General features: G+C 35.7%; 3 protein-coding genes and 1 pseudogene across 11 annotated transcripts; 1 reads left to right on the top strand and 3 right to left on the bottom strand.

Moving 5' to 3' along the window:
• Nucleotides 1-28,301: 28,301 nt before the first annotated feature.
• On the bottom strand, nt 28,302-36,644 carry LOC107824227 (dnaJ protein homolog). 6 transcript variants are annotated; one of them, XR_012697872.1, is made up of 10 exons: nt 36,487-36,644; nt 34,716-34,894; nt 34,388-34,562; nt 34,098-34,239; nt 32,285-32,418; nt 32,043-32,185; nt 31,548-31,746; nt 30,202-31,447; nt 29,097-29,197; nt 28,302-28,981 (listed from the first exon to the last, which is right to left on the bottom strand). XR_012697872.1 is itself a non-coding variant. In XM_016650970.2 (9 exons), the coding sequence occupies exons 3-9, from the start codon at nt 34,863-34,865 to the stop codon at nt 31,125-31,127; spliced, it is 1,266 nt and encodes a 421-aa protein (XP_016506456.1). In that variant the 5' UTR covers nt 34,866-34,894; nt 35,010-35,048; nt 36,487-36,622; the 3' UTR covers nt 28,302-31,124. The 6 variants fall into 6 exon arrangements, 3 of the variants coding, with proteins under 3 accessions (XP_016506456.1, XP_016506455.1, XP_016506457.1); XR_012697871.1 differs by having other exon boundaries at nt 28,302-29,197; XR_012697870.1 differs by having other exon boundaries at nt 29,097-31,447.
• Nucleotides 36,645-51,170: 14,526 nt separating this feature from the next.
• On the top strand, nt 51,171-54,131 carry LOC107824229 (uncharacterized). Its single transcript, XM_016650979.2, has 4 exons — nt 51,171-51,770; nt 52,750-52,908; nt 53,010-53,118; nt 53,684-54,131. Exons 1-4 carry the CDS (start codon nt 51,450-51,452, stop codon nt 53,857-53,859), a joined length of 765 nt encoding a protein of 254 aa, XP_016506465.1. The 5' UTR covers nt 51,171-51,449; the 3' UTR covers nt 53,860-54,131.
• LOC142167788 (nicotine N-demethylase CYP82E3-like) lies at nt 53,690-60,107 on the bottom strand (annotated as a pseudogene).
• A 179-nt stretch (nt 60,108-60,286) lies between these two features.
• On the bottom strand, nt 60,287-66,606 carry LOC107824228 (uncharacterized). Of its 4 annotated transcripts, XM_016650975.2 has the most exons (8): nt 66,413-66,606; nt 64,631-64,766; nt 63,900-64,067; nt 62,983-63,681; nt 61,705-61,742; nt 61,453-61,609; nt 61,089-61,175; nt 60,287-60,657 (listed from the first exon to the last, which is right to left on the bottom strand). In XM_016650975.2, exons 2-7 carry the CDS (start codon nt 64,631-64,633, stop codon nt 61,173-61,175), a joined length of 1,068 nt encoding a protein of 355 aa, XP_016506461.1. In that variant the 5' UTR covers nt 64,634-64,766; nt 66,413-66,606; the 3' UTR covers nt 60,287-60,657; nt 61,089-61,172. The 4 variants fall into 4 exon arrangements, with proteins under 4 accessions (XP_016506461.1, XP_016506463.1, XP_016506460.1 ...); XM_016650977.2 differs by lacking the exon at nt 64,631-64,766 and having other exon boundaries at nt 66,413-66,605; XM_016650974.2 differs by lacking the exons at nt 64,631-64,766; nt 66,413-66,606 and adding an exon at nt 64,282-64,583.
• Nucleotides 66,607-72,089: the final 5,483 nt, after the last annotated feature.

A 72,089-nucleotide genomic window follows, 5' to 3' on the forward strand; every position in this document is an offset into this window, starting at 1 on the left:
CGTTTCTATCAAAAGTGATTTCATTTTCATGGCTCGAACCTCCGAGATCTCTAATTAAGAATGAATGGATACTTACCACCCGCCACTAGCTACAACCTTTGGTGGTTCGAAAATATGAGCTGAACTAGAGGTTTTTTTATAACCGTGGTGTCCGGGCCAGCTGTCACGGTCCAAAATCCTAACCTGTCGTGATGGCGCCTATCTCAATAATAGGCAAGCCGACAACCTCAATAAATCATATTTTCTCTTAAGTTTGAAATCATAATATTTGAATTTCTATAGAAAAATCTCACAAATTACTGACATAATATACATTCCCCAAAATCCGGTGTCACTGAGTACATGAGTATCTAAATTAGAACAAAGTCTGACTGATAAATACATTGTCTGAAAAATGTAGAACAATACAAAAATTGAAAGGAAAGAGAATCAAGGTCTGCGGACGCCAAGCAGCTACCTCGATAATCTCCAACAGATAACACTCCGAGAACTAGCAACCGCCGCGTCCAGAAGTACCTGGATCTGCACACGAAGTGCAGGGTGTAGTATGAGTACAATTAACTCAGCACGTAACAATACTAAATAAAGAACTGAAAGTAGTAACGAGCTTCACAACTAAGTCCAATTACAGTAATTTGCAACATAAGAAAGTAGGCATGCTTGTGAGTTTAACAATTAAGGCCCAAACAGTAATTTCATATCAAGTTCAACTGAAACAGGAGATAATATCTTTCAGAAATTTCTAACACAGTGATATATGACAACTGTAGTACAATAAGAATGAAATCAAATACATCCTCTCAGGACCATAGTCACTCAGCCATTCCATTCACTCAGCACTCAGCACTCACACTCCGTAGGTACCTGCGCTCACTGGGGGTGTGTACAGACTCCGGAGGGGCTCCTTCAGCCCAAGCGCTATAATTCGCATGGACAACTCACGTGCCGCAGGGACAACTCACGTGCAATAGTATAATATATGGATCCGCACGGACAACTCGCGTGCTGCACGGACAACTCACGTGCTATAGTATCAATATCTGGATCCGCACGGACAACTCACGTGCTATAGTATAATATCTGAATTCGCACTGATAACTCATGTGTTGTACGGACAACTCACGTGCTATGGTATAATATCTCACAATCCGTCCCTCGGCCTCACTCAGTCATAAATTTCTCCAGTCTCTCGGGCTCTCAATAATCATGATAATCAGCCCAAACAACAATGATATGATGCATCAATAATAAACAATAGATACTAAGATAAAATAAACAAGTAAACTGTGACCGGTACAAAATAATAATTTAGCAGATAATTCAACGTGTACACGACCTCTGTGGGTCCTTGTAGTGTCAACACATAATCTAAACAAGATTTGTGGTTCAATTTCTCTACTACATGGAGAATGTACAGATAACCACCGATTATTCAACTACATAGTTCCATAGAATTTGACCAAATCATAATTCTTACAGTGCACGCCCACACGCCCGTCACCTAGCATGTGCGTCACCTCAAAACCGATCACATAACACAAAATCCGTGGTTTCATACCCTCAGAAAGAAATTTAGAACTGTTACTTACCTCAATTCGAGCAATTCTTTATTCCAATAAGCCTTTGCCTCGCGAATCGGCCGCTGAACGCCTCGAATCTAGTCACAATTAATTTGATTTAATCAATTCAAATTATAAGAATTAACTCCATATGAAAATAGTAATTTTCCATCAAAATTCAAAATTACTCTCAAAAGTCGTTCGTGGAGCCCATGCCTCAGAACCCGACAAAAATTATAAATTATGAACGTCCATCCAACCATGAATCCAACCATATAGATTTCATCAAATTCCGATATCAACTCGACCCTCAAATCTTCAATTAAAGTCTTTGAAGATTTCTACAATTTTTAATCCAATCTTTACCCATTTGAACTCAACAATCTTTCCACAAACCTTATTGGTACGTGTATGTATAAATAATACTCTTACACTCAAGAATCATACTCTCAATCACTCATCTTTACCCAAACGCAAAATTGAAGACTATGGTTTGAAATTCTTACCTCTTTGAAGCCCTAACAAGATCCTTGTGAAATCTTCAAACCTTGAACAAGAATTGATGGACAAATGGCTAGGTCTTCACTTTCTCTCTCTAAGATGCTCTCACCTCTCTATAAAATATCAAATGAAACCCTTCAAAATGACCCCTAATAGTGTTTTATAATAATGGAGCCGGGTTTATAAAATCAAAAAAATAAAGCTCCAAAACATACTAAGGGGTCGCATATGCGACCGCATAATACTTATGCGGCCCGCATAATGGGTCGCAAAAAGGCTCTTCGGAACTGGGTATTTTCTTGCCTGGGTGTGCGGTCACTATGCGGCCCGCAGACCTATTCTGTGGTCGCATAATGCAAGGCAAAACAGTTCTGCGGTCGCATAATCGACCGCAGATTTACATTCACACCTGCCCAGCTTCTGCCCATTCTGCGGCCATTATGCGGCCCGCAGAGTGATTCTGCGGCCGCAGAGTGATTCTGCGTCCATAAAGTGGACCGCAAAAATGCATCTTTCTGCCAAAAATTTTTCTTTAACTCCCTCGCGCACTGTTCAACCCAAAAAGTTCGAGTCGCGGCTTCTCAAACACATAAGCCTAGTTCGGCACCACGAAACCTTAATTTTCTTAGCAAAATTTTCCGGGGTCGTTACACATAAGTCAACATCCAGCCAACATTTTCAACTTAATTTCTAAACCTTGGAACTAAGTGTTTCAAATCATTCCAAAACCTCATCGGACCCGAATCAATTACCCTAGAAAGTCAAATAACAACCGAAAAGCACAATTTGAGCAGCCGTGTCGTTACACCAGCTTGCGTGCACATTAACCTACTACTTTCCATCATAGGTTTTATGTCTTTATAGCTTTAAATCATTCAAAATAAATAAATTTATAGGCTTTCGTATCGACAAATAAAATATTTAGTAAACTAGTCTAAATTTTTTATGACTGTGATAAGATATTCAGAGCTTAATTCATAGTCTAAAGTTTTGATGATTGCTAAATAATTTAACTGAGGTATAGTAATATAATAATCTATTTCTTTAGCAATTTGATAAAATTTTAAGTAGATAACGTAGTAAGTTATTCTTATAGTAGTAAATTTCTAAAAGGATCGCATACTTGGTAATTTGATTCTATATATAGTTGGTCCTATAGTTGGAGTAGTAGATTTTTAACTTGTACTATAACTATAACTTACTAAGGCAAACATCAGTTGTAGTCGGCGGCCGACTATTTACATTCGACAGCTAAAAGTGTAAGAATTTGGTGTATATATATATATATATATATATCACGACCCAAAATCTCACATGTCGTGATGGCGTCTATCTCAATATTAGGCAAGCTGACAATCTCAATAAACTACCATATCTTTTAAATTTGAAAACATAATTACTAAATTCAGCGGAAGAAAACCTCACAAACACAAATATAAACACTCCCAAAATCCGGTGTCACTAAGTACATGAGCATCTAATATAAATATAGAGTCTGACTGATAAAACACTGTCTGAAAGTATAGAACAGTACAATGACTGAAAGAAAGAGAGACAAGGTCAGCGGACTCCAGGCAGCTACCTTGATAGTCTCCAACTGATAGCACTCTAAGATCTAACAGTCGTCGTATCCGAAAGCACCTGAATCTGCACACGAGGTGCAGAGTATAGTATGAGTACAACCAACTCAATAAGTAACAAGACTAACCTCTAGGCTAAAAGTAGTGACGAGCTCCGCAGGTACAGTCCAGTATAAATAATGGTACAAAAATGTAGACATGCTTTCAAGTTCAACAGTTAAACTCAGTACAAGTGAAATGGATCAATATTGCATGATATGAGGAATATGACATCTCAATAGAAAGGCCTTATGTAAATACTGGTCACAAATTATTCGGTCACTCAGTACTATTTATGGCCAATCCAGCCCAGGGATATTCTGTCCCGTATATATATACACATCGACTGACAATCAGTCACTCAGTACCATATAAGGTCAATCTAGCCATGGGGTAATTTATCCCCAATGTAAACGATACAGACAAGATCCATGTCCAGGGAAAATTCAACAAAATATATAAATAAGTAAGGCAAGTCCATGCCCTGGGAAGTCTATCCCGAATATATATAATCATCGTAAGTAAGGCAAGTTCATGCCCTAGGAAGTCCATCCCGAATATATATAATCATCTACGCTCACTGGGGTTTGTACAGACTCCGGAGGGGCTCCTTCAGCCCAAGCGTAATATAAAGCTGTTATGGCCTACTGCAGGCGGGCAGTCCTGATCCGTATAATAATAAAGCCTATAAGGCCTGTTGCGGCGTGCATCCCGATCCCAAAATAATAAAGCCTATAAGGCTTGCTGCGGCGTGCTGCCCGATCCCATAATAATAATAAAGCTTATAAGGCCTGTTGCGGCGCACAGTTCGATCCCATAAATATCCTCACGATGGATGAATATATTTTTAAAATAATTAATTCAACAACTACACGACCCCATCGGTCCCAAAATATTGGCACGTAGCCTAAACATGATCTTTAATAAAAGTCTCAGCTCAATTTCTCTAACACGTGGAATATATTCAGATAATAACATGATTCATAAATTTTACAACTCGACGGCATTTATTTAAGTCATAATTTCTATAGTGCACGCCCATACGCTCGTCACCTAGTATGTGTGTCACCTCCAACAATTGATATAACACAATATTCGAGAATTCATACCCTCAGAACCAAGTTAAGAAGTGTTACTTACCTCAAACCGTGTAATTTCTTACTCCGCTATACCCTTGCCTCGTGAATTGGCCTCCAAACGCCTCGAATCTAGCCACAAATAATCTCATTTAGTCAATAAAAATTATTGAAATTAATTCCATATGAAAATATAAATTTTCCAACAAAATCCAAAATTTAACTCAAAAATTGTCCGTGGGGCCCGCATCTCGGAACCCGACAAAATTTACAAAATTCGAAAGCCCATTAAACCACGAGTCTACCCATACCAATTTTACCAAAGTTCGACATTAACTCGACCCTCAAATCTTCAAATTAAACCAAGAGAATTTTCTAAAATTTCCAACTTAATTCACCCATTAAATGTTAAAAACAACCATGGATTCGAATAATTTGATCAATAATGAGTTAAGAACACTTACCCCGTTATTTTTCTTGAAAATCTCCCAAACATCGCCTCTTTCCGAGCACAAATCCGTTAAAATGGAAAATGGGATGAAAAGAACTTAAATCTGTTGGCCAGTCATTTACCCTATGCGATCACGGCAAAACACCCGCGATCGCGAAGCACAAAATTTTTCTAGCCCTCTTTTACTCTATGCGATCGCGGTGATTCTCTCGTGATCGCGAAGAACAAATTCCCCAACAGCCTTCTCCAACTTCTTCCGGACAATCTCTAGTATAACTGTCATAACATTTTGAACAAAACTCAAAATAATGAATTGTTTAACTTTATGAAAACTAGACACCAAGATCTACAACTTTCACGTTTTGGTCATCTCCCAATTCCTTATATATTTCGAGATATAAGCTGCCAAAATCAGCTCTGTGCAACACAAATTTCTTCTCGCGATTCCCAAGCTCTTCCCGGACAGCCTGTAGTGTATCAACCATAAACTTTGGTACACAACTCTAAATAACAATTAGTTTTTGGATCATCTCCAAATTCCTTATAGATTGCGAGATATAAGCTTCCAGAATCAGGTCAGTGTAGCAGAAAATTTCCTCTATGCAATTGCGAAAGGCCTTCCGCGATCGCGATTCACTGGCCATTTTTTCCTATTTTGTGCTTCGCGATCGCGGCAAATTCCACGCGATCGCATAGCACACTGCTGTAGCCAAAAATCAGCAGCTTTAAATGGCCTAGAAATGGTCTGAAACTCACCCGAATCAAACCCGAGGCCCCCAGGACCCCGTCCAATCGTACCAACCAGTCCCAATACATAACACGAACCTGCTCGAGGCCTCAAATCACATCAAACAACATCAAAACTACGAATCATACACCAATTCAAGCCTAATGAACTTTGAAATTTTAAATTTCTACAAACGATGCCGGAACCTATAAAATCAAGTCCGATTGACCTCAAATTTTGCACACAAGTCATAAATGACATAACGGACCTATTAAAATTTTCATAATCGGATTCCGATCCCGATATCAAAAAGTCAACCTCCCGGTCAAACTTTTCAAAAATTTAACTTTCGACATTTCAAGCCTAATTCCACTACGGACTTTCAAATAACTTTCCGGACACCCTCCTAAGTCCAAAATCATCATACGGAGCTATTGGAATCATAAGAATTCAAATCCGAGGTCGTTTGATACATAAGTTGACATCCGGTCAACTATTCCAACTTAAGTTTTTAATTATGAGACTAAGTGTCCAATTTCACTTCGAAATCCTTCGGGACCCAAATTAACTAACTCGATAAGTCATAAATCAATTGTAAGGCATAAATTGAGCAGTAAATGGGGGAACGGGGTTGTAAAACTCGAAATGACTGGCCGGGTCGTTACATTCTCCCCCACTTAAACATACGTTCGTCCTCGAATGTGCTAAGAGTTGTTTCCATGCCATCAACTCACTATTCCATCTTACCACGCACGTACCCGGGGATGATCCCTCATCACCCTATTCCATATAGGCTTGACAACATAACACAATTAAAGATCATTACATTAGCCTTAGTCCGTAAAACTTAGAACCCAATTTATAATATCCAGAATTTCTTACAAGACTCGAGTCTCACATCTATACATTGTATAAGTCTAAACAAAATGTATCAATCCATAATCATAACCCGAGATATAATCACATAACATACTACACAACTTGCATACTCGCAGCACCATTCCCCATCACAGTAACTACTCAAAACCAACCTGGTACTAGTATTAAACCCCATATCAACCAAAACCTCATTCCAAAATGTTCATACTCTGCTGATAATGAAAGAAACACTCGGAATCTCATAACCCCTCATCATATCAACAAATCATGGAGCTCTCTCATCCCAACCAGAATCATAATCACTTTTTAAGCCGACTTTCAATGTCATCCTCCCAATTATACCATAATCAAACTTGATAGTACCCATTCTAGGTCCAATGGCCATATATTATTAAACACAACTATCTCACTAACATGCCACACCATTACAACACAAGACACAAATGCGCAACCTTGTACCCAGAATGGAAGATGTCTCAAAGTAGAGGACCGTATTGTAAGTTCAACAAGAACCACCACAACTGCAATGTGATAAGCTCATTAAACTGTGGAACCAAGCCACACAAATTTAATAACAGTAACCAACTCTTCTAGAGCTCACATTAACACCCCTAACACAGACAACTCAAGTGCTATAGTATCAATATCTGGACCCGCACGGACAACTCACGTGCCAATAATATCAGTACATGGATCCGCACGGACAGCTCACGTGCCAATAAAAACATCCGCCTGGCATGATCACAGGCCTCCAGTCCAAGCATATCATACAGGAGCAATTGAATAAGTACACATGTATATGATAAACTAATTATGATTCTCATGTTCCTAGATTGGTGTAAATAACGCGCCATAGATTAGGCAGGTGCAAAGTGTGTTATCACTACTCAAATCGATAAGTTAACGCAGAAATAGTAACTGCCCAATTTTTTCAGGGAATCAGCTTCTTTGTAACCTCAAGTATAGCCCAGATAGTTCTCAACAAAGGTACGAATTCGAGAAACGTTATAACTTTACGCTTAACAGTCAACGCTAGGCATAACATAGCCTAAGCATTCTTCCTAGTATGAATACTTGCTCTGATGCTGGCACATGGGCTCAAACCTCACATATATGTGAACTCATAGCGCGTAGCTATCATAAATAATTAGCGCACTAGTGCCTCCACTGAGTTTAAATAAAACACTCACCTCAAACAGGCCGCAACCCCGAAACAATATGCTTCGGAGAACTCCCAGTTTCCAAATTCATAGAATACATGAACCACCGTAACCGATCCCAACTCCAATACTCGAATGACTAACTCATCTATCATGCACGATCATCCCACGAGGAATACTTTCATAATTCTTCCGTGCCACATAGCAAAAATTTGAATATCAACAGTCTATCAACCAGGTGAGTATCGCAATACCAATGAACATCCGTAAATCAAAACACAATGCGCCTTTTGAAATGTGCACCCTCCTCAGGGATTACCGAGAAATTATAACGTTCATCTAAATATATAACACTGACCATTCTGTCCAGAATTCGTGATTTTCCCATCAAGAATGAACTGCCACCTTGTACATGTAAATCTTAATCCCGCACAACATACCACATCTATTATGCCATCATGTGAAAAGCACAAGAATTTTATTATCAACTTTGAGTCACTAGTAATTTACATACCCGGTTAGTTATAAACCTTCCTCTTGCTCCCAAACAGGAGAAAATCACAATACACAACATGTTCCTCACACCGGTAGGACATATCTGGGTCAGACCATGGTAGAAACCACCAAGGACACTTTGAAATCCATTTGCACACAACCAATATATTAGACTGAATTTCTCTAACTCGACCAAGACACGCAGGTCGCCAACCCAAGAATATTTCCACTAAAATATTTGTAGAGCCTCACCACATCATAATTACCCTCAAGTTGACACTTCTCCTTGTCAAAACACTACCATCCTTACCCAAAGCTCACTACAAGACATCCTAACATAAAACGACACCGCCCTAAGGCCCACAAGCCATTGTACTCTTCTTAAGCACCACAAAGTATCACAACCGAGACACCTACTCTGAAGGACCTTATGTGAATTTAAAATTGTTTCTCTTTACTTTCTTATATTAAAAATGTAGAATCCATAGTCATACATAATTACCGCAAGTTCCGACACCATCCAATGTAAATAACCGATTATAGCGATATACGAATCCGAAAAATTCTCCATTGCGACATATAAATCTTGAACCCATTAGAACCTTCTAGAGTGTTCTCCACTCTGCTCAATCTAAATTGCACCGTTCAAACGGGCCGAAAGACACGTGCTCCCTTAGCTTGACCACACTTAAAGAAGTAACATTGCCTTAATGTCACCAATCAAATTCATACTTTGTACGTACTACATCCAACAATAATAAATCAATCATCCCATGATTTTCATATACTCATAAAGTGCAATATAACCTGTATTCGGGAATTTCTTTACTCGAGTCATCCTCGATCTCAATCTTTGCAAGTCATAACTAATCCACAAGTATGCCTCAGACCAAAACCAATACAATACATAGCAATCAAATCGTCAATAGCAGGCTCCCCCACTTGGCTCAAAGCCATAGAACAAAACATTCCATAACACACAATATTCATACTCTATTACTGCCATAATACTGTAGTCATTTCAACGAAAATTCTTCACAAGCTCAGGTAACACAAACGATAAAATACCTCAATCATCGCTAAGTTCGCATTCATTCTCTTGACACTCAAGTCAACTTTCTCAACCAGATTCAAATTCAAATCTCAACACATACACTCCGCTGGTAGAAAAGAAACTCTCCACTCAACATTATAAGGAACACACCTACGTAGATTACTCCGTAGAAGATAACCCACCTGCTTAGCCTCAAATTGGCATCTTGTTATACCCTTTCGCAACTGCAATTACTACACAATTACTTAATCTTTCTGAGTCCAAATTCATTAACAAGACATGAGAATTTAATTTGTCCCATAAGTTAACAATTTAACTTAAAGATCCTTCAAAACATTCATACTCAAGACTATACGTCACATCAAAACGAAAATCAAGCACCTAATAGCCCTTTTTACATTTCAAGGAAACACTTCTCGTCACATTCAAATCGTCTTATAATATCCCGCAGTCACATCATACTCATCACAAAGCCATTCCACCGCTCATCGAGCCACAAATTCCACCTGTAGGGACACATATGAGTCCAAATATACACGTTACAACTGAAGCTACCGAGCTTAAGCTGCGGTCTAACCCTGGCCTCAAGTCCTCCAGACTGGCCCATCACCAAAATACAGAATACATATCTCGAACCTCGTTCATGGAATCACAAGCCAGTGATACGCAGCTGATACTGAGCGCTCACATGCGCACACGAATGCGTGGAGGGAATTCAAAGAGTTATGTTTCAAGCTGAATCAATTACGCACGATAGAATACAAGAAAGTGAAATTTTTCCAAGGGTTCGGCAGCCTCTCGAAGATAAGTACAGACGTCTCCGTACCAATCCGCAAGACGCTACTAAACCTGCTCATGACTAATGAGACCTATGTAACCTAGGCTTTGATTCCAACTTATTACGACCCAAAATCTCATGTCGTGATGGCGCCTATCTCAATACTAGGCAAGCCGACAATCTCAATAAACCCCCATATCTTTTAAATTTGAAAACATAATTACTAAATTCAGCGAAAAAAACCTCACAAACACAAATATAAACACTCCAAAAACTCGGTATCACTGAGTACATGAGCATCTAATATAAATAGAGAGTCTGACTGATAAAACATTGTCTGAAAGTATAGAACAGTACAATAACTGAAAGAAAGAGAGACAAGGTCAGCGGACTCCAGACAGCTACCTTGATAGTCTCCAACTGATAGCACTCTGAGATCTAACAGTCGACGTATCTGAAAGCACCTAGATCTGCACACGAGGTGCAGAGTGTAGTATGAGTACAACAAACTCAATAAGTAACAAGATTAACCTCTGGGCTGAAAGTAGTGACGAGCTCCGCAGGTACAGTCCAGTATAAATAATGGTACAAAAATGTAGGCATACTTTCAAGTTCAACAGTTCAACTCAGTACAAGTGAAATGGATCAATACTGCATGATATGAGTAATATGATATCTCAGTAGAAAGGCTTTATGTAAATACTGGTCACAAATTATTCGGTCACTCAGTACTGTTTATGGCAAATCTAGCCCAGGGATATTCCGTCCTGTATATATATACACATCGAATGACTGTCAGTCACTCAGTACCGTATAAAGCCAATCCAGCCCTGGGGTAATTTATCCCCAATGTAAATGATACAGACAAGATCCATGTCTAGAAAACATTTATCACAATATATAAATAAGTAAGGCAAGTCCATGCCCTGGAAAGTCCATCCCGAATATATATAATCATCGTAAGTAAGGCAAGTCCATGCCTTGGGAAGTCCATCCCGAATATATATAATCATCTACGTTCACTGAGGTTTGTACAGACTCCGGGGGGGCTCCTTCATCCCAAGCGTGATATAAAGCCGTTATGGCCTACTGCAGGCGGGCAGTCCCGATCCATATAATAATAAAGCCTATAAGGCCTGCTATAGGCGGGCAGCCCCGATCCAGAACAATAAATCCTATAAGACCTGCTGCGAGGTGCAGCCCGATCCCATAATAATAAAGCCTATATGGCCTGCTGCTGCATGCAGCCCGATCCCATAATAATAATAATAAAGTATATAAGGCCTGTTGCGGCGCGCATGTCGATCCCATAAATATCCTCACAATGGATGAACATGACTGAGTGTGAAATGTACATTTTTAAAATAATTAATTCAACAGCAACACGACCCTATCGGTCCCAAAATATTGGCATGTAGCCTAAACATGATCTTTAATAAGAGTCTCAGCTCAATTTCTCTAATTCGCGGAACATATTCAGATAATAACATGATTCATAAATTTTACAACTCCACTGCATTTATTTAAGTCACAATTTCTATAGTGCATGCCCATACGCTCGTCACCAAGCATGTGCGTCACCTCCAACAATTGATATAACACAATATTCGGAGATTCATACCCTCAGAACCAAGTTTAGAAGTGTTACTTACCTCAAACCATGTAATTTCTTACTCCGCTATGCCCTTGCCTCATGAATTGGCCTCCAAACGCCTCGAATCTAGCCACAAATAATCTAATTCGGTCAATAAAAATTATTGGAATTAATTCCATATGAAAATATAAATTTTCCAACAAAATCCGAAATTCAACTCAAAAATTGCCTGTGGGACCCATATCTCGAAACCCGACAAAAGTTACAAAATCTGAAAGCCCATTCAACCACGAGTCTACCCATACCAATTTTACCAAATTTCGACATCAACTTGACCCTCAAATCTTCAAATTAAACCAAGAGGGTTTTCTAAAATTTCTAACTTAATTCACCCATTAAATTTTAAAAACAATCATGAATTCGGGTAATTTGACAAATAATGAGTTAAGAACACTTACCCCGTTGTTTTCCTTAAAAATCTCCCAAACATCGCCTCTTCCCGAGCTCAAGTCCGTCAAAAATGGAAAATGGAATGAAAAGAACTTAAATCTATTGCCCAGTCATTTACCCTATGCGATCGCGGCAAAACACCCGCGATCGCGAAGCACAAAATTTTTCCAACTCTTTTTTACTCTATGCGATCGCGGCCATTCTCCCGCGATCGCGAAGAACAAATTCCCCAACAGCCTCTCCAACTTCTTCCAGACAGCCTCTAGTATAACGGTCATAACGTTTAGTACAGAATTCAAAATAATGAATAGTTTAACTTTATGAAAACTAGACACTAAGAGCTACAACTTTCATGTTTTGGTCATCTCCCAATTCCTTATATATTTCAAGATATAAGCTGCCAAATTTAGCTTTGTGCAGTACAAATATCTTCTTCGCGATTTCCAAACTCTTCCCGGACAGCGTGTAGTGTATCAACCAAACTTTTGGTACACAACTCAAAATAACAATTGGTTTGATTTTCTAAAAATTATAAACAAAGGTCTACAACTTTCATTTTTGGATCTTCTCCAAATTCCTTATAGATTGCGAGATATAAGGTTCCAAAGTCGGGTCAGTGCAACAAATATTTGTTCTACGTGATCGCGAAAGAGCTTCCGCGATCGCGAATGACAAGGCCCCAAGCTGCTGTTTTGGGCTTCGCGATCACGATCAATTCCACGCGATCGCATAGCACACTGCTGTAGCCAAAAATCAGCAGGTTTAAATGGCCTAGAAATGGTCCGAAACTCACCCGAATCAAACCCGAGGCCCCCGGGACCCCGTCCAATCGTACAAACCAGTCCCAATACATAACACGAACCTGCTCGAGACCTCAAACCACATCAAACAACATCAAAACCACGAATCATACCCCAATTCAAGCCTAATGAACCTTGAAATTTTAAATTTCTATAAATGACGCCGGAACCTGTCAAATCAAGTCTGATTGACCTCAAATTTTGCACACAAGTCATAAATGACATAACAGACCTATTAAAATTTTCAGAATCGGATTCTGACCCCGATATCAAAAAGTCAACCGTCAACCCCCCGGTCAAACTTCCCAAAAATTTAACTTTCGCCATTTCAAGCCTAATTCTACTACGGACCTCCAAATAATTTTCCGGACACGCTCCTATGTCCAAAATAACCATACGGAGCTATTGGAGTCATCAGAATTCAATTTCAAGGTCGTTTACACATAAGTGAATATACAGTCATCTTTTCCAACTTAAGTTTTCAATTATGAGACTAAGTGTCTCATTTCACTCCAAATTCCTTCTGGACCCGAACTAACTAACCCGATAAGTCATAAATCAACTGTAAGGCATAAATTAAGCAGTAAATGGGGGAACGAGGTTGTGATACTCAAAAAGACATGTCGGGTCGTTACACTTAGCGGAACCAGTCATCTGAAATGCAGCAAAATCGACCCCATTGGTCTCCACTATACCCATGTTTCGTAGAACCTCATGACAGCTGCCAAGATACTGTCATTTTTCCAACTTACTACGCCCTGGAGATTTAGCTCCCGTTGGATCATAGATTTTGGCTTCATTTTTTCAAAAACAAATTGAAAACATAGTTTGTTAATGAAATATGATCATGTTTTGCAGAAAAAAATTCAAGTTCCCAAAAATTGTAACTAGTTTTTGGGTGAAATATTTTCTTCCACTTATAAAATTTTAACTTTTCTTCAAATAAAATACATGTCCAAGTATAACTTCAACTCTCAAAAATTATTTTTCAACACAACTTCAAAAACTCTTTTTTTTAAATTTCAATCAAATCGTAAAAATTGCACAGGCGCTCTATTTGGTCGCCCCCATTTAATATGTACTCACTTTTAAAATGTTTTTTAACTTATATCCATTGTTTAAATAATTTCAGGCATTTTTCTCCTCTTTCTTCTTCTTCTTCTTCTTCTTCGGGTAACAGTAATTTTATATGGTATTTGTGAACATATTTTAAGGTACTTTATGATGTTTTACCGTGATGAGTTGTTGTGACGCTTTATTTTTTTACTATTGCTTAAGGTTTCTTCTTTTTCTTAATTGCAAAATGGGATAGTTAGATTTATTGTTGTTTTGACAAATTGATGATTGGGGTTTGTTCTTGATGATATTTGGAGTTATGTTTCAAATTTGAACTCATTTGGAGTAAATTTAGGTATTAAATCATATATTGGATTGTTAAAATTCGAAGAATAAATTTCTGTTTCTGGGCAATTTGCACTTCATGCATGTTTGGCCTTAAGTGCATGAAAACGTTAGTTGCACTTCATACCTTTTGGCCTTAAGTGAATCTGAAGTGCAATTTTTCACTTCGGACTTATTGGCCTTAAGTGTAGGAAAACGCTTGTTGCACTTCAGACCTTTTGGCCTTAAGTGTAATTTTTCACTTCAGACTTATTGGCCTTAAGTGCATGAAACCATTGGTTGCACTCCAGACCAATTTGGTCTTAAGTGCATCTGAAGTGCAATTTTTTCACTTCAAACCCGATGAGTCTGAAGTTGATCGTAAAGTGGGTAGACTTGCAAATATTTTTATAAAGTGTGTATAGGTTCAATTGTGACCCTAAAATCGGGTATAGATGCAAAAGCCCCTCCAAATCTACGTCCAAATGCTAGCGTGGATTTTTAACTTGTACAGTAAATACACATGCACATACTTTTCCCTGCATGCGTATATGTTTTTGCGCTTGAATTTGTACATATTCTTACAAATAGTTCTTAGCGTTTTACATATACGATTGAAAGTTTGAAACAAGCCACACAGTTGCGTCCATTGTTAGAACATGCAACTAATCTTAGCCATGCATTTTGCATAGATTTTAAGTTCTCTACATTAATGGTGTAAAACTTTGGGATTTTTTCAAAACCGTAATTATGATCTCCAAATACGATGATCCTGGTGTGGTCTTTTGGCATAGGATAAAAGGCACTTAATAAAGGTAATTCATATTCCCTCCTCCTTTTAGCTAGAATAGGGGAAAATAGACACATACTATTTGGTTCCAAACTTATCATACAATGCACTAAAATTTTGGGAACTTCAGTGGATGGTACTTAATGTACCTAAGGAAAGTGAAAGGGAGAAAAAGAAACCCTAGAAAGATACTTTAACTGTCAAGAATTGTGATGAGATGGATATGATATCCATCCTTAACTAGGGGTCTCAGGGTTAAAGTTCTAGATATGAAGCGTTTTCTCCTTTAATGGATCTTACGTGGCGTGAATTCAGATTAATCGGATTTCTATGTAGTACCGAAAGGGGTACACTTCTACCTGCACTTATACCATGTCAAAGTGTATATATATATATATATATATATATATATATATATATATATATATATATATATATATATATATATATATATATATATATATATATATATATATATATATGGTCATTTCATCAAAAAAATTTAAATTTTTAAAGTGCGCACACTCTTATTTACTTAATTATGTTTTCAACGGCTGCACGTTGAAACTGCTAGGGAAACCCCAATAATTCAAATTGTATCTATCGTCCTAGCGTTCTGCTTCTAACATTGCTTCAAACTGTATGAAACGCTTTCTCCTTTAATGAATTTTTCATGGCACGAATCCGAATTAGTCGGGACCCCATGTTCGTACACTTCTAACTGCAATTATACCACGTCAAAGTATAAATGGTCATGGCATCAAAAAGCTTAAATTTTTAAAGCACGCACACTCTTATTTACTTACCTAGTAGTCGTACACGCGCGATGCGCGGTCAATATTAAAAAATATTAATTAAATTAAATTATGATCGGGCTTGTTTGAACATATTAGATCGTATTGCTTTAATAAATTTCAATTATCATCTTATCTGTCAATATGATATACCCAATAATAAAATCTCTATTAAATTAAAGGGACTTATATAGTCATTGAATAACTTTTTTGATCTATATTTTTCTTTATTCTATTATTCAATGTTTAGTATTTTTAGATTGTTAATAGAAATTTTTATTAGCATATTATTTTATTTAATATTTTTGTCTGCTCGCGTTCTTTTTGTAATATAAGAGAAGATATATATGTTTTATTAATCTTGAAATATTTTTTATTTTAAATTTTATTTTGTTGTTGTCAATAATATTATCTGAATTTTAATGAATAAAACTTCTATTAAATTAAAGGGACTTATATAGTTATCGAAAAACTTTTTGTCTACTACTATTTTTTGTAATATAAGTGAAGGTATATATTTTATTACTCTTGAAATATTTTTTTATTTTAAATTTTATTGTAATGTTCTCAATAATATTGTCTGAATTTTAATGAATAAAATCTCTATTAAATTAAGTTTTATATTTTTCTTTATTATACTTATCCGATATTTAGTATTTTTACATTGTTAATAAAAAAATGTATTAGCATATTACTTTGTTTAATATTTTTGTCTACTACTTTTTTTTGTAATATAATAGAAGATATATATTTTATTACGGTTGAAATATTTTTTTATTTTAAATTTTATCCTATTGTTCTCAATAATATTATCTGAATTTTAATGAATAAATTCTATATTAAATTAAATAAAGTTGTATAGTCATTGAATAACTTTTTTATTATGTATTTTTATTTATTATATTATCCAATATTTAGCTTGTTCGGTATTTTTCTTTATTATATTATCCAATATTTAGTATTATTGCATTGTTAATAGAAACTTTTATTAGCATATTACTTTATTTAAATTTTTGTATGCTGCTTTCTTTTTATAATATAATAGAAGACATATTTTTTTTATATATATATATTTTATTCTATTGTTCTCAATAATATTTTCTGAATAAATAATTTTTTTTAAAAAGAAAAACAAAAATAATTTAAGAAAACAAAGGAATTTTGAATTGATTTTTTTTTTTTAATTTTAGTTTTTTATTTTAAAATAATTTTAAAACTCCAACTTAAAACTACTCCCCAATTTGAATTGACAATTTTTAATTTTTTTTGTTCTTATATCATGTTGAATTGTGTGATCAACTCGTTTAAAATTTTCAATGGTTTTAAAACAAAACTTCATTTACTTGGAACTTTACTATTGGTGGGGAGCATTTTACCTCCAAAGTGGATTTTTTTTTTTGCGCTAATCTAGATTAGTCGGGCCCAACACAGATACCTGACACCATGCGAGAAACAGAAAAAAAAAAAACAAACAAACAAACAAACATGTAATGAGTTATCTCTATCTCATCATATTAAGAAGAGTCTTAATTACAAAAATGTGGAGTTGTTGAACTACCAGGTTAATTAGGTTTGGTACATATATATTTGTGTATATACTTATACTCTTCCTTTAGCTGTTTAGCACGTCATTTTATTCTTCAGGCTGAATGAAAACAATAATTATTTTAATTAGCAATATATATATATTAATTAAATCATACAGATATCTTATGCCTTTAACAGCACTTAAGATGCGTAACCTAAATTATATATCAAATGGGAGAGGAAAAGATATGTGAAGCAGGAACAAGATCATGCATACAAACTCAAATGGATTTATACAAATTAAATATAGGTTTAATATATAATTGCAATTAAAGTACAAGAAACAAGACAAACAATAGATACAAAAAATTTAAAGTACTACTTTTGAGGGAATAGGGGACAAAAGTACAAAAGATTTTGTCTAAATTGAATGATAGATATAATTATGGCCGCAAAGTTTTAGCAGCTTGAAAACCACACAAGTAATATATAGGTCACATTTTTTTCACACGAGTTTTGTGGATACATTAATTTGTGCCAGTTCATGCACTGTACGTACCGTACGACGAAAATAACATCAATGAAAACGACCCAAAAATATTATAGTTTTTTCACTCGGTATCCGGCTATCCGTTATTCCTTTTGTGGCCCAATTAAATTGAATTCACACCAAAAAGTCTCACTTGGAAGGTAAAGCATTCTTTGATCCAGTCGATTTTATTTTCGGGCTCGAACCTCCTCCGTGTGACCTATAGCTCATAGGTTATGCGTTCGAGTCGTGGAAGCACCATTAATGCCTGCATTAAGGTAGGTTGTCAATATCATACCCCTAGGGGTACGGTTCTTCCCCGGACCCTATGTGAATACGGAATACTTTGTGCACCGAATTGCCGAAACTCTGGAATCTCAAATTAAGTATGAATGGATACCTACCGCCTGCCGCTACAACTTTGGTGGTCCAAATATATGAGTTTAACCAGAGGTTTTATGCCTTTATAACTTTAAATCATTCAAAATAAATAAATTCACTTAGTCTTTATAAGTATCAACAAATAAAATATTTAGCAATCTAGTCTAAATTTTCTACGACTGTGATAAGATATTCAGAACTTCGTTCATAGTCTAAACTTTAGATGATTGCTAAATAATTTAACTGAGGTATACTAACACAATACTTGTGTTCAAAGCCAGAAAATCGGAGAAGTAAAGAAATGTTAGTTCAATAAACAAAAAATAATAATTTTCGAGCCCACAAATTGCTTGTGTGTCCTTAAGAAATTTAATCCCCTCACTGTTGCCCAAGGTTATGGATTACTTCCTCCCAGGATAGAACGTAAAAATTATTATGTAATACTTCAATCGAAATTACAGAACTTCAGTGAACTCAATAAACGGAGCAAATCATACTTGATAGTGTATTTATTTGAAAATAACGCAACAATGTAGAAAAGATGGGAGAAATTTTCAGATTTTTCATGTGTGAGAATTGAGGCTAATCTTCTAAATTTATAGGCAATGAAAGGGTGAGATGAAGAGGTGCAATTCAAAAGGTACCTCTTCCATTTCCATTCACACACATTCGTGAAACCTAACAACCTCCCACATGAATGGGGAATGGACAAATGTGTAAAACCATACATGAAAACACTGTGTGATTCGCAAGTAAGGATTAATCGCATCTGGATAAGTAGGTTTCCCTTTGAACTTTCTGTAGTAAGCATATGTCGGATATACTCGGTCAATCGGTAGATTTGATATCTTTGAACCGTCGGGGTTTAGTGTATACCTAGACAACCATAAGTCACACAATCAACTCTTAACCGTCTTTGGTTCTTATTGTTGTGTTTGTTTCAGCCATGAACACCGCCCGATTCATAAGTTCGCAGAGAACTGGCCTTACAGAATTCTCCTTGAAGCGGCTTACACTTCACACTTACATAGGTGATTCCTAAATGTATTATCCCGTAGATACACTATTTGATATACCCCGTATCAAATATAGAAACCACTAAAAAGCCTTAACGCTTTATCCTTGGTACCGAACATTGTCTCATCACGATAATGGACCAAAAGATATTTTATTTGACAATGTTGAACTGGTATTAATGACTTCTTTGAGCTCCTTGAACCTAGATCTCGGGATCTCCAGTCTTCTAGGTAGAGTTATTGCCACAATGACTTGTCCTCGGCCATAGTCATATTCCCATCGATGATCTTTCAACTACCTCTCTAGTTAGGCCTTTTGTAAATGGATCTGACACATTATCACTTGACTTCATATATTCAATTATGATAATTTCCCTACAGAGTAGTTGCCTAACGGTTTTATGTGTTCGTCGTATATGACAAGATTTTTCGTTACACATAATGCTCCTGGCGCTTCCTATTGCCGCTTGACTGTCACAATGTATGCATATAGGTGCGAATATTTTGGGCTAAGGTGGAATTTCTTCAAAAAATTCCAGAGCCATTCAACTTCTTCACCGGCCTTGTCTAAAGCTATAAATTCAGCCTCCATTGTAGAGCGGCAATGCACGTTTTTTTGGACAATTTCCAAGACAATGCTCCTCCACTACAACAACAACAACAACATACACAATATTATCTCACACCGTGAGGTCTGGGGAGGGTAGTGTGTACGCAGACCTTACCCCTACCTTGTGAGGATAGAGAGGTTGTTTCTAATAGACCCTCGGCTTAGGAAAGCATAAGCACCACATCAATGAAAATATAGACAAGGAGGGACAGTACCAAAAAGTCATATAAAACATAATATAAACAACAAGACAGTAATGTGATCAACAATGAAAGAAACAACGGTTAGTCATAAAAACCTACTACCAACAGAAAGCAAGACTGTATGTCAATACTACTATTATGAACACTCTAGACTACCTACTCTACTACCCTAATCCTTGACATTCATACCTTCCTATCAAGAGCCATGTCCTCAGTTAGCTGAAGTTGCTCTATGTCTTGCCTAATCACCTCTCCCCACCTCTTATTTGGCCTACATCTACCTCTCCGTAGACCCTCCAATGTCAACCTCTCACACCTCCTCACCGGGGCATCTGTGCTCCTCCTCCTCACATGACCAAACCACCTAAGTCGCGTTTCCCGCATCTTGTCCTAAATAGGGGCCACACCCACCTTGTCGCGAATAACCTCATTTCTGATTCTATCTAACCTAGTGTGACCGCACATCCATCTCAACATCCTCATCTCTGCTACCTTCATCTTCTGGACATGAGCGATCTTGACTGGCCAACACTCAGCCCCATACAACATCATTGGTCTGACCACCACTCTGTAGAACTTACCATTAAGTTTCGGTGGCACTTTCTTGTCACACAAAACACCGAAAACGAGTCTCCATTTCATCCATCCCGCCCTGTGTGATATCTTCATCGATCTCCCCGTCCCCTGAATAATAGATCCAAGGTACTTAAAAATTTCCGCTCCAAGGGATGACCTGCGAGTCCAACCTCACTTCCCCTTCCCCTCCTTGAGTCTCGCCACTGAACTTACACTCCAAGTATTTTGTCTTGGTCCTGCTCAACTTGAAACATTTAGATTCCAAGGTCTGCCTTCATACCTCTAATTGCGCATTCACACCGCCTCGCGTCTCGTCAATCAATACAATATCATCTGCAAATTGCATACACCACGGCATCTCCCCTTGGATGTGGCGCGTCAGTACGTCAATCACCAGAGCAAACAAAAAAGGGCAGAGTGTCGACCCCTGATGAAACTCCATCATAACTGGAAGATGGTACGACATTGTTCTTCCACTTATTGTAAAAATATATTCACTTGTGGATTTAGTTTAGGTTGATCCGGTGATCCAATTTGTATCACTATACCCCTTAATAACCGCAGGATACTTATTATAGTGCAATGTATAGTCATGGATATATTTTAAATATCCCAAAATTCATTTTATTGTCATGACACTTCATAGCGAATTTCCTTATGTCGTAGACTAATACATCTCAATTTTCTATTGCATATCAGATTATTGACTACACTTAGGGTGTATTTGGTATAACGAAAAATATTTTCCGTGAAAAATATTTTCTTGAAAAACAAGTAGTAATCTTACTCATTTTTCGGTGTTTGGTATGCAAATTAAGGAAAATAAATTCTCAAGAGTATTCATAAATAATTTAGATACAATAAACATGAAGCCATAAACATTCGAACCAACAACCTTCCGAACCTACAAATTTCATAAACTTTTGAACCGCTAAACTTTCGAACCCGTAAACTCTATAATTTCTAAACCCGCAAATTTTCAAACACATAAACCTCTAAACTCGTAACTTTGGAATTCGTACAATTTCGAATCTGTAAACTGAAAATGAAAAAATTAGAACTGAAAATATAAAATATAAAAAAAAAATTGCGGGGGGGAGGGGGGGGGGGGTACGAAAAACAAAAAATTGAAAATACAAAAAAAAATATATATATATATATATATATATATATATATATATATATATATATATATATATATATATATATATTCGCGTGCAGTTGGGGGGTGGTACGAAAAAACAGAAAATTAAAAATTGAAAATACAAAAAAAAAAAAAAAGGTTAAAAAATAATTTTTTTTTTTTCTGGTGAGGGGGAGGGGGGTTGACGGAGTTGGGGTGGGTAGGTGGCGCAGAAAAATGAAAAATAACAAGAAAATTGAAGTTGGTGGGGGTGGGGTAAGATGTGAGGGTAGGTGGAGCTTTTCGAAAATATTTTCCTAACTTTTTCTAGGGAAGTCATTTTCCTCCAATTTCAGAAAAATGTGATATCTAGAAAAATATTTTTCAAACTATTTTGTGCAACCAAATAGTGAAAAATGGAAAAACGCTTTCCGAAAAATATTTTCCGTCATACCAAACACACCCTTAATGTAGCAATATTATATTATAACAGTTGGAATGGTTGGCATCAGATGTGGCCACAACCTTTTAATATATAACACATTTCGCAACCACTCTGCCTTTTTTCTATAGCATTTTTATGCTATTTATTCATACGTCTATATGATATGCAAATTATAACATCTTCATTCATGAAACAAATCCAACTTGCAATGGATTTTGGTCATGTTCATCGGTTGGTTCACCTCATTATAGACCAACATATTAATACATTCGTTCATGAACGGTCACACTTTTTATGAAAAGTCACAGCTTTTCAGGTGATACCTTTCATAAAAGAGCTAAATATTATAAATGCTCAAGAAAGAACAAATTATTTATGGAAGTTTCATCACTAGTCATCACTAAGACTGAACAAGTAATGAATTCACCGACTATCATATCAATATCCACTAAGGATTGGTGAGGTTCGAAATAAAATATATATCATTTAGACGTTACGTCTAACATTGACTTTTGTCATGCATAAGTTAAAAGCCACACATTTTAAATATTTTATCAACATACCATCCACATATAATCACATAATGACTATATGATTTGAAGTACTTTTAACGTAAACACATTTGTTTACACTCGTTAATTTTAAAACCATTTGACAATATTATTTTGTCTTCACATCCATTTAATGGATTTTAAGACCATACACAGTAGCCAATGCTACTACAATTCATATGTATGTAACACTCATAACTGACGAGTATGTGTTAAAATAGTCAAGGCCTTCTCGTTATCTATATCCTTTGACAATAAGTATTGCCTTATACAGGTCAATAATACTATCATCTTTTATTTTCTTCTTGAAAATCCATTTGGAACCCAATGGTTCGTTCCCTAGAGTAAGATCAACTAACTCCCAAGTATTGTTGTTTAATATGGATTATATCTCACTATTGACTGTTTCTTTCCGAGGAAGACAAAACTTCTTTCAAAGTTTGAAAATTATTTTCCAACAAGAATGTCAGAAAATCTAATTTGATAGAAACAGTTGTCCTTTGACGTTTACTACCTCTTGGATTCACCTCGTTAGGTGTACTTTCCTTTGCTTCTTCCCGATGTCGCTTAGATATTCACTAGACAACTCACATTCCTTTTAATATGGATAAATATTCTCAAAGAATTCAGCATTATCTTATTCGATTACCGTATTAATATGAATATCGGGATTTTCTGATTTATGAACTAGAAAATAATATGCCCTGCTCTTGATTGCATATCCTTTCAAAACAAAATCAATGGTTTTCATCCTACTTTTATTCTTTAGGTTTAGGACTTTCACTTTAGCCAAACACCCCATACTTTGAAATATTTCAAGTTGGCTTTCTTCCTTTTCATTTTTCATATGAAATGGATTGTGTTTTGTTATGGGAAACTCGATTAAATACTCGGTTAGCTTTAAGAATATCTTCCCCTACAAGTTCAGGAGTAAACCAGAACTTATCAACAAAGCATTAATCATTTCATTTAATGATCGATTCTTTCTTATCCGCAATCTCAATGGATCATATGTGTATGGGGTGTTTTTGATGAATAATTAAATATTTCAAACACATTTCTTCAAAATATTCATATTCGTCACCCTTATTACTTTGTAGATCCAAACACATGAACTGTTGTTTGTATCACGACACAGTCAGAAGTAATAACCAATGAAGTTTTTAATCTTCAAATCGACCTGATACAACCAGAACTAATAAACGGTGAATTTTTTAATCTTCAAACGAGCAATATCTGATACAACCAGATCTTACAAACAGTGAAGTTTTTTAATCCTCAAACCAAGCAATATATGACACAACCAAATTTAATAAACGGTAAAATTTTTAATCTTTAAACCGAGTAATAAATTGGAGTACAAAATTACTAAGATTTTAATCTCCAAAACGAGTAGGAAGTCACTTAAACTTTACTCTGTCAAATGAGTAGAAAGTTACAAAGACTTTAATCTTAACGGGTAGAAAATCACGCGGATTTTATTCTCTAGAACAGGGGTAGAAAATCACAAGTATTTTAATTTTCTTTTCAAACGATTTTTCAACTAAACCATTGTAACCCCTAGACATTTCAATAGTTTGATATATTATTTTTATCAAACTACCATATATAATATCTTTTACACATATTATATTCATGAATTCAAGAATACTTTCAAGTATTGGTGTAAGCCCCATACTTATAAACAAAGAATTTGTGGCAATACGATTTACTAGAAGCTTTCATCTAAACGTTACGACTTTTCGGATCAGAAACATTTGAACCCTTTTGTGATGACCCGCCACGTCACTATGCCACATAGATACCATTTGGCATATATTAATACCATGTGAAAGCTTACATAGGAGGAAAGCTAGTATTTGTGAGAAGATTCTAGAGAAGTACGGACATTTCCTTTGGAAGACCCTAGATGCTTATGGATTTGCTAGGAAAGTCCTTGGAATCTTCTAGGCTTGTAGAGAATTCTAGAGAAAACCCTAATCTTGTAAATATCAAGGACTTGTATAACAATTAACATTTACACTCTAGCTCCTAGGAGACTAGTATATAAAGGGGGTCATTCATTTGTAATTCATCAAGCAAACAATTCAAGTTCTCTCTAATACAAAGTTTCCTTTAACAATTCTCTTGTGTTCTTTCTACCATTCTCTTAGCGATCTTGAGTGTAGTAAGGCTGACTTGGCATAGCAAGAACGTGAGCAAGTTGTGCAAGATCGTGAGCGAGTTGTTAAGTGTTGCACGTATACTTAGTTAACGACAGAGGACGTAACAATGTGGTATCAGAGCAAAGGTTGCAACTAAGGGAATGGCGAACGACGGAGAAATTAACGCTGCCAACACCCAAGCCAACTTCATCCAAGATGATGTTGGCAAGAGTGGCAGGTATTAGTTATGCAGGAATAAGTAATGCAAGGATTAGTTATGCATGTATTAGTTATGCAGGGATAAGTTATGCAAGATTGAGTTATGTTGGGATTAGTTATGCATGGATTAGTTATGCGGGGATTAGTTATGCGGGAATTAGTAATATAAATGTAATGTTTATTTATTATTAGCTTACTTTATTTTATTAAAATTGTTAGTATAGTTTAAATATATATTTTTAAACAAAAAAATACAAGTTTGAATAAAGGGTATTCTTGTCATTTTGTATTTTAATACAAGTATTACTAATACATGTATAAGTTATTCCACCTTCTACCCTGCATAAATAATACATAGATTCCCTCATAACTTATACATGTATTAGTTATGCAGAAAAGAAAAGCATGAACCACATATTGTATTAGCAATGCTACATTTTATATGGAAAAGAGGAAAAAATAACCAAACATTGTATAACTTATGCTAGCTTATATGTGGAGATTATTTTTTCCTCTTCTTTTAACCAAACAATATATAAAATTATCCTAATTTTAATATATGGATAACTCCTCTCTAACCGGTTACCAAACACCCCTTAGTTAAGGACTAAGAACGTGACACTTTAGAAGGTTTTTGCTAATGCTTTAGCATTCATACTATTATTATTATTATTATTATGAGTTTTCGACCTGTAGTCCAACGTTGGATAAGCAAAACCACATTAATATATCAATCTCCAAAGACAACTTTGGATTCACAGTTTGGAACCAGAATCAGTAACTAAATTCTTACGTGAACGTTGTATTACTAAGTGTAAGATCCCATAATTTTGCTTTAATGAGTCCATGTCTTTTGTCAGGACACTACATGACAAAGTTTCATGAGATATAACTCATTTTGGAATATCATCCTTTTCAAATCTTCGTTCCCTCAGATCGTTTGGTAGGCGGGATAAAGTGGGATAAGATAAGAAATTAAATTTATATCATATTTAGTTGATGATATAAATTTATTTGGTAAGAGATTAAATTTATCATGTTTGGGATAAATTTATACCATCAACCAAACATGGTATAAATTTAATCTCAAACTTAATACTGAATATCTCATCTTATCCCCTTATCCCATCAAATTTGGAATTATTATAGTCCAGAAATTATTATCCCAGGATAACTTAATGCGCTCACCAAACGACCCCTTAGTTTATAGTCAGCGAACCGATTAATACTCACACATTCAGCCACATATTCATTGTTACATGGACTGCTAGATTAGAGTCCATTGAATCACTAACAATTGGTTAAAAGAAAATAATTAACCACCCATATTATCCACTAAAAAATATGTTGGATAATAATTTTTTTAAAAACGAGTCAAATATAAATAAGAATCATATTATTCATTTAAGGATCGTTTGGTAGCCGGTTAGAGAGAAATAATCCATGTATTAAAACCAGTGTTTTAAAAGGCGTGGGCGTAATGCGAGGCGTAAGCCCCGGGACACGGGGCCTAAGCCCCATAGGTATTGAATTTTTAAAATATTTATATATATATATATATATAAATATTGAAGAAAACTATAAATATGTGAAATATATATGCTCCATCCCCACAAAAAACTAGTCAAACAATCTATTATACGCTACTTACAAGCAATGTTTTAAAAGGCGGGGGCTTAAGGTGGGACGTTTTACTTGATATGGGGCGAGGCGTAAACTTGGAGGCGGGGGGAGGAGGTAAGCCCCATGGATCTTTAAAAATTTTAATTTATAAATTAATAAAATAACATAATAACACAAAAAATATAAAATATAAATTAAAAGTTAAAAATTAAAAGAAAATTAAAGGAACTCATAGAAAACAAAATATCTAGCATGAAAATTAAAGGAACTCATAGAAAACAAAATATCTAGCATGATTCTTAAGTATAACTAATGCATACAAATCACGTATAACGTTTTTAACTTTCAAATAATTAAAAACTTACATTTTTTTTTAAAAAAAATGATCAAACTCCACATTGCACCTTCCTAAAAGTAAATAATTAATAAAATCTTATTAGTACGATAATTAAAATATTACTCCTTCATGAATAAATACAAATTAGTTTAAGATATCAAATTAATAAAAGTGTATAACAAAGAGGGACAAATGAACTAAGACACGACCAATAACAAGTGAAGATATAAATTCTCAATAATATGTCTCATTATTAGAGTTATGCTCAATGTTCATATTTCTATCGATGAATAGAACTTTTATCATTAATTTGTTAAAGAATTTTGAAGGTCAACGATATTAATTAGAAAATTCGACACGTGATTTGCGTTAGAATTGTCAGGCGAGCCCCGAGCGTTGGGCGTTAGGCGTGTTTAGGGCGCACGGTCGGGCGCTTGGGGCGTAAGCCTCACAGAACTAAGCCCCATACATGAGCCCTATGCCGTTTTGCAAGTGCCCCGCCTAGGGGCGAGTCCCAGAAATGCCTTTTTAAACACTGATTAAAACTAGGATAACTTTATATATTGTTTGGTTAAAAGAAGGGGAAAAAATAATCTCCACATAGAAGCTAGCATAAGTTATACAATGTTTGGTTGTTTTTTCTTTTTTTCCACATAAAATATAGCATTGCTAATACAATGTTTGGTTCATGTTTTTCTTTTCCGCATAACTAATACATGTATAAGTTATGAGGGAATCTATGTATTATTTATGCAGGGCAGAAGGTGAAATAACTTATACATGTATTAGTAATACTTGTATTAAAACACAAAATAACAAGAATACCCTTTATTCAAACTTGTATTTTTTTGTTTAAAAATATATATTTAAACTATACTAACAATTTTAATAAAATAAAGTAAGCTAATAATAAATAACACTCACATTACATTTATATTACTAATCCTTATATAACTACCGTATAACTAATCCCCGCATAACTAATCCATGCATAACTAATCCCAACATAACTCAACCTTACATAACTAATCCATGCATTACTTATTCCTGCATAACTAATACATACATAACTAATACATGCATAACTCTAATCGGCAACCAAATGACCCCTTAGAAAATAGATAACCAATGAGTTTAACTTTTACATTTGTGAAGCCTCAAATTGGGGATTCCTCAAGTTTGGGAGACTAAAAGTTCTCCCAAAAGTGATCATATTCAAAAAGTCATGCGTAATATGGTTACCCATATTATCCGTCGGTCAACCCGTTTTTTATCCGTATTAAATATGGGTCAGATCGAATAATTTATTCGTTTTTTCATTACCCATTTTTTATCCGAACCATATCCAACCCAACCCGTCCGTTTGCCACTCCTAGGCACCATATCAAACTGGAGTATGAGAAAAGAAATATATAGCGAATGAGTCCCCAGTAAAGGAATCTCGTGTGAATGAGTCCCCAATCCAATGGCAGTGTTTCCTCTCATGAAGCGTCGACTCGGTTTCCACTTCGGAGTTCGGACCATATCAGATGATTTGCTTCATCGTTATCTTTCCAAAGTAGAAAACGATTTCCACTCCTATTTTTCTGTCTGTGATCAGCCATCTCAACAACAAATATATTAAAAATTGTGTTCAAAACCAGAAAATCAGAGAAGTAAATAAATGTATGTTCAATAAACAAAAAATAATAATTTCCGAACCCACCAAGTTACTTGTGTGTCCTTAAAGAATTTAATTCCCTCATTGTTGCCCAAGGTTATGGATTACTTCCTCTCAGAATAGAACGGAAAAACTATTCTGTAATACTGGCAATCGAAATTACAGAACTTCAGCGAACTCAACAAACGAAACAAATCACACTTGACAGTGTGTTTATTTGAAAACAACACAACAATGTAGAAAAGATGGGAGTAATTTTCAGATTTTTCATGTCTGAGAATTGAGGCTAATCCTCTAAATTTATAAACAATGAAAGAGTGAGTTGAACAGGTGCAATTCAAAAGGTATCTCTTCCATTTCCCATTCACGTCCATTCGCGAAACATAACATCTATTTCTTTAGCAATTTGTCAAATTTTACGTAGGTAATATAGTAAGTTGTATCTTATAGTAGTATCTCCTAAAAGGATATAATACTTGGTTATTTGATTGTATAGTTGGTCCTACTCCAACATCCTTTTTTATTCAAGCGACTAGCCAACTAACATAATTTCACTACTTTAAATTTCAGTAAATAAACGTCATTAAAATTCCTGTCTTTTGCCGAAAATAATAGAGATCTTTATGGGCATTTTATTTAATTGTTGGCAAATCTACCAATCAGGTCACTTAAACAATAATGAAAGTAACAATAACCTAGAATAATTGATAAATAACATGTTTTAATAGGGTAATTTACACGAGCAAAATTTTCAGTCAAACAAACATTCTATTATTAAATTCTATATAGTGATGATGATTATCTAGACTTTGAGAATTTTTCAAAACCGTAATTATGATCTCCAAATATGATGATCCTGGTGTGGTCTTTTAGCATAGGAGAAACGCACTTAATACAGTCGCGGAGCCACCTTATAGGAAAAATATTTGACACCTCTTAACGGAAAAAATACACTGTGTAGCTAGATAAAAAAATAAATTATATGTATATATACTATGTATTGACTCTCCTTAATTTTCCGGTATGTTACTTTTATATATTTTAACACCCCTTAACGAAAATTCTGGCTCCGCCACTAACTTAATAAAGGTAATTCATATTCCCCCCTCCTTTTTAGCTAGAACTAGAATAGGAGAAAATAGCCACATACCTTTTGGCTCCAAACTTATCGTCAATGCACTAAAACTTTGGCAACTTCAGTGGATGGTACTTAATGTAAGACCTAAAGAGAAAAAGAAACCCTAAAAAGAAAGTTCAAATTCAACATACTAGAGCCCTATACCTTTTGCTACTCTACACATTAAGAGTTTCAGGTTCGAGCTTTTTAAGAATATGAAAAATCATAATATATTACACTTTCTTTTTAATGAGTTTTATAGGACAGCGAATCCAAATAAGTCAGAGATCCTATATGGTTACACTTCTACCTGCACTTATAACATATTAAATTATATATGGTCATGTCATCAAAAAGCTTAAATTTTTTAAGTGAACACACTCTTATTTATTTAATTATGTCTTCAACGGCTACGCATTGAAATTGCGACAGACACCCCAATAATTCAAACTGTATCTATCATCCTGTCGTTGCTAACATAGCACACAATCCCCACAAGATCAATGGACATGGCAACTATATTTTTGGTTTCCCACCTGGTGTCCGGTACCCGCATTGGAGTCCGACTATATCCGGATTCGCGCCGCGTAAGGCCCCATTCAGGGGGGAGCGCTCCCTACCAAGGATTTTTCCATACCCAGGACTCAAACTCGAGACCTCTGGTTAAGGGAAGAACAGTCTCATCCACTACACCACATCTTTTGGTGGTGACATGGAAACTATTGTTACTATATCATCTACTACTAGCTAAGGAATGCTAGAATGCTCAATAATAATAGCTCAAAGAGCCCTATTGACGAATGAATTTTAGGACCAAAAATAGAAGGGACTACAAAAGTGAGACCAACATATTAAACTGAAGAACTAAAAGAAAGCCTGTTTTTCCCAACCCAAACTGCCAACGGAGCATAGACAAAAATTGGGACTTATATGAAAAACCACTTATCTGAAAGATTTTATTGTTGGTTACAAGCCATACGATGCACATTTGGCTCATCATCGTCATCCATATCATAAGCCTCTTTCCTGCGTCGCTGCTCCTTGCGCCTCATTTCTTCCTCCATGTTGACATCATGCAAAGTGGTTTCCTCACAATCATTTAACTCCATATCAGACGCGCGCTTCCCTGGTGGCAGAATAGTCTCAAGAATGCGGCATTTCTCAGGGGAAAGAAATCCAGATTCTGGAAATTCCACATTAAAATGGATATAAAGCCGACCCTTAATGAATGGCCTCCCATAATGGGGCATTCCTTCATCATTTATTGCCTTATATTGATCTGCAAGAGACAACCAAATGATCATCCAATATTAATCGCGTCTCCCTTTACAAAAGAAAATAAGTAAATTAAAAGAAAAAAACTAAAGAATTTTCCTTACCAGGCTTTATAACTTCTCCGGGGCTAGATTTAATCAGAAGCTGCCTGCCGTCAAGATGAGTCAGAACAAATTGAAAGCCACAGAGAGCTTCTGTCAAGCTAAGATTGTGTTCCACGTAAAGATCATCAGACTTTCGCCTGAACTTGGAGTGATCCTTCTGTTGTAATACAAAAATAATATCGCCGGTGATGGTATCTGGCTGCATAACCACAATACAACCATTAGAACAGAAATATCACTTTCCAAAATGAGAAAGGCAGTGCACTTACTGCCAAAGGAAGCAGATAGCCTTGACGATTTTCTCAGTGAGAAGGATATATATTCAATTCAAAGTCTTGAACTTAAATTCAATGTTTATAGTTCAAATATATCAGATTAAGTAAGGACCCATTTTTGTTTGCAAATATTGACTAGAAACTTTGGAGGCCCAATTTAACATTTTTGGGGAATTGCAAAAGCTGAGCAATATATTGGCATTGCATAAAAAACTCTTACAGCTTCATCAGCTTCCCCGTCGAAAACAATCTTCTGACCGTGTTGCATCCCTTTCTCAACATTCACTTCCAATACTTTCTTTTCTTGTGTAATTTTGTTTCCCTTGCACTGAGTGCACCTGTCTCTCTCACTTATAACCTCTCCTGTATTAACAAAAAAAGACGCATAGTTTTACCAATATTTTTTCTCTACATATAAGACTGAGAATTAGTATTACAGGAATAATCTCATTAACTACGTACCTGAGCCTCGGCATTCAGGACAAACATGTTGCATCTGTTGAATCATTCCTGGGGCTATCTGTCTTGTCGTGACACGCATTCCAGTACCTTGGCAACCAAAACATGTTCCAGAGGCTCCACTCTTTGAACCTTTCCTGATAATCCAAGAAAATCATAGAGAACTCATATACTTGCACCGGTGAAGTTCAACAAAACATACATGCTGAGAGCAAGTTCAATCCATAAGCAATCCAATAAATAAAAGCCAATTAAGACGAGCTTAAACTAAAAACTAAGGAGTGGTATAAAGCCCTAATCTCTTCATTCAGATTGCAGATATTCTGGTATGAGAACATAAACCTACAGTACGAAAGAGGTGAATTTCTAAACGAGAACGAAATGTAGAGCAAATATCTATCAGATAATTCATTTTTTCTGAACATTCTCTCCTTATTATAATTCTTGCACCAAAAATGATGTTATGTTTTTTACAAATCTGTTAATTTGCAACAGACAAAAAGGTTAAATTAGATTTCCCACTGAGATGCAGCAACCTCACACGTACCCACCCAACAAAGGAGGAACACTATAAAGTAGCAACTCATAATCACCTTGGTACATATCCATATAGATGAACACCACAAAAACTAGATCCAAGCCTTTCAACGTCCAACAAAACATTAACAGAGCATTTAAAGGAGTTCAAAGTACCAAAGAAAACAGAAATTCTGCCTCCAAAATTACAACTGAGTCAAATATTTCTCTATGTTGCGTGGACTCTCCAAAATGCTGCCGCACCCGTGTCGGATCCTCCAAAATTACACTACTTTTGCAGGATCCAACACGCATCCAACGACATTTTTGGAAAGTCCGATCAACACAGAAATTTCTTCAGATGGTGGTCGATTTGGACTCAAATATGATTGAAATGCACAACCTGCCTAAAATTCAGTGTTTGCATTATTCAGGAACACATGCTAACAATCTGCACTGCAAATTTTATGAATGCGCTCTATAGAGGTTGCATCAATTACACTAGGAAGAACATATCCATGAAATTCAGGTTTCCTTAGAAAAAAACCATAAACTAATGCCTCTGACTATCATGTTTCAATCTTTGAGTAAATAGCTCAACGAACTAACGGATTGGATCAATTTGGAAAATAGAAAGATTTGTACAAGTTACACGTTTTCACTTGTTTTTTCTGAGCCGATGGTCTATTAGAAACAGCCTCTAGGGTAAGGTCTGTGTACACACTACCCTCCTCAGACCCCACCCGTGGGAATATACTGGGTTTGTTGTTGTTGTTATACATGTTTTCACTCGTTTACGGAACCAGTGGAAAGTAAAGGATTGTTGCACTTTCTTGCTTGAATGAATCGATCCTTTACACAGTAGATCCAATGCCTGTTTAAAACGAAAACTAATCAATAACTTGCTTGGATGGCTCGGTAAGTGAGCAATCCATTATGTGGGCGCCAACTCCAAGTTCCTTAACTACTTCAGGCAGAATAACTGGAGAGAGAAACCAATGAAAAAAAAAGGAATAACACAAAGAAACATAAAAGGTCCTGATGAACCACAGTCACCATTTTGTACATGTGTATACATACATAGAGTGCACACATTCTTTCTCTATTGGACTCACAATTTGTTCAAAATCTTTCAGATACGTTCACTGACAACTCGGCATCGATTCTCAGCCTTAACGAGAACAAGAGAAATTTAAAAAACCATGTCATCATTCAGCGGATTATCTTGAAAATCACTGTCACACAGTGCCGGAAAGAAAGTAGGAAATGGAAAAGCCAGATAATTAGAAAGGAGAAATACCCTTTACACTTCGGGCACAATATATTCCGTGAAAGAGAGAGCTTTTTGGTTGTGCCACTGTACAAGTCTTCCAGAGAAACCCGTAGAGTGTGCACCGCATTTTCACCTTGTTTCTTTCTGCTGCCTCTGAAGCTACCACCACCTAGGATAACCAAAGGCCGATGGATTTTTCAACCAAAAAATTAAAAAAAGATAATACTGACAAGAGGAATTTAGCAACCCCGCCCTCCCAATTTGCATGACCTCTTCCTATCCACCCTATACCTAAGAGGGAGATGAGTCAACATTACCGCCAAAAGCTCCACCAAAACCTCCACCAAAGAATGACTCAAATATGTCAAATGGGTTGTGACCGCCACCACCACCACCCATTCCTTCTTTAAGCGCATCTTCACCATACTGATCATAAATTTCTCTCTTCTCTGGATCACTTAAAACTTCATATGCATGAGCCAATTCCTTGAACTGAGTAGAGAAAAAAATATGACCAAGAAAACATAGGACAAAAAATGACAAAACGAGCATCAGAATAACAAAGATTCCTTGGTACAGAGACAACACATATGGAACGGCAACATGCAGAGAATTTTAATTGCACGTGCGAGAGGCGCAACTCACTTTTTCAGGGTCACCACCCTTGTCAGGGTGATTCTTTATAGCAGCTTTTCTATATGCCTTTTTAAGTTCATCTTGACTGGAATTCTTTGAAACACCAAGAACCTCATAGTACTTGGAGTTATCACTCCTCCTTGCACCCCGTCCAAACATAACGGATTACCTTAGTAACTGCAACTGAACTGAAACAATTTCATTTTAATTTAATCATTTTAGGATAAACTTATTAAATAAAGAAAGTTGCATATTACACATACAATATGTGCAGTAAATAGGGAGCTGAGATGTATTGATTACCAGTAACTATTGGTGCACGCGAGTATCAAGACTAGCAATCTGGAAGAAGTATATTAAGATAAGGAAAGTGCTATACTAGTTCATTCATATCAATCTATATGAACATTCTAGCGATTCAAGCACGAAAACAACAGAATATGGACCATTTTTCTTTTGTAATCATAAAGCAATTATATAAAAAAGAGGGGGGAAACCATGCTTTGAAAGGCAATTTTATTAAAAGCCATAGCATCGTCGCTTTAAAGGGAGGAACGATGCAAAACAGGGGCTATCGCTTCATAGGCGCAGCAATGTGGTTCGGAAAAATGTGCACTTTAAACGGTGAGGCACAAGGTGAAGCTATTCTTTGAATCTAACATTGAAATATAGAAGAAAAAGGGTCTTTTTTCATGAAGAGAAAAAAAAAGTTTACGGGCTTTTGTCATTTGAGTACTAAGGTGGTAAGGTTCTTCTAGTATGCGGGTCTGCTTCTTCTATTACTTGTGATTCTTAACTCCTTTTTTCCTTCCCTCTTCTACTATCTTAGTATATCTATTAAACCAATTATATGAAACCAGAATACTACAAATTAATTCTTTTTAAGCCTGCAGTTTTTAGGAATTAGTTTCTAAATATAACCCAACTGACCTTTTTATATATTACTATCTTCAGCAAACCAATACAAGCTTATTGAAGCTCAAAATTCTAATGCCACTTATCTTTCCACTGATATGATACACAAGATGCAAAGAATCAAATAATAATGCTGTAACTGTACAGAGAAATATCTGTCCAAAGTTTCACATATAAATAAAGAGAAAAATGAAATTTGGAAAGGAAAATTAATACTCCCTATCACTGCCAATTCATGTGGCACGCTTTCCTTTTTAGGAAGGGGAGCTTTGGATCAACGGTAAAGTTGTCTCTGTGTGACCTATAGGTCACGAGTTCGAGCCGTAGAAGCAGTCACGCTTGCATTAGGGTAGGCTATCTACATCACACCCTCAGGTGCGGCCCTTCCCCGGACCTTACGTGAATGCAGGATACCTTATGCTCCGGACTGCTTTTTTTTTACTTTCCTTTTTAATCTGTCCTCAAAAAAGACACTTTTCTATATTAGAAACAATTTATCTTTACACTTCCATTTTACCCTTAATGAAATATTTTATAGGCACGTAATTATGCATAGCTTATTTTAGACTACAAATTTTATAAGTCTTTATTTCTTTCTTAAACTGTATGCAGAGTCAAAAGTCAAACTATGCCAGGTAAATGGGACGGAGGGAGTAGATAAATCACAAACTTAAAATCACAAGAACAAATAAACGACGGAGTTATACAGAAAAGGAAGCAATTTTACAGCTGAAATAGTAAAAAGATCCCCAAATAATATAGAAAAAAAATATAGGAAAACGTAAATAAGCTAAGATACAATTCAAATGACAGCCAAAGAAGCAATGGAAAGAAGAATGAAGAATTGTAGCCAAAAGAAGAATACCTCGAAAAAGGGTTTCTAAAGAGAGAAGAAGAGTTTGTTACAGAGAGAAAAATGAAGAGCAGTTTTCCCTTTCTTATTCAACAACAAGGAGAAGATGACATGTGTTTTCCCTTCTGAAGAAGTTTTGATTTCGGATTTCAAGCGGTGGTATAATAGTAAGATTTTGTGAAAATAATTATTGAAAACTTTTACTACTAGTATTGGTTAATATTTTAACTATTTATTTTATGTGATATTGTTTGATCTAGCACCATGTTTAAGAAAGAATAAAATATTTTAAAAAAATTTTATGTAAAACAAGTTAAAATTTTTGTTTTATTAAGGGTATAAAATTGCTGTTTGAGCTAGCTAAAAATGGACGCATGATGAATATTTTTGACAACACAGTGTATTTTGGTATTTTAAGGACAGATCAATTTTATGGTCAATTGCAAATATTTTTCTAGTTATATGAACATTTTCATATAAGATTGATAACATTAATAACTTAAAAGGTTAGTAAATAAAATTAAAAAAATTACAGTTAATTGTTTTTGTTTAAATTGTAAGTGACCATAATTGATCATTTTGTCGTTGATTCACACCATTCCTACAATATATGTGAATTTATGCCTATTATAAATATTTTTTTTAGTTTTACGCACTGCTATTATGACAGCTGGTCAACGTCAGTGTTTTTGTTCGGAGTTTCGATAATAGCTATCTTAGGCTTATTAAGGGATGTTTGGTTTGAATACGGCTTATGCTGGGATAAGTTATGTTAGGATTAGTTATCTTGGTATTATTTTTTATCTATTGTTTGGTATGTTGTATTAAAAATGATAATTGTATAATTTCTAGGAAGAAGGTATAAGTTATCCCGACAATAATTACCCCACCATCTAAAAGCTTTAAGCTATTCCGGTACTAATTTTAATCCTGGATAACTTATACCAAATTTGCTAACCAAATAAAATATTAAGATCGTATTAAATTTTTAATATACTTTCTTATATCTCATACCAAATGATCCTAAAGAGTATTGTTTCTGTCCCATGAGCATAATATGGTTGGTTGAGAAGTCTTCTAAATACTTTTAATTATATGAGGTTTTAAATGAAATTTGTTATGCATGTCTTAAATAGAGGCGGATCCAGAATTTCATGTGTATTATTATAAAAAGATAAATTTAAAATTTATATTTACGGGTTCAACCTTTAGATTTTTACCATAAATCCATTAGTATTTAAAAATTATAGGTTAAAATTAAAAATATTTCGTACAATTTTAATGATTTTTAACGTATATACCTATACTCCATACAAAACTGCTGAGACCACCGCTTGAAATCCGAAATCATCCTGCTATTCTTTATAAATTGTACGAATAAAAATTTTATTTGAAAGAAAGAATAGAATATTTTACTACATCATCCACTGCTATTACTTTAAATTTTATAAAATTTTGTGATAACAAAGGGAGATCAAGGATTTCAATGTGTTATATTTGGGGATTTTAAATGAGTAAACCAAATAAAAAAGAAGAAAAAGAAGAAAAAAATACCCAATTAAAATACAAGAGGAGACACTAGACATGCCTACAAAGTGATAATTAAACCTCTTACTTGACGTATAAAGGTGCACCCAATAATCACTAGACAATAGAGAGAGGAGCATGGATTCACGTGCCCCAGGGGTAGCCCTTCCATAAAACAAGTAAAGCAACTGTTTTAGGCCTCGTATTTGTGAAGGCCCCATTTTTTGTTACACCTAATATGTTATGTATAAGTTTAAAAATGGTTATGTGAAGTGAAATGTTTGATTTCTTTCTTTAACAAGTATAGAGAAGAAGGATTTGTAACAGCTATGATTTCTGCCACGAAAATTACACTTGAAATGAATGTCGAACCCGAATTTCGTAAGAAGCGTATGATATATATGAAGTAACAATTTGATGAGAATGTTGATAATAAAATCTCAAAATATTTCAAAGAGTCCTTTGGAGTTGATTACTTTATATATAGTAGACAAAGCTATTTTTTTTACTTCAAAATAGATTTGAATAATTCGAAGCATATGAAAATATTTTTGGTTTTCTATTTAGCGGTAAAAATTAAGATCACTAAAGCTGTCACGACCCAAAATCTCGCCACATACGTCGTGATGGTACTTAGTCTTTAAGACTAGGTAAGCCGATTATAATAACAATTCAAGCCATTTTTTATACATATATAAACCAACAACGGAAATAATTACAAATATAATAACATCCCAAAACTGGTAATACTGAGTCACGAACTCTAACTGAATACATGAAATGATCTCAAGGATCGAATACTCAATAGTGTTTGATTAATAATTAACAGTACAATAAAATGGAAAGACTCCAAGGGACTGCGACGACCAAGCAACTCTATCTTGAATCCTTGCGATCACACTTTAACTATGTCCGAATCTGATATCTCTAACACCTGGCTCTGCACAAAAATATACAGAAGTGTAGAATGAGTACACCACGGTCGGTACCCAGTAAGTATCAAGACTAACTTCAGTGGAGTAGTGACGAGGTACAGTCGAGACACTCACTAGTCTAATAATCTATGCAATATGATATACAAAATAATAGAAAACAAGTAACAATGATTACAATAATAATCAACCAGTGATATACACAGCAGGGTGACAAGAACACCATAAATATTGCGCAACAAATAATGAATACAAGTACAACCAATTAATTAAGTCCTTCCAATATAAATCTTTCGCCTATATGTTTTTCAAATAGAAATCTTCAGGATATAATACTTTCAAATAAATCTCTTTCCTTCAAATAAATATCTTCCAAATAAAATTCTTTCAAATAAATCTCTTTCAAACCTCTTTCCTTAAAATAAATATCTTTCAAATAAAACAAAATTCGAATAAAAGTCACCCTCTGACACAACATTTCAAAATCATAAAATACGAGTCTCAGCCCACTTTCATATTTCCACGGCACCTCATGCCAATTTCTCTATCACAACCGCACGGACAACTCACGTGCCAAATATCATCATCATTTAACCACGACACCTCGTGCCCATATTTCATATCATAACTGCACGGACAATTCACGTGCCAATATATCAATATATATAAGATCCACAGGATCAATTTATTTTCAATAAAGTAAGTTTATAATTTTTAAACCAAGTAAGAAATCATCAAAGAAATGAGTTTATTTTTGAACTCGTTTGGGTGAAAAAAATGACATTTCAATTAAAATGAAGCATCCGATGACTACTAATTTGGCTGTAAAATTTATTAAATTAAAATATAATATTAATTTCTTTTATTCGAAATAACTCAAATCTCGAAAATCAGTAAAAATCATAAACACAAATCCGCAGAGTCTTGTACAAAGAGCCAAAGCCAATACAATACAACAAGGAATACAAAACACATAATAAAATCAAATAATACATCACGAAAGAACACAAGAATTTACATATCATAGAAAAATAAAATAACCAAAGACAAATGCAACCATAGAAAAATATCAATAAAGTGCACTCCCGAGGTACCGCCTCATAGTCCAAAATCATAAATATCAACAACAACAATGCCCATAGGCCATCACAAGTCATCAAAAATCAACCCCCTACATAGCCCACCTTGTCTCGCAAGTAAGTGCTCAACAGGGGATCTCCCGAGGTACTGCCTCATAGTCCCAAAATAAATATGCAACAACAACAATGTCCCAAGGCCATCACAAATCAATCCCCAACATAGCCCCCCTTGTCTCGCCACGTGTGCAATAGTAAAGTAAATGCCCGCCTTGTTTCGCCACACGTGTATAATAATGTTCCCACCTTGTCTCGCCACATGCGAAAATCGATATATATATATATATATAGCCCGCCTTGTCACGCCGCATGTGCATAAATCAATAGTAATAATAGCACGACAGAAACCTCGTGCAAACACCCGAACAAAACTTCCCAACAATATCACATCTCATAAATTGCACCTCAAGTGCTCAAATATTACAACATATCACAGATTTGCACATCAAGTGCTCAAATATTACAATTTATCACAGATTTACACATCAAATGCTCAAATATTATAATTTATTACAGATTGCACATCAAGTGCTCAAATATTATAATTCGCCACCAAATTTAACAATACATTATTTTTCACAATAAGGAGCCCATGGCTCGACCATAGTGTGCACAAAATCTTAACAAATATATCCGAGAGTGAACAACTCAACAAAATAATATTTCATATAAAAATCAAGGTGGTAATCACACCAAATCATCATATAAAAATAAATCCAACAAAACAAAGATTTAGGTAAGACAATTAAAGGATTTAATAAGTGCCAATAATTTCTAATTTAATACATAAGGGTGTCTAAGGATTTTAACCAATGTAATTTTCACATATAAACCAAGTATGTACTCGTCACCTCGCGTACATGGTTTTCAATTACACAAATTGCACATAAGACTCAATGTCTAAGGAGAATTTCCCCCACTCAAGGTTAGACAAGATACTTACCTTTTTGAAGTTAGGCCGATATTCTAAAATCGCTTTCTTGCTTGAATTGACCTCCGGACAGCTCATACCTATCCAAATTAATTGTACAACCTCATTAAAATTCATCGAAAATAATTCCGGATAATAATACGTCGATTTAAAAATTTATTCCAAAAAGTCAACAAAAGTCAATGCGGGGACCGCCTCTCGGAATCCGACATAATTTTTATGAAATCCGAATACCCATTCCGATACGAGTTCAACCATACCAATTTTATCAAATTCCGATAACAACTCGACCTCCAAATCTTAAATTTTAGTTTTTGGAAGATTTTGCCAAAAATCTTGATTTCTTCCATTAAAATACGAATTAAACGATGAATGTAATCATAGATTCATGAAATATAAACACTTTAGGATATAGAACACTTACCCCAATCCATATGGTGAAAAATCGCCTAAAAATTGCTTCAATCCGAACTCCATAGCTCCAAATATGTTAAAAATGGCTGAAATCTCAAAATATAGCTACTACCCATGTATTAACTCTTCGCAATTGCGGAAAATACTTTGCGATCGCGAATCACAACTTTTCTCATCCCAAAATTTGCCTTTCGTGATCGCGAAGAATAAGTGCCGAGCTCTTCCAGATAGCCTCTAGTATAATGGTCATAACGCTTTGTACAAAACTCTAAATTGTAAATGGTTTAACTTTCTGAAAACTAGACACCAAGAGCTATAACTTTTATGTGTTGATCATCTCCCAATTCCTTATAGATTGCTAGATATAAGCTTTCAAACTCAGCCCTATGCAACAGAGATTTCCAAACTCTTCCCAGACAGTCTATAGTTTATCCACTATAACCTTTTGTATACAACTCTAAATAATAAATGGTTTACCTTTCTAAAAATTAGACACAAAGGGCTACAACTTTAATTTTTGGATTATCTCCAGATTCCTTATAGATTACGAGATATAAGCTTCCAAAGTTGGGTCAGTGCAGCAGAATTTTCCTCTACGCTATCGCGAAAAGGCTTCCGCGATCGCGATTTACAGTGTCCAAACAGCAAAATTGCTCTTCGCGATCGTGACCGTTTGTCCGCGATCGCGATGCATACCTCTGTAGCCGAAAACTAGCAATTAAAAATGACCTAAAAATGGTTCGAAACCATCCCGAAACTCACCCGAGAACTCGAAACCCCGTCCAAACATACCAACAAGTCTCAAAACATATTACGGATTTACTAGAGGCCTCAAATCACATCAAATAATATCCAAACGACGAATCGCACCTCAAATCAAAATGTATGAACTTTGAACTTTCAAATTCTATATCTTATGCCGAAACATATCAAATCTATCCGGAATGACTTCAAATTTTGCACACAAGTCATAAATGATATAACGAAGCTATTCAAATTTCTGGAATCGAAATCCGACCTCGTTGTCAAAAATTCAACCTTCGGTAATACTTTCCAAAAGTCTTATATTTTTTAATTTTCGCCAAAATGCGTCGAATTGTCTTACGAACTTTCAAATCCAAATCTGAATATACGCCTAAGTCTGAAATCATCATACGAAGCTATTGACATCATCGAAATTTCATTCCGGGTCGTTTGCTCAAAAGTCAACTCTCCGGTCAACTATTTCCATTTAAGCTTCTAAATAAGAATTGTTCTTTTAATTTAATTCTGAATCTTTCGAAAATCAAACTCGACCACACCCGCGGGTCATAATACATATTGCGAAACTTCTCGAGACCTTAAGTCACTGAGCAGGGTGTTAATTCTTAAAATGACAAGTCGGGTTGTTACATTCTCCCCCTCTTAAACATATGTTCGTCCTCGAACGTGCCAAGAATTATTCTGATGACATTAAATTACTGAGTGCATTATTTCACACATACTCACGGGTGATTCTACGTCACCGTTAATTTAACAGGGGTCCGACAACATCATCTCATTGGAGATTATTTCTTTTATTCACACTTGTAAGCTTCAAAGCCAATTTCCTTACACTCCAATAAATTTTAAATTCCTCACATCAACACACGGTATTAGTCCCAACTGGCTGTAGCAATTCTTGTCCACACACACATCACACACATGTCCATAACCACATCTCTGGTCATAATAGATTTTTATAATTAATTTCAGCATCCTCAATTAATCTCATATTCACCAAAATCTCATTTCAACTTCTCGTAACACTGACAGCAACACGCGAGGCATGAATACCTCATAATTATTAACCTGAATTAATGAGTCACATTTAACGCCACTCGGGCACTCACCTCGTAGGTTAAAACTCTATAATTACAGCACAATTATGGCTAAATATGCACAGAAAGATATACAAGAATTATCAAATAAACCCAATAGGCATGACTCCCTATTAATAGTACAAATTTAAATTTCACAAAGGCAAAATTTAAACTCATAAAAAATTTCACCACAAGGACCTTGTCCTTATACAACTTTCATCGCGGCTTGTAGCCCGGTTTAAATATTTTACATTATATAAAAATGCGAGGATCTCATCCTTAACTCCGAATCACAAGTATTTTGCACATTGTGCCAACTGAAATTTTCAATTTCTTTTCTTTCTTCTTTTCGATATATTTCGTAAACAGTTTCCATAACACATAATGAGCCCTCATCCAGGTAGGGCATATAATTCATAAAATTGAAATCAATTATTCAGAAATCACATCAAATCCCACTGTAGTGAATAATAAAAATTACTTTTGGATTTATAGCCCTCAATGGTGCACAAAATTAAAATGATAGACACGGGCTAACATCATCAAATCTCCCCAACAAGGATAACATATAAGTGGGTTACAAAGTTACAAATCTCATCCATAAGCGGAGCATAATAGGAGGACTCGCCTCAAAATTCAGAACCGAATCAAATTGAGGAATATATTCTTTTATAACAGATCAGGATCATACATGTAGCGACACCACCTGGTGTAGTGGACTCAGCCACACCATAACAATTATATCAACGGGTTGGGCCTTCCCCTCTAGGGCGCCCTCTACCCGCCTGTCCTCCACACCTAACTGGCTGTGCACGTGGAGTAGTAACTGCATTGAGGCCCATAGCCTGAGTGTTCTGATAAAATCTACCTCTCCCAAGTCTGTGACAATCTCCCATGATGTTCCTAGTATCACCACACTGATAACAAACCCTCTGTAGGTTCGACTGCTCATACTGAGTCTATGCCAGATAACTGGAATAACCATTATAGGAACCATGTGTCGGTGGTGCATACAAAAAAAATCTTACTGGAGCACTCCAAGTATTCTGAAATTGTTTATGTGACCCCTTTGGTACTAAAATATAGAATTAGTAAGGATGCGGGAATACTACAAATCCCAACATCATCCCATACAAATCTCACCTCTTAATCATATACAGGTTTCGGAGAACCTTTCAATACGACATAAATACATCTCAAGCCAAAACTGATATAACACATGACCCTGCAATCTGATCGTTGATAAGGGACTCTCCTCACCTGGCGCGAATTCCATAGGACACATTTCGATGATTCACAATACTAACCTTCATCGCTCACACGACACTGGTCATAAGATACCTCAAGCTATTTATTTGGCGCATGTTATCCTCGTGACAGTTAAACTCGCTTCCTCTAGTGCCTTGGCTGCTAGTATGTACCCTTCGCTAAATAGAAATTCCATACGAACTACATAGTCTCTAATACCACCAACTATTTCAGATCTATATCCACCTCGTGACCCTACCACGATTGCGACGATTAGACAATTAATTAAACCTTCTTAAGATCATACTTATCAACCAGATGTCAGAACCTGCTGCACCCCAATGTGCACAATTGAATGATCTCTCAATACTTCTGCATCCTCGATCTGGACGACATGTTGTAACAATGGTTGAGCAACCCTGACTCCCTTATAACTCCTTTGTAGTATCATAAACCATTGGCGCAAAGTTGATACCGAGTGTGCAATTTCATACACGAGTAGATGCAAAAGATCATAAGATATATGCTTCAAGCTCAATAAATGCCGCACGATAAGGAATGAAAGAAGTGAAAATTTTCCCACTAGTTTTGCAGCCTCTCAAAGTGAAATACAGACGTTTTCGTACCGATCTGCAAGACTCTACCAAAATCGTTCGTGACTCGTAGAACCTATGAACCTAGGGCTCTGATACCAACTTGTCACGGTCCAAAATCCCGCCACATGCGTCGTGGTGGCACTTAGTCTCTAAGACTAGGTAAACCGATTATAATAACAATTCAAGCCATTTTTTTATATATATAAACCAATAGCGAAAATAATTACAAATATAACAACCTCCCAAGACTGGTAATACTGGGTCACGAACTCTAACTGAATACATGGAATGATCTCAAGGATCGAATACTCAATATTGTTTGATTAATAATTAACAGTACAATAAAATGAAAAGACTCCAAGGGACTGCGACGACCAAGCAGCTCTACCTTGAATCCTTGCGATCACACTTTAACTCTGTCTGAGTCCGTTATCTTCAACACCTGGCTCTACACAAAAATATGCAAAAGTGTACCGCGGTCGGTACCCAGTAAATATAAAGACTAACCTCATTGGAGTAGTGACGAGGTACAATCGAGACACCCACTAGTCTAATAACCTGTACAATATAATATACAAACATAATAGGAAACAAATAACAATGATGACAACAATAATCAACCAGTGATATACACAGCAGGGCGACAAGAATACTATAAATATTGTGCAACAAATAATGAATACAAGTACAACCAATTAATCAAGTCATTCCAATATAAATCTTTCGCTATATGTTTTTCAAACAGAAATCTTCAGGATATAATACTTTCAAATAAATCTCTTTCAAATAAATATCTTTCGAATCTCTTTCCTTCAAATAAATCTCTTTCGAATAAAAGTCACCCTGTGACACAACATTTCCAAATCATAAAATACGGGTCTCAGCCCACTTTCATATTTTCATGGCACCTCGTGCCAATTTCTCTATCACAACCGCACGGGCAACACACGTGCCAAATGTCATCATCATTTAACCACGATACCTCGTGCCCACATTTTATATCACAATTATACGAACAATTCACGTGCCAATATATCAATGTATATAAGATCCGCGGGATCAATTTATTTTCAATAAATTAAGTTTACAGTTTTAAAACCAAGTAAGAAATCATCAAAGAAAGGGATTTTTTTTTAAACTCGTTTGGGTGAAGAAAATGACATTTCAATTAAAATGAAGCATACGATGACTAGTAATTTGGATGTCAATTTTATTAAATTAAAACATAATAGCAATTTTTTTTATTCGAAATAACTCAAATCTCGAAAATCAGTAAAAACCATAAACACAAATCCGCAGAGTTTTGTACAAAGAGCCAAAGCCAACACAATACAACAAGGAATACAAAACACATAATAAAATCAAATAATACATCACGGAAGAATACACAAATTTACATATCAGGAAAAAATAAAATAACCAAAGGCAAATGCAACCATAGAAAAATATCAACAAAGGGCACTCTCGAGGTACCGCCTTGTAGTCCAAAATCATAAATATCAACAACAACAATGCCCCCAGGCTATCACAAGTCATCACAAATCAATCCCCGACATAGCTCACCTTGTCTCGCCACGTGCACAACAATAAAGTAAATTGCCCGCCTTGTCTCGCCGCACACGCATAATAATATTTTCACCTTGTCTCGACACATGCGCACCCCCCCCCACACAAATATATACATGTACATAAATTAATAGTAATAATAGCACGGCAGAAACCTCGTGCAAACACCTGAACAAAACTTCCCAACAATATCACATCTCATAAATTGCACCTCAAGTGCTCAAATATTACAACGTATCACAGATTTGCACATCAAGTGCTAAAATATTATAACATATCACAGATTTGCACATCAAGTGCTCAAATATTATAATTTATCACAGATTTGCACATCAAGTACACAAATATTATAATTTATCACAAATTGCACATCAAGTGTTCAAATATTACAATTCGCCACCAAATTCAACAATACATTATTTTTCACAATAAGGAGCTCATAGCTCGACCATAATGTGCAAAAAATCTTAGCAAATATATTCGGGAGTGAACAACTCAATAAAATAATATTTCATATAAAAATCAAGGTGGCAATCACACCAAATCATTATATAAAAATAAATCCAACAAAACAAGGATTTAGGTAAGACAATTAAAGGATTTAATAAGTGCCAATAATTTCTAATTTAATACATAAGGGCGTCTAAGGATTTTAACCAATGTAATTTTCACATATAAACCAAGTATGTACTCGTCACCTCGCGTACATGGTTTTCAATTACACAAATTGCACATAAGACTCAATGTCTAAGGAGAATTTTCCTCACTCAAGGTTAGACAAGATACTTACCTTTTTGAAATTAGGCCCTAAAATTGCTTTCTTGCTTGAATTGACCTCCAAACACCTCATACCTATCCAAATTAATTGTACAACCTCATTAAAATTCATCGGAAACAATTCCAGATAATAATACGTCGATTTAAAAATTTATTCCAAAAAGTCAACAAAAGTCAACGTGGGGACCGCCTCTCGGAACCCGACATAATTTTCATGAAATATGAATACCCATTCCGATACGAGTTCAACCATACCAATTTTATCAAATTCCGATAACAACTCGACCTCCAAATCTTAAATTTTAGTTTTTGGAAGATTTTGCCAAAAATCTTGATTTCTTCCATTAAAATCCGAATTAAACGATGAATGTAATCATAGATTCATGAAATATAAAAACTTTAGGATATAGAACACTTACCCCAATCCATATGGTGAAAAATCGCCTAAAAATCGCTTCAATTCGAGCTCCATAGCTCCATATATGTTAAAAATGGCTGAATCTCAAAATATAGCTACTACCCATGTATTAACTCTTCGCAATCGCGGAAAATGCTTCGCGATCGCGAATCACAACTTTTCTCAGCCCAAAATTTGCCTTTCGTGATCGCGAAGAATAAGTGCCTAGCTCTTCTAGATAGCCTCTAGTATAATGGCCATAACGCTTTGTACAAAACTCTAAATTGTAAATGGTTTAACTTTCTGAAAACTAGACACCAAGAGCTATAACTTTTATTTGTTGATCATCTCCCAATTCCTTATAGATTGCTAGATATGAGCTTTCAAACTCAGCCCTATGCAACATAGATTTCCAAACTCTTCCTAGACAGTCTATAGTTTATCCACTATAACTTTTTGTATACAACTCTAAATAATAAATGGTTTACCTTTCTAAAAACTAGACACAAAGGGCTACAACTTTAAATTTTGGATCATCTCTAGATTCCTTATAGATTACGAGATATAAGCTTCCAAAGTTGGGTCGGTACAGCAGGATTTTCCTCTACGCGATCGCGAAAAGGCTTCCGTGATCGCGATTCACAGTGTCCAAACAACAAAATTGCTCTTCGCGATCGCGATGCATACCTCTGTGGTAAAAAATCAGCAACTAAAAATGGCCTAAAAATGGTCCGAAACTACCCTGAAATTCACCCTGAGCCACTCGAAACCCCATCCGAACATACCAACAAGTCTCAAAACATATTACGGACTTACTCGAGGCCTCAAATCATATCAAATAACATCAAAACGACAAATTGCACCTCAAATCAAAATATATGAATTTTGAACTTTCAAATTCTATATCTTATGCCGAAACATATCAAATCAATCCGGAATGACTTCAAATTTTGCACACAAATCATAAATGATATAACGAAGCTATTCAAATTTTCGGTATCGAAATCCGACCTCGTTATAAAAATTCAACCTTCGGTAGGACTTTTCAAAAATCTTCTATTTTTCAATTTCGCCAAAATGCGTCGAATCGTCCTACGGACTTCCAAATCCAAATCCGAATATACACCCAAGTCCGAAATCATCATACGAAACTATTGACATCATCGAAATTCCATTCCGGGATCGTTTGCTTAAAAGTCAACTCTCTGGTCAACTCTTTCCATTTAAGCTTCTAAATAAGAATTGTTCTTTTAATTTAATTCTAAATCTTTCGAAAATCAAACTCGACCACACCCGCGGGTCATAATACATATTGCGAAGCTTCTCGTGACCTTAAGTCATTGAGCGGGGCGTTAATTCTTAAAACGACAAGTCGGGTCGTTACAAAAGCATAATAATCAATTTGATATTGATGGTTTAGATACAGAATTAAAAATATTAAGAAAAATAGAACAATTAGAAGATAACAGTATAATTGATACACTCAGTCAACTAAAAAGATTTGATTCTTTTTTCAATGTCTATATTACTTATGGAATAATGTTAATAACTCTTGTTACCGCCGTTTCAGCGAAATTTTTTTTTTAAAATTAAATTATTAAAATCTTACCTAAGATCAACAATGTATCAAGAAGGGTTAAATGGATTAGCTATATTGTCAATTAAGAAAGACTTATTAGGAGTTATTGATTATAAAAAAAATTATTAATAACTTTGTATCAATGAAACGCTAGAAAAATAGATTTCAAATAAATAAATATTTTAAAAAAAAAAAAGTTAAGGCCCCTCAGAAAGTTTGACTTTAGGCCACAGAACTCGTCGAACCTCACTGCGTGCCCCGTACTCTAACACATGGATACGTCTATGGTCTTAAAGACTATGACAATTAGATGGAAGAAGAGTTAGCTGTTTTTAACCGAGTTAGAAAATGTATTCATTGCTTTGAAGACTTTGACAGGCGAGAAGTGTAAGCAATTTCGCACTAAACAAAACGACTTTCATTTTTTATAACAATTATTAAAAAAAATAACATATTCTTAAAATTGCACAGCTAAATTCAGTTTTCAAGACGCCATAACATAAGAATAATTTGGTGTTAAGCAAACATCAAATTAAGCCAAAAAATGCTTAACCCAAACACCCTCTTCCTTTGCTTTTGAACAAAAGTCGTTGCTTTTATTGTTAGGACCTTTTTGTGGAAAAAAATGCTAGTAACTCATTGATGAGGAGCAGGGTCCACTCAGTTGTGGAAAAAATGAAAGAATTTGTAGCAGTTGACTCATTCAGCAGCACTACACTTTGCTTCCGGGTGCGGTTTTACAAAGCGTCTAAGCACAGTTCACTCATGTTAATCGGATTTGACGATAGATTTTGGAAATAATGGTTATTTATGAAATATGATCATGTTTTGAAAAAATAAAATTTTAAAAATTTCAAGTTCCCAAAATTGATTTATGATAGTTTTTTGGGTAAATTTTTTTTTTTCATTCACAAAACTTTAACTTTTCTTCAAATAAAATGCATGTTCAAACACAAATTCTTCTTTTAAAATTTAATTTTCAATACAACTTCAATATTTTTTTTAAGTTTTAATCAAATTTATGTCCAAACGCTAGATGGGTAGTTTTAATCAATCAATTTCTAAAGTTTCTAAAATTTTATAGTACAGTTCTTTGCCTTCGTATTCTAGATGGGTAGTTTTCTTTTGTTAAAAATAATATATTTTTAATTGATTTCTTAAAGTATTCATCACTATTTGATTCAATTATAATCAATATATCTTGGTAAATGATAGATTTCTCAAAGGGCAATTGATTTGATAGTGTTACGTTGAAAATGTAGTCGCCGGAATATGTGTTTGGTAGTGTATGTCTCATATTTAAGAAAAAATCGATAAATAACCGAAAAAACAGAAAAACTGACAAAATCCGATATAAACCGAATCGATAAAAACCCGACTTAATTTGTTTGGTTTGGTTCTAATATTTGAAAAACCAATTTACTTTGTTTGGTTTCTTTTTAAGGAAAAATCGATCAAAATCGGATCATGAACACCCCTAGACATAACATTTGTATGACTATAAAAATATTTCATTAGGGATAAAATAAGATACGTGAGTTTAATTGTATCCGTATATAAAAATATGTAATCTTTTTTGAACGGAGTAAAAAAAAATGCAGTCACATAAATTGGAAATGATGAATAATAGAGGGGATCTCGAATCTGAGTTAGTCAACCAATAGATACAAAATATAATTAAGACCAATCAATACAATATTCCAATAGAATATCTTATATTAGACCAATGAATATCCAATATGCTACTAGATTATTACTATTTTTTATTTAAAAAAATAGAGGAATTTTGACCAAAATCCAATTTGTCCGCCATTAAAGCAGTTTATTTTTTCTCATCTAACTTTCATTTTCCATCGACTTTCTCGGAAACTTCAACCAATTCCACGTCCCAAAGTCCATTTCTCACTTTCCCTCTCATTTCACTGACACTGACCCGCAATATACATCTCTATATAAATTCATTTTCATTTTCACTGAACAAAAATCAAAACAGTAAAGGATTTTAGCTTGTTTTTCATATTAATATTAACAATGGCGACTCAAAACGTTCTCGTAATGAGACACGGTGATCGGCTAGATAACTTCGAGGAGTTATGGGTAATGAAAGCGGATAGGCCGTGGGATCCACCATTGCATCAGGATGGTAAGATCCGACCTTTTTGTACGGGTCAAAAGATCCGATCCAATATGGATTTCCCGATCCATCGGGTTTTCGTTTCCCCGTTCCTCCGATGTGTACAGACTGCTGCTGAAGTTGTACGTGCCCTTTGCGACGTTGCGGATCATAACTGCGAGGCTAATGTCTTGTCCTCTAATTCTGAATCCGTTGTCATCGATCCTTCCAAAATCAAAGTAAATCTTCTTACTTTTTCTTTATTTTTGCTTAATTTTGGAAGGATTATATTTATTTATAAGTTTAAGTTATATGCATTGAGGATGTAAAAAGCATTTAAACTATATTAGATAATTATGGATAATCTCTTATAAGCATTAATAGATAATCATGTAAAAATGATAATCGACTTGCTATCGCAGGTTAAAAGTCACTAATAGTGTACAATCCGCCATGTATAACACGTAAATCCTTTACTTATTTATGGTTTTAAGTTTAAGGTGGAGGGAATCATCGTGTTAGTAGTAATTAAGGTGTCTTAAGCTGTTGATTATGGACATATGACTGTTTATCAAAAGACAATAGCTGAAGGTTGGTATATTCACTGTATTGCAAGCTTGGTTGCTGGATAATGGTTTGAACTTTGGTGTCGATGGGTAGAAACGAAGTTGGGCTCCGTGGAGGGTGAACAATAATTTAAGGAGTTGGTTCACCAGTCATATTGAAGGGGAGCCTTGGCGTAACTGGTAAAGTTGTTGTCATGTGACCAGGAGGTCACAGGTTCAAGCCGTGTAAACAACCTCTTGCAGAAATGCACTTGTCGTCCGGCCTTTCCCCAGGCCCCGCGCATAGAGAGCTTAGTGTATCGGGCTGCCCTTTTAGTTCACTACTCATATTGCCATAGTCTTTTCAGATCCTCGTTCGTCAAGGATGATGTTTGGTGATTTGAGTAGCTCTGATCACGGCTGTCCTCTTAGCTCAGATGTCCACATTTTGTATGTAGCATTACCAATACGTCCAAGTCAACCTGAATCCTAGCTTGTTCAACACATTGTCATTAGGGATTGATTGCCTGTGTCTGATATAAGTAACCACCAATTTTCAATATGGTTGTGCGCCTGTGATCAGTATAGTCGTGTAAGCTATACCGGGACTTAGATCTGAATATGCTGCTTGTTGCATACTTGATATGGCTCACTTGAGTCTTTCAAATTTCAGGTATCCATCGAATATGGTTTGTGTGAAATGCTGAATTTAGTAGCCATAAGAAGTAATGCAGCTCCCAAGGATGGGGACTTTAAGTTCAATATCTCACAATATGAAGCTGAGTTGCCAGCCGGAACTGTAGATCACACTGTTGAACCTGTTTATAAGAAGGTATTCTGTAGGATATGAGTTCTTGCTTCAATCTATGACATGGTTTATATGCATGATCCGCTGTTTCTTTAATCATTGATCATATGATTCTGAATTTACAGCTGCCAGAGTGGCAAGAGACATTGGAAAGTGCAAGAGCTAGATATGTGGAGGTAGTTAAAGCCCTTGCTGATAAGTATCCTTCTGAGAACTTGTTGTTAGTCACACATGGTAAGTCTTCTTGCTTGGTTTTGCGATCTCTAGTGCAATGTCGGTTGTGATGTGGTGAGTGAAGGCTTCTGTTCTCCATAGAGCACTCGTAAGAGACTACTTGTTTTCATGTCAAAATCAGTTTAGAGATGTATTTCAATTTATATGTTGTACCTTTGTCGGTAGCAAATGTTGTTTCATATTGCTCGTATGTATCTGTAGTAGTTTATTTCTCACCTATCGCATGTCTGGATTTCTCATTGCTTCTTGTTCTCCTTTTGCCGTTATATTAAAGCTATATGAATTTATGTAGTGCCATTGAAGAGAATATTTTTAGCAATGATTTCAGTTGGATGCCTTGAACTTTTCTGAAACTGCAAAACTTTTGTGTTTTGGCAATTAGAGAATGCTGGAGACAACCTTTGCTAATGAAAGCAACCTCTACATCTGTATTGTGTCAATGCTCTTGCCCAAGAATTTTCATTTATAATAAAACCATCTGCTAAACTGTAAATTGGCAGGTCTAGTAGTTGTGTTTTTTCGCCCCAATTCTGATTTATTATCAACTCTTCTTTCATTAATCCAGGTGAAGGAGTAGGTTCCATCTTTACTGAACTTAACAAGGATGCAACTGTACTAGAGGTAGAATATTGTGGACATGTGCTCGCCAAGAGAACTATCCAATTCGGAGAGAACCAATCATTTACTGCTGGAGAGTTTGTATACGAGAAACAAACCGGTATATTATCTGCTGCTAAATAAAAACAAGCCTACCAGACTGTAAGTGATTGTTCAGGATTTTCCCCTCTCTGCCATGGCTGTTACTTATCGTCCATTTGTCGAAGCTTGCTTGTCCATTTATATGTGTTAAGGTTTCCATTGATGAACTAGTTATCACTCTTTCCTTTTCTCCTTCTTTTTAAACTTCTGATTGAAAGAGAAGATCATGGAATTGCACTATACACTCTGTTGAAATAATGGCCTCTGTTCCAACCTTGTAATTGTGAAATCCCAAGATGCATTGCTTTGGAATACTTGCATCCCAATTGCAGTTGTTATTTTCACAGTGATAGTATTGGTAACTACTGTTTCCATGTCAAATTTAATATCACCTTTTCTTTGTTGGATTGTTCCAAACCAATATGTTCATAAACGAAAAGAAAATTTAAATTCTTAGTGTGGTGTTGTACCATAAGAAGCCACATGAGACTTTCACTCAAGGGTGTGATCTACTGATCAATGAAGTGGATAAAAATCTTGAAAATCAGGGTTTAAATCCTAACAGAGACAAAAAACGTTAGATGATTTCTTCCCATCTACCTAAGCCTTGTTAGAGTTACTCGGTATTTATACTGGTAGGAGGTAGCACATACTCAATGGAGTAATCGAGGAGCATGCAAGTTGGTCCGAACACCATTGTTATCCAAAAAGAAAAACAAAGACTCACCCCTCCAAAGTAGGCAAACGAGGGGCAATAAATACCTCCAAAGTAGTTGCCTTAGGCATATTAATGCCTAAGCCTTCTCTCATATCAATTGCCATGTTAGATGGTGTGCTAAAATCAAAACCTTGAAGCAAACGAGCAAAAGTGAGGAGTGTAACAATTGTTGCATAATTCATCCCCGGGCACGATCTTCTTCCTGAACCAAAGGGAATAAACTCAAAATTCTGACTCTGACTACATACATAGATCTTTTCTTGATAAAAATAAAAAGGGCAGTCCGGTGTACTAAGCTCCCGTTATGCACGGGGTCTGGGGAAGAACCGGACCACAAGTGTCTATTATACGCAGCCTATCATCAATCAAAAATCTCTCTGGCACGAATTTTTCAGGGTCGGACCAAATCCGAGGATCTCTATGTATCTTCCATGTATTTACGAATAAACGAGTACCTTTTGGAACATCATAACCAAGTATTTTACAATCTTTTGTTGCTTCATGAGGTACTAACAAAGGTGCAGGTGGATATAAACGCAATGCTTCTTAAATTATAGCTTGTAAATAGGCTAAATCTTGAACATCAGACTCTTCTATCCACTTATCTTTACCATCTTTTATATCTATTTCCTCTTGGGCACGTCTCATAACATTTGGATTGTTCAGCAATAAGGACATTAACCATGTCCATTGAACAGCAGTAGTATCAGCTCCATCCAAAATTATTGCCCGACACTGTTTAATAATTAGAGAAATGAATTCCACAGTAATTAAATCCTAGAACTAGGAGGATGTTTAATCTAAACAATTATCAACATATACATGCATGTTTAATGTGATCATAATGTTGAAAGATAATCCAACTAATTAGTAGCGTGATACACAAAGTTGTTGCGCTACTTTATGTTTACTAGGTACGTTTTATATATGTTAGTTTGATTCGCTTAAGTTATCTTATTATTCTGTTGTTGTTACTGTTTGTTGCTATTACTTTCTTTTTTTTCCCCCTTTTCTTGACTCGAGGGTCTATCGAAAATAGCCTCTACCTTCACCATGTAGGGGTAGGTTTGCGTACACACTACCCTCCCCAAACCCCACATGTGGGATTACACTGAGTTTGTTTATTGTTATTGTTATTGTTACTAGGGGGATTTGCAGTCGTACCCTATATTTGTGCCACCTTTTAACCTGTACCCTATTTTTAAAAATTATTGATTTGGTAGCCAGTTGACAAAAAATTCGTAATAATATGACAATTACACCCCTGATAGTATTAGCATTAGCATGCTACTTTGGATGACCTCATTCGCATTAGCATGCTGTAAAACAAGCCCTGATAAACGTGGCAGCATGCTAACGTTTGGAGATGACGTTATTTTACAGTACCAGGGGTTATTCATTAGCATGCGAGATGGTGTAAAACTTCAGCCAATTACAGTAGCAGCTGGAGTTGTTTTACATTAAAGCTAAAACTTCATGCTAATGCATGCTGAAGTTATTTATCCTGCAGTCAACAGTTTTGTTATGAGTTTTATCCAAAACTTCAGTCTAAACATGCTGAAGTTATTTAGTTCATTTGCTAAAACTTCAGACTAAACATGCTGAAATTATTTAGTTCATTTGCTAAAACTTCAGTTTAAACATGCTGAAGTTATTTAGTTTATTTTTGAAAACATCATACTAAACATGCTTAAGTTTTTATCTTGCAATATGTAATTTTCTAATGAGTTTTTTTTAATGCATGCTGAAGTTATTTAGTTCATTTACTAAAATTTCAGACTAAACATGTTTAAGTTATTTAGTTCATTTGCTAAAACTTCAGACTAAACATTATTTAGTTCATTTGCTAAAACTTTAGACTAAACATGCTGAAGTTATTTAGTTCATTTGCTAAAACTTCAGACTAAACATGCTGAAATTATTTAGTTCATTTGCGAAAATTTCAGACTAAACATGCTTAAGTTTTTGTCTTATAATATATAATTTTCTAATGAGTTTTTGCTAATGCATGCTGAAGTTATTTGGTTCATTTGCTAAAACTTCAGACTAAACATGCTTAAATTATTTAGTTCATTTGCTAAAATTTCAGACTTATCATGCTTAACTTATTTAGTTCATTTGCTAAAATTTCAGACTAAACATGCTTAAGTTATTTAGTTCATTTGCTAAAACTTCATGCCAAAACATGATGAAGTGTTGTCCTGCAATCTACAGTTTTGTCAATAGTCCTAAAGGGCAAAATCATCTTTTTAAAATGCTTTTAACAAAAAAATAGGTACGGATGCAAACGGAAAAACAAAACGGGTATAAGTTAAAAGAGGGCGACCAAATAGGGCACCCCATGCAATTTTTACTTGTTACTAGGTACATGTCTAAGTCTTCTATCATATAAGCCGGTATAAACAATCAGGTTATTTATTAAAGAAATACGAATAAATCTCTTGATAAACAATAATTGATAATCTAGTAAAGATGGTAACTAACATGCTATCACATATTAGAATTCACTGATAATATTTTTTAAAAATTGCGCTTTCAGTGTATATAGCTTAAAAGCTTAAGAACATACCATTATCGTTGCCTTGATGACGGTTTCTTGAGAATAACCGTAAGCCTTAAAACTCATCATAATTTGTAGGGTGAAATTCAAAAATAATCAGATTTATAAGTGGTAATTGAAAAATAACCACCAGTTTCAAAAGTAATCGAAATTTAGCCACTTTTCATGTAAAGATAAATCTGAACGAAAACACTGTTCAAAATCCGGAAAATATTCCAGCATAATATACTGGAGTTCCAGCATAATATACATACACAAGTGCTCCAATCTCCAGTATATTATGCTGGAACTTTCCGCGTATTGGAGTTTCAGCATAATATGCTGGAAATTTATACACACGTGCACCAATCTCTAGTATATTATGCTGGACCGGTCCGTGTTGCAGCAAAATAGTGGATATTTTTGAATTACCAGTCCGAAAACTGGCTAGCCCGTGCTATTTTTACTAATTTGTATCATTAAGCAAGGTATCAATAACATCTTGATTCTCATGATTATTGCCAATTTCTACCTTTTTAATATGGTCATCCACCCAATTTTGAAGAACACCATCTATATCTTTATGAATTCTCTTCATTAACTTAATATGCCCTTGAAAATCCAAATATTTAAATAATGGAAATGGAACTGCATCATATAGTATAATTTTGCCCTGCAACATAATATCCTTGAATACCCTTTTTAAACATTAAAAGCTTCTTCATCTTCCTCCACATTATTGTATATTTTCCCACAAACCATCTTCACAATTATGTTTAAAGACAGTACCTCAAACCATTGAGTCATGTTAAGTTTGGTACTTTTCATAATTTCACTTGCATTATTGTTATTTTTTCCAAGTTGCGTTGTAGAAAGTAAGTCTTTTATACTTGATTCCACCTCACAAATTCGAAGATGCTTCATTTTCTCAAGTCTAGTGCTAGAGAGCGCTTGTTGCATTACTAATTTGCGTACATGGCAATAATATGGATCGTAATCAGCGTGAGAAAACCTTGCATACCCATACGCAGTGTATCAACCCGTTGAAGATATAATTAAGTAATCAGAAGCGTGCTCTCTTTAACAATTTGAAGAGATGATCAAACAATTTAATATGGTAACGGAACAAGCACAAGTCCTAGGTTCACGTCACACCACACTAAAGAACTAGGGGACTTTTACACTATATAACTGCTCATCCAAAAAACATAGCAGATAGATGTATAATATATATGTATAGTTATGTAAATTATACATATATTATATATAATTAGTGTATATTCTATGTATATTGGTTAGCGGCTGTAAATTTTTTTGGCAGAACGACCAAATATGTAGCTTCTCCTATAAATAAAAAAAAATAAAATTCACGTGCTTGATATAAGGAAAAAAAGAGTCAGGCTCCCACATAGGTGGACGTACTAAGACACAATTAAGAAACAAGGAACATGCTATTTCTGACAATTTATACTTTTAGACGAGATGATCACACAAATTCAACATTACGTGCCAATGAAGTTGGCCTAGCTGCAAAGTCCTTATCATGAATTGTGAAGCAATCTTTAGCTCCTTCCCAATTGCTGATCACAGGAACATCCCCACCTGATTGAGAAAATTGGGCCGTTTTCATGGGCCATTGCTGCCAAAGTCCGAGCAAAAGGGACATTCTTGGCCCTGTCCAGTATGTGGAGATGCCCAATAATAGGCCATGCACCTGGGACTTCTGGGGGTAACTTTTTCTTTTTGTAGCCAATGACTATAATCTTCATCCCCAAAAACATTATAGGCAAGAATAGCAAGGCTAAAAGAATTTGATAATTCATTACGTATGAGAATCCATACTAGTAAATATTAGGGGGGGCTTGAGTTGTGAATACGACCCCCAGAACCGCTTTTGTTAAAACTCAGCAGTTTCTAGAAGACTCACTTCAGATATGATACTTTGGGTTCCTCTAGAGCATCGGATTCAATAGCAAGGGTTATTCAACTAAGACCGGATTCTGTAACAGAAAAGAGCATGAAAGAGACAACAACGGTTATTCTAACAGCAAGGGTTATTCAACTAAGACCGGATTCTGTAACAGAAAAGAGCATGAAAGAGACAACGGTTATTCTAATTGAATGTCAACCCGCCTATTCTGATTCACTTTACCCAATAAAGGGAAGAAGCTGGTGGAGGAATAACAGCAGCTAAATCATATGTTGCACAGTAGTACGTATTAGGCAAATGGGATTTTTCTTTCCTAGGCTGAGGAGCGTAGTCAGAGGTCTTTAGTGCCTGAATGCTTGATTTAGAGCTTAAACTAGAGGCAATCCAACAACCACATGCTCATAAGACGACTCGATAAAAGAAAGTTGCAAAAAACTGGCAAGGATATGAATCACTAGCAAAAATTAGGAGATTCAAACATAATGTGCTGGGGTTCCAATATAATATGCTTGAAGTTTATATGTACGAGCTCCATAATCTAGCATATTATGCTAGAACTTTCTGTGTAATGGAGTTCCAACATAATATGCTGGAAGTTTATACGCAGGAGCTCTATTCCAGCATATTATACTGGAACTTTCCATGTTTCAACAAAATAGTGGCTATTTTTTCATGACTTTGCAAATGTTGACTATCTTTCAATTACCAGTTCGAAAACTGGCTAGCCCGTGCTATTTTCACAAAATTAGAGCGTTAGTAAACCGAGGATTCTCATCAAATGTTAAACATTCAGAATGTTGTTAGAACAATCAAAATCGTAAAAAAATGCATCAAAATTTGGGGCATACATCAGAGGACAAGAGACAAACCACATGTATATTTCTCAAAAATATGATAGGTGACGTAAAGATAGCTATGTTATCCCTCTCTATCAGTTAATCCCAAATGGAGGGAAGACAAAGAAGAACAATAAGACTAACCCTTCTACAAGAGTCATAAGCAAGTGTTATCCTCACCTCATGATTTTAGCAAGAAGTGAATTTAGTGGTAACAACAACAACAAGCCTAATGTAATCCACAAGTGGGGTTTGAGGAGGATAGTGCGTAGGTAATCCTGACCTCATGATTTTGAGAAGGAAGTGAATTTACTCATCTTCCTTTGTGCCAAAGATAACAAGCATAGGGTGAACAGTTGGAAAAAGGCTGTGATAAAGCATCAAGCTCAATGAATTCCTTGTATGAGAACAACAACCAAGTAAAATCCCACTAGTGGGGTCTGTTGATTTTGGGAGATTAGAGGTGTATATTCCTCTGAAGCCGCAGAGTTCAGATCAAGTGACACAAACTGGTAGAACAAACAGCAAAGAGGTGCAAAGTTTTAAAAAATGAGGCATAACAACACAACAACAACAACAAAAAAAAACCCAGTGAAATCCTACGAGTGGGGCTTGGGAAGGGTAGTGAGTACGGAGACCTTACCCCTACCTTATGAGGGTAGAGAGACTGTTTCCGGTAGACCCTCTCAGAAACCATAACAACAGAGAGAAGTTCAAATGTTTTTTTCTAGTTGACTGAGAAGCAGATAGCGTGTTAAACAGCTTGGCCTAACCTCAAGTAATTAATCTTCTCTTGAATACAGAGTAGAAGAACCACCTGCAGCATGTCACAAAGCAGTTAGGAAGTGAAACGATGGACTGTGCAAGTGCGTGATCTTAAAAGTTCGAACAACGCACGATGCCTGATATACCACACAGTCACAAAGCAAAAAAGATTTTGAGTACCACATTAATTGATTTCACGAAATTTGGCTGAGTATACAGCAAGAAGGGGAAAAAATTCAGTTCATTTCTTGATTTCATCAAATTAACTCTTGAATCTACATGTCTAAAATTGTTGAAAAGGAAGTGTATGACATAAGTCCATTCTTAGGTAATCATCCAAGAAAAGGTTTCGAGAAATTCAGAACTGAATTAACATGTTGCAGAAATAGGAAATGGAAGACAACATCTGTTAAATGAAACAAGAAACATATTTTTTTGACCGCGTCAACTATTCAAAGCTGAATTCTAGGATTTGGTACTTACAAAGACATGTATGTTGTAAATCAGCACTGAGAGTATAATATTACATAAGCAGATCTCTAACTCTTAGGAAGTCCACACCACCTGTCACTGCACAAAATGTCAAATTAAAAAATATTTTATCTATTATACACACGCGCACACACACATGAGGATAAGCCAATATCTTCTGGTAATGGCCCAGAAAGTAACAGTACAGTACTGCTCAATTTCCTGACCCTTTTCCTAGTCCAAGTTCCAGTAAAGAATGTTAGATAATATAAGATTTCTACTTATTATTAAATTTCGAGAACCAGGTTCAATCCATTTGCTAATTAGCTTTTGTCAATTTAACGAGCACACTAAAGCAACAACAGCAAATGCAAACCTTATGGACAAGCCGCAAAGATCTTCTGGGATGACTTTGTAGACGCTTTGCACTTCTCAAAATTCTCCCATCATTATAATGATGAACATTATCAAATTTAAAATCATCCCTCTTTCTCTTCTTTCCTCCATGCAATAAATGCGTCTCCGGAAGCTCTCTGCCACGTGTACAAGTCCAAAAACAAAAAAAAAAATCATTGTTGTGTCATCAGATTTATAATTCAAAGCATCTTAATTTAGGAAGAGTGATTACTTTGAAGCTTCTATTCCGTTGGCAGAGCTGTCCCTTGCCTGTGAAAAGAAAGAGATCATGATGTTAACTTGTTTCAGGTTTTCATGGAAAAAATAAAAATCATATCAACTATAATAAGAGAATTACGGAGACAAATTTCTACATGCTTAGTGGTCATTTTCTTATTACGTGCAAAGAAAAAAGTGGATAAATAACAGAAAATAGGCAAGCTGAGAAATGGAGGAGCTGTATAATATGCAATTTCAACTTAGTCGAGCCAATAGTAGGCGAAAAGGACAGCCGCAGAAACATCAAGGTAGAACTAATAGAAATTTGATCAAAACCAATAAACCCACATTCAATGCCAATTATCTAATTCCTTTCCCTCTTAAGGCACCACCACAGCACCACTGCTAGTAGTGTGATCTGCCATCACCATAACCGCTGCTGTTATATCCGGATTCCGGGGTCACAGCCACCTCTGTAGCCACCAGCGTATCACCTTTGCGTCTCTCACATCTGGAGCCTCAACCACCCTTATGGTATCCCTCACTCGGACCACCACCACCACCACTTGTTCCACACAATTAACTTACGGTCAAGGCTCGGGCCAGTTGTCCTCCCTATCACGTCCCTCATAGCTTGCTCATCGTTGAAGGTAATGCAGCCAAAACCACTAGATTAACCAGTCTCGCTCTTTCATGATCTTTGATTTGAGTATTTCACTAATCTGAGCAGAAGGCTCCGCATGGTTCGATTGGTGGTAGCCCATGCGAGCCCACAGACAAAGCACCTGTATTCACATTGACAGAAAACAACTTTTTGTTTTTGAGAGAGAGAGAGAGAGAGAGTGTGTGAGAGAGAGAGGGCATAAAGGGAGGAGAAATCCAAATAGAGCAAGGAGAGCTGCTTAGTAGGCATAAACTATTCCAAAATTCAATATCATTTTATCGAACTATCAGACCAGTAATAAGCTTATCAAAGTGGATAGAAACCCTACTAATGTGTGTCATGTCACAACTCACAAGTAAGAAACATGTCCACAAAAACAAATATAAACAGAATAAACTAGCCTCGAATAAAGCTGGTATGCTCAGATTGCCAACATGTTGACAAATATGAGTAATGAGGAAACTACATAAAACATACGAATGTAATTTACATAGTCCTCAACTTAACCATTCAAAGAGCAGAAACTATTTTTCAGACTGGTTGGACATCCCACTACCTAGAAAATCCAAAACAAGGAATGAAAGGCTACATAGCAAAATACACCAGATTATGCTAAGATGATATTACCCCTCCATCAGCAGATGAAGGCTTGTCCATTCTACAGCTATCCTCACAAGAATTGGGTAGTTGACTTCTTAGGCTTTCTGCTGCATCAACCAAATTTTTAAGGTAATCTTTTTCAGAAGAAGAATATGATACATGTCGATGATGACTGCCAATTTCTGATGCCTCTATCTCAGAAAAATCAGTTTCCGAAGAGAGATGAGCTAGCACCGTAAGCTTCTCCGGAGAACAAGTTCTCTGCCTTTTAGAATTGAGACAACTTACATCACGTGATTTTTTTGTTGCTGAAAATCCTAAAGCCGCATCATCTGTTTTTTCTGTATGACGTACAACATCGTCTGAATCTGTTTCCCAGAGAAATGAACTTGTCATTTGTCTATTATTTCTTAGGCATTGAATCTCCTGACAGAAACTTTGAAATTTGTGATTCTGCATATTGTTACATACACACTCCTTTTCCAATCTTCTAAAACGGTCTGATGGGCATGAATTTAAGTCAACTGAAAGGTTGATTCCATCATCCGATGAGACAGAAAACTCAAATGAAGGCACATGAGTTGACTTTACGTCAGAAGTAAATGCATTCTTGGGAAAACTTATTGGTGGACTGTGAACTCTTTGATTGAAACCCTTCTCATCACATAGGCCAGAAGAATCTTGAAGGTTGTACCAATTGCCTTCGGAAGTTTCTACATCTGCAATCTGCATCAAGACAAACTTGTATTTCAAAGATCAACCCAGGGTATATAAGCACGTGATGTAATTACCAACAAACCTTATCAAGCGTTTTCGAGAATATCGCGTCACAATACAATTTCATAATGAACTCATCATATGTATCATATGTTTAATCTCACCCAAATTTTCACATTCATTCACTACAAAAGATCGTCTGTCATCAACCCAAAGCAAACAATTACCTTGAAGTAATTGATCAAAGAATTCACGAGATTGGGTTTTGTCTTATAAGGAGACAAACCGTACTTCTTGCACAAGTCTTGAAGCTTTTTCTTGGGTAGACTGTAAATGGAATTTCGACTGTCCTTTGTCTTCATCTTCATCTCTCTGAGTGAAAACCTATCCTCACCCTGCATCGAGACAAACTGATCCTTCAGTGATCAATCCAGGTTATCTAAGAAGGTCGTGTGATAGCCAAGAAACTTATATCAGGCATTTTCTAGATGATCATATCAACAATACAATTTCCAAATTAAGTCATCTTCATATATCAGGTGTTCAATCTCACCCAAATATTCACTTTTATTCACTAAAAATAATACTATCTTTAACATCAACCACTACCAAAAAATCGAGCTTTTCCGACTGCCAAAACCGCCGGAAAATCATTGAAAATCGGTGATTTCTTGACGACTTTACGACTGTTTTGCGGTAGTCGGAAAATTGAACATCGGAAAAAGCTTTCTGACTACATCAATCGGAAATTTCCGACTACAATAGTCGGATAGTTTAAAATCTGATATGACCAGATAATGGTGGAATATTCCAATTATAGTATTCGGAAAAATAAATAAATAATTATTTATTTATTTAAACATTTCAGACTACTATAGTCGGACAGTTAAAAAATAAATAATTATTTATAAGTGATCAAAGAATTTATAAGATTAGGATGTCTTATAAGGAGATAAACCATGTTTCCTGCACAAATCTTGTAGCTCTTTCTTGGGTAGCTTGCAAATCAAATTTCCACTGTCCTTTGTCTTCTTCTCATTAAATAAGTTTATCTGCTCCCCGCATCAGCTCTTATGCTTGCTCGTTTAAGAGACCTTTACCAGGGCAAAATCATATGACTCTGGGTGAGTAAATGTTGTCAATGTGGATACTTCCTTCTAAAGAAAATATAGGAATAGTTAACACTGAGTTTATGGTTTCCTTTTCCTAAGGGCAATCAAACACATCTAACACAGGCTAACAAATTGCTTCAGAAACCAACACAACTTTTGTCATAGTTCTACCAAAAGTTTCTTATAAACTCCTTTTTTAAAGTGGTTCCTAAAAATATCTTACAAGTTAGAAAACACCATGTTCTATTTAGTATGAAATAGAAGTTACTAATTTTTTATCAACCTTCAATCCCTTCGAATTGGTGAGATTACAAGATGCACTCAAAATCCAAAACCAAGTCCAGCGGCTTCTTTAAACTAGATATAAGTTTAGACAATTTACTCACCCATTATGTACTAGAGGCACCAAATAAAGTAACTACTCAACATTTTACAAACTACTAAAGAACAAGAAGCGCCAAGACACGTACAAGCTTTGTGCTTGTTAGTCATTACCTTCTCTATTGAACTCCTCCAACAGAGGCAAAGCCAGGATATTAAATTTATGGGTTCTGAACTAGCCATCGAACTCATAGCTCGTTTAGTTATTGGGTTCACAACAAAAAAGTAATACATATTTAATAGATTTTTAATACAAATACAGGGTTTAAACAAAAGTTATTGGGTTCATACCCTAACTGATATGGTAGCTCCAGTGGCGAAACTAGGATTTTTCCCAAGGGTATTCAAATTTGGAAGAAGTGAAAAAACATTCCCGACAAAGAGTGTTCAATATGTGTTATATACCTCTAAAATGTAATATTTTACCTATATACATAGTGCAATTTTTCAACAAAGGGTGGTCAGTTGACCGCCCTTGTGACCATGTGGCTTCGCCACTGGGTAGCTCCCCCTCCAAGTCAAATGAGAATAGGTAAAGTACCCACCATATACAGTCAAACCTCTCTTAATAGCATCAATTATCCCAACAATTTTAGCTACTGTAGTGAATTATTGTTATAGAAAATATATAATATAAGATAACATGAAAAATCAGCTCCAGCTAAACTTGGTTGTTATAGTGAAATAATGTTATAACAGATGGTTGTTATAAAGAGATTTAATTGTAATATAAAAGCTCACAATTGTAAGGAAGTAATACCGTAAGTAACATAACAAATAATCAGTTGAACATATCAAAAGAAGCCAAACAAAACAGTCAAATTTGGTATACTTTTCAATCAAAATAAGACACAATGCTTTAGTACTAATCCCTCTGTTTAAAAAAGATTAACACTATTTCCTTATTAGTCTATTCCAAAAAGATTGACATCTTTCAATATTTCCTTAATAGGAACCATTTATAGTCACACAATGGTATGGTAGGTTTCACACCACAGATTTAAAAATGTTAACGGTCACACAAATGTAGGCCACATATCTCAAAAGTATTCCGTTCTTTATTAAAGTTTGTGTCAAGTTCTAACACAATTTTTTTCGAAACAGAGGAAGTCATTAATAAGTAAATCAGTAGAAAAAGACAAAAATAGTACTATTCGAAATTCAAATCGACGAAAAAGCGCCAAAACTTATTACTACTACTGCAAAAGGTAAAAACGAGTGAAATACAGAGACTTTGGATCTGTTACCTTCTTGTAGTATCAACAAATGGAGAGGCCTTGAGAAATTAAACCGGATTTGTCAGCTGGAAGTTTCTAGAAATGGGAATGGAGCAGAGCTGAAGCTGAACTAGTTGGGAGCTGGGAAGTTGAAGAGCGGGAAAGTTGAGTTAAGGGTCATCGGGTTTTAAAAACATATAGGTAAGACCCGGGCCCTTCGGATTAAGATGTTTACCCTAATTTCAAAGTTTTGAAAATGATACTTCCACATAATTTCAAACTTAGAAAAAGTAGCAATGTTTTTGGGAAAAATAACAATTTCTAAATAATACTACTCCCTACCTCTCAATTTATGTAACATTATTGGACTGATCACGGAGTTTAATACTCACTCTGTAATAATTTATGTGATACTTTTTTACTTTTCAAGATTCAAATTTCTTAGCCCCGTTTGGTCATAGATTTTGCGAAAACTTTCCAAATTTATTTTAGCAAATACCTGTTTGTTTATAGATTTAATCCATATTTTGAAAACTTTTCAAATTCCAAAATCAGCTCAAGAGCTGTTTTTGGCCCAAAATATTACCGTTTGATTTTTTAAAAATTTTAAAAATTACCCCAAACTTTTGTATCTTATAAAAAAAAAAGTTTACTTTCTATTATTATGATCCACATAATCCATATCTACCCATTTTTTCTCATTAAACTCACGCGGCTTTGCCCTTCTCTATAAACAGAAGAAAACATTCGCCAAAGTTGTTGTGTCAGTTTGCAGCAATGCACCAGCAAAGACAAAATTTGAAGATAATTTGCTAAAATCTGCTAACGTTTGTATAAATTTTCTTCAGATTTATTTCGCTTGTTTTGTATGAATTTGCTTTAGAGTTGTTGATATTTTTGATAGTTTTTAAAACTTATGGGTATAAGTCATATTTCATGTTTTTTCCAAAAAGAAAAGTGAAATATGTTTTGAAAAATTATGTCCAAACAGATTTTTATCTTCAAACCAAACTTCACCCAAATCAGATTTTTAAAAATAAATTTGGGAATCTATGGCCAAACACTAGCTTAATTTTGATTGTTCAGTTGGACATAGAATCTTTAACTTTGTTGAAATAAAATTTATATATTTGAAAACTATGTAAAAAGCATTAAAAGTCACAACAGTTAATAAATTAAAATATTTTAAAAGTATATAAAAAAATTACAGTTAACGATTAATTCGTTTGACTTTTGAAATTCGAATACTATCACTAAGGATAAAAAAATTAAAAGTAATTTATGTTAATATAAAAATATGTTATTATTTTTAGACATATTTAAAATGATAGAAAACTATCACATTAATAGGGACAAAGGGTTTTCACATATTTTCTAAGTATTTTCCTTCTAACTACAAACATTTTAACATTCTAACTACAAACAGTGACGGATCCAGGATTTTAAAGTCGTGGATGCTCAATTACCGATAACAGAGACTTACTACAACCGCAAATTATAATTACACAATTATATTGTACACGGGTAAAACCGAGCTCGATATTCGATCTCGCTTCCAAGACTCCCTAATTAGGTCGGGGTCAAAATATATGTGATCGGATAAGGTCGAGCTCGAAAATTGATCTAACGATACAATCAGCCAAGATCGAAATATGGTGATTGAGATCAAACCCAAAGCATTGTCGAAATTAGCCATCGAGACCATCGGATTTGCCCTCAAGTTAACCAAAGGCATAACCGATCTCGTTTCTAGCGGTCTCGAAAAAAACTTTGCCAACTCATCCGACAAGTGTCCGTAATTCTCGCCATTAACCAAATATTATGGCAAAAATTACGGAACGGCTCAAAAATGGAACCAACGGTCAGCAAATCAAGGACTTTTGCCTTTTATAGAACAATAAAATAATACCTTAAAAGGTATATCTCCCCTAATATATAAAGGGGACTTGACAAATCATAAGAGACACTGTAACATACACTAATAAGCTATACATTCTCTAAGTTCTTACTCTTGGATATTTTGGTGTCAAATAAAGTGCATTCAATTCAAGGGTGGCCTACTTTCCTAAGCCGAAATCATCCAACTCGTGTGGTTTACGATTAATCTATCGTTATTTATTTCAATTGCAATCTAATTTATTGCTTTGTATCAAGTTAATCCGCATATCTTTTAAACCACTAACAAATTCAATTGTTATCCGATTTTGAGGGTAAATAGTTTAGCGCCCACCATGGGGCTAAGTATAATAGTGGTTATTTGATATAAATCTCCATAACACACACTACGTTACGCTTGCTCTTTGAAGTGTCTATCAGGCTAAAAATGTCAAACTCTCAATTAGCACCCATACATATCTATAACGAGTCCAGTCATCAGGGTGAGAATAACAACATGGCGCCCGGTAACGTAGGGTTACCCGTTGGTCCCATTGGGATTCCCGATTACAGATTCGATTGATGTTAATTCACATGTGGCCATCGATGCAAACCTACCTACTGACCCCGAAAATAGCGTCCGTGGTGGGGCCCGATCGGCAGCTCAAAATACACAAAATAATCAAGAAGACGGAATCAACCTACGGGTGATCTTCGAAATGTTCCAAGATCAACAGGTGGCGATAGCTCCGTTGAAGAGTCAAAGTCAGGCGCCGAGCATGGTTGAACCCGATCCGCCCCGTGAAGTCACCCGCAGAAATGAACCGGTCGTAGTAAGGTCAAATGAGCAAGAATCGGGTACTAACCCCGATATTATAAAGATGCTCGAGGAGCTGACAAAATGAATAGAATCAGGGGAAAAGAAAATCGAAACGAACAACAAAAAGGTGGAAACCTACAATTCGAGGGTAGATCAAATCCCAGGAGCACCTCCTATACTGAAAGGACTGGATTCTAAGAAGTTCGTGCAGAAACCTTTTCCTCCAAGCGCGACTCCGAAGCCAATCCCTAAGAACGTCTGTATGCCCAAAATACCTAAGTATAACGGAACGACCGATCTAAATGAGCATGTAACCTTTTACACATTCGCCATCAAAGGGAACGACTTGGAAGACGACGAGATCGAGTCTATTATACTGAAAAAATTTGGGGAGACCCTGTCAAAGGGAGCTATGATATGGTATCACAACTTACCTCCTAATTTTATTGACTCATTTGCTATGCTTGCAGACTCCTACATAAAAGCACATGCTGGTGCCATCAAGGTCGAAACCAGGAAATCAGATCTTTTCAAAGTTAAACAGAAGGATAATGAGATGATCAGGGAATTCTCGTCCCGTTTTCAAATCAAACAAATAGATCTACCGCCAATCGTCGATGATTGGGCTGTTCAAGATTTCACTTAGGGACTCAATATTTGAAGATCCGTGGCTTCACAACAACTAAAGCAGAATATGATAGAATACCCTGTCGTTACCTGGGCCGATGTACATTACTGGTACCAATTGAAAATCAGAGTCGAAGATGACCAGCTTGGGACCCCTTCGGAGTCTGTTTATCCCGTCAGAATCTTCGATAGAGTCAAGAGAGACATTAATCGTGAACTAAGATCAAACATGGATCGATATCTTCCATATAATGAAGATCGGAGGAGCAGTGGGTACGGATGGAACACCATAAGAAATGAAAGGAGAAATGACCAAGGTCGAAGCAATCGGGGGCTCATGACCAAAAACAGCTTCTAAAAGGTCCATCGGGCCTAAAGAAGCGCCAAGGCTATCGGAATACAACTTTAATGTCGATGCTGCAGCCATCATATCAGTTATCGGGCACATCAATGATACTAAATGGCCTCGGCCTCTACAATCCGAACCAACTCAAAGGGACCCTAACCAGATGTGCAAATATCATGGCACTCGCGGTCATAGAACGAAAGATTGTCGACAATTGAGAGAAGAAGTAGCCCGTTTATTTAACAATGGACACCTTCGAGAATTCTTGAGCGACCGAGCCAAGAACCACTTTGGGAACAGGGATTCTAACAAATAGACAGAATAAGAGGATACCGAACCTCAACATGTCATAAATATGATCATCGGTGGAATCGATATCCCACAGGGGCCGATGTTAAAACGCACCAAAGTATCCATCACTAGGGAGAAACGAACCCGAGACTACATACTAGAAGGAATTTTATCTTTCAGCGACGAGGATACGGAAGGGATCGTACAGCCTCACAATGATGCACTGGTAATATCTGTACTCGTAAATAAAACTCGAATTAAACGTGTGTTGATTGATCCAGGTAGCTCGGCCAACATCATTCGGTCGAGGGTCGTGGAGCAGCTCGGTCTACAAGGCAAAATCGTGCATGCGGTCCGAGTTCTAAACGGGTTCAACATGGCATGTGAAACCACCAAGGGGGAGATACTGTTACCGGTTAATACCACCGGAACTATACAAGAAGCCAAATTTTATGTGATCGAAGGAGACATGAGGTACAATGCCCTTCTCGAAAGGCCATGGATCCACAACATGGGGGCAATGCCCTCAACTCTTTACTATGTGTTAAAATTCCCAACTCCGAGGGGGGGGGGATTAAGACAATCTACGGGGAATAATTGGTCGTAAAAGAGATGTTTACAGTCGAAGAAGTGATTCCAATATCAATACTCGCAACATCGAAGGAACCGAATTCGGGCGCAAACCAAGAGGCCAAATAGCAGTCACTGATACCGGCCACACCGGGAAAGCAAGAGACTTATGAACACGATGATTACAGGGTTCCTCAGTCTTTTATAATCGCTGATAACTCCAATGTAACTAAATCAACGGTCGAAGAGCTGGAACAGGTTATATTGGTCGAGCATCTGCCCGATCGGAAGGGGTACCTGGGCACGGGGAAGAGCTCAGGAAAAACTTATTCAATTTCTTGTAGCTAACATAGATAGTTTTGCTTGGTCCCATCTTGATATGACAGGGATCCCACCGGAGATAACCACTCACAAGCTAAGCCTCGACCCAAAAATCAACTCGGTCAAGCAGAAGAGGAGGCCTCAGTCCGAGGTCAAACACACTTTCATCAAGGATGAGGTATCTAAACTCCTTAAAATAGGGTCTATTCGGGAGGTTAAATACCCGGATTGGTTAGCAAACGTAGTGGTAGTCCCTAAAAATGGGAATAAACTAAGAATGTGTGTAGATTACAAAGATTTGAATAAAGCATGCCCCAAAGACTCTTTTACTTTGCGCAACATCGACTGTATGATCGATGCCACGGCCGGCCACGAGATCCTCAGTTTTCTTGACGCCTATTCCGGGTACAACCAAATACGGATGGACCTGGGTGACTAGGAAAAAACCTCTTTCATCACTAAATACGGCACATACTGTTATAATGTAATGCTGTTTGGATTAAAAAATGTCGGTGCCACGTACCAACGCCTAGTAAATCAGATGTTCGAAAAACGAATAGGAAAATCAATGGAAGTTTACATCGACGGCATGTTAGTTAAGTCCCTACGAGCAGAGGACCATTTAAAACATTTGCAGGAAACCTTCAGCATACTAAAACAGTACAATATGAAGCTGAACCCGGAAAAATATGCGTTTGGAGTTAGGTGAGGTAAGTTTCTCGGATTCATAGTATCCAATCGGGGAATCGAGATCAATCTCGATAAGATTAAAGCCATCGAAGATATCATGGTCATGGACAACGTAAAGGCCATGCAAAGGTTAACCGGGCGAAGAGCTGTCCTGGGGAAATTTATTT

The sequence above is a fragment of the Nicotiana tabacum genome, chromosome 13 (genome assembly GCF_000715075.1).
Source record: "Nicotiana tabacum cultivar K326 chromosome 13, ASM71507v2, whole genome shotgun sequence".
Taxonomy (NCBI): Eukaryota; Viridiplantae; Streptophyta; class Magnoliopsida; order Solanales; family Solanaceae; genus Nicotiana; species Nicotiana tabacum.

Coding starts and splice junctions, on each gene's coding strand:
- LOC107824228 (XM_016650974.2), bottom strand. CDS start 64,326: ATGATTTTCCGGCGGTTTTGGCAGTCGGAAAAGCTCGATTTTTTG. Junction 64,068..64,281: donor CGGAAAAGCTCGATTTTTTG/GTAGTGGTTGAT, acceptor GTCTCGATGCAG/GGTGAGGATAGGTTTTCACT. Junction 61,743..62,982: donor CTTCATCTGCTGATGGAGGG/GTAATATCATCT, acceptor TTCTTTTCACAG/GCAAGGGACAGCTCTGCCAA.
- LOC107824229 (XM_016650979.2), top strand. CDS start 51,450: ATGGCGACTCAAAACGTTCTCGTAATGAGACACGGTGATCGGCTAGAT. Junction 51,771..52,749: donor TCGATCCTTCCAAAATCAAA/GTAAATCTTCTT, acceptor TTCAAATTTCAG/GTATCCATCGAATATGGTTT. Junction 52,909..53,009: donor TTGAACCTGTTTATAAGAAG/GTATTCTGTAGG, acceptor CTGAATTTACAG/CTGCCAGAGTGGCAAGAGAC.
- LOC107824227 (XM_016650969.2), bottom strand. CDS start 34,865: ATGTTTGGACGGGGTGCAAGGAGGAGTGATAACTCCAAGTACTATGAG. Junction 32,186..32,284: donor TCCTGAATGCCGAGGCTCAG/GTACGTAGTTAA, acceptor TTGTTAATACAG/GAGAGGTTATAAGTGAGAGA. Junction 31,448..31,547: donor CGGAGAAGTTATAAAGCCTG/GTAAGGAAAATT, acceptor TGTCTCTTGCAG/ATCAATATAAGGCAATAAAT.